General features: G+C 36.4%; 1 long non-coding RNA gene across 2 annotated transcripts; it reads left to right on the top strand.

Moving 5' to 3' along the window:
- The first annotated feature begins 18353 nt into the window (after nt 1-18353).
- LOC141520257 (uncharacterized) lies at nt 18354-59336 on the top strand. Of its 2 annotated transcripts, XR_012477570.1 has the most exons (4): nt 18354-18406; nt 40778-40870; nt 52912-53028; nt 58930-59336. It is a non-coding gene; the product is annotated as an uncharacterized LOC141520257 (long non-coding RNA). The 2 variants fall into 2 exon arrangements; XR_012477571.1 differs by lacking the exon at nt 40778-40870 and having other exon boundaries at nt 18365-18406.
- The last annotated feature ends 12753 nt before the right edge of the window (nt 59337-72089 follow it).

Here is a 72089-nt window from a genome sequence, read left to right as displayed (position 1 = left end):
GAGGAGACTGGCAGCTAGCTATTAAATGACTTACCTAGGGTCAAAGTAAGGAAATGTCTGAGATCAGATTTAAAAATCAGATCTTCTTGACTTCAGAACCAGGCTGTATACATTGTACCATATAGCCATTGAAAGTTTGAATTTCTTCCTCTGAAAGTTGACTACTGGCGTAGCCAAGATGGTGACAAGAGAGGATCTTCTCTTAGGTGCTCTCTCATAAAACTTATAAACTAAGGACTTTAACTAAATTTTTGAGAGACAGAATCCACAGAGGAACCCAGTGAGGCAGTTCTCCTATTCAAGGTAAGCTTGAAAAGAACAGAAAGACTCTGCTCCCTGGGGTTGGAGGGGCGGCCAGCCAGAGGGATGGCCTGCCAGAGCTAAAGAACTTCAGCCCCCATAGCTCACAGCAATGGGGGAGTTTCCTGACCTACACCCTGGGGGAACAGCAAGCACAACTTGGGGGAAAAGTGGGGAACCTCTGCCAGAGTGAGCACGTGAAGCCCAGCCCTCGGGGCACACAACAAGCAACGTGGCCAAGGCAGTCCAGATCCAGGAAACAGAAGCAGGCTGAGCTGGTAAGCAGGACCCCCCAGGGCATGAGCCCATTGAACCTAGGGAGGGGACTGAAGAGACACTGTGGAACTCTGTCCTCTGCCCCTGCACCAGGATGCTGGGATTCTGATCACATTCAGATACTGATTGCAGTCTAGGCCCCCCCATAGAACAGCAGGGCCCCCCCACCTCAACCCTGTGGCAGAGGGGGGCACATATGGTCATTCACAGACCAGGAGGGAGGACAGAGCCTCACACACTGAGATCCTTGTGGGAGTGTCCCAAAAGCTCAGGAAGCACCCCCAAAATGGGCTTAGGCTGGGAAAATGAGCAACCAGAGAAAAAAGAGGAAGACCATTGAGAAATATTTTGCCTGTGAGCCCAAGAAGGATCAAAACACTCAGTCTGAAGATGAGGAAGCACAAGCTCCTGAAATTGGGCTCAGGCTATGACAGAGCTCAAAAAAGACTTTGAAAATCAAATGAGGGAGTTAGAAGAGAAACTGGGAAAAGAAATGAGAGAGATGCGAGAAAAACATGAAAATGAAGTCAGCAGCTTAATCAAGGAAGTCCAAAAAATGCTGAAGAAGATAGCATGCTAAAAACCACCTTAGGTCAAATGGATAAAACAGTTCAAAAAGTTATTGAGAAGAAGAATGCTTTAAAAAGCAGAATTGGCCAGATGGAAAAAGAGATAAGAAAACTCTCTGAGGAAAAGAAATCCTTCAGATAAAGAATAGAACTCAGGGAGATTGATGAATTTACGAGAAATCAGGACTCAATATTTCAAAACCAAAAGAATGAAAAATTAGAAGAAACTGTGAAACATCTCATTGAAAAAACAACTGATATGGAAAACAGCCTTAGGAAAGATAATTTAAATTTTATTGGAATACCTGAAAGTCATGATCAGGAAAAAAGCCTTGACATCATTTTCAAAGAATTACTACAGGAAAATTGCCCTGATATCCTAGAAGCAGAGGGCAAAATAGAAATGGAGAGAATCCACCGATTCCCCCCCCCCCCGAGAAAGAGATCCCAAAAAATCAACCCCCAGGAATATTATAGCCAAGTTCCAGAACTCCAGAGTCAAAGAGAAAATATTACAAGCATCCAGAAGGACACAATTCAAATACCATGGAGCTGCAATCAGGATCTCACAGGAATTAGCAGCAACTACATTAAAAGCTCGTAGGGCTTGGAATATAATATACAAGAAGGCAAAAGAGCTTAGAATGCAAGCAAGAATCAACTACCCAGCAAAACTGAATGTCCTCTTCCAGAGAAAAAGATGGACTTTCAATGAACCAGGGGAATTTCAAATGTTCCCATTGGAATGGCCAGAGCTGAACAGAAGGTTTGATCTTCAAATACAGGACTCAGGTGAAGCATAGAGATTGGAGGAGAAGGGGAAAATATGAGGGACTTAATGATGATGAACTGCATGCATTACTGTATAGAAAAATGACACTGATAATACTCATATGAACCTTCTCAATTAACAGAGCAGGTAGAAGGAGATTTTATAGATGAAGCACAGGAGAAAGCTGAATTTGAAGATAAAATATGGTATAAAAATGGAGTCAGTAGGAAAAAAGGGAAATGTAATGGGAGAAAGAAAAAGGAGAGGGGGAATAGGCCAAGATATTTCATATAATAAGATTTTTCTTTATTAAAATGAGCTATTGCAATGATATGGAAGTGGGGAAGACAAGGGGGTATGAGGGAATCTTCACTCTCATCAGAGGTGGCTAGGAGAGGAAACAGCATATATACTCAATGGGGTATAGACATCTGGAGTAAGAAGGGGGGGACAGGGGGAAGGAGTGGGGATGTGAATAAAGGAGGAGAGGATGGACCATGGGGGGAAAGTGGTCAGATATAACACATTTTCTTTTTTACTTCTTGCAAGGGGCTGGGATTGGACGGCCTGTCTGGGACCATAGGGCCAGGTGGATGCTGGGCCTAAGGTGTGGTATGGGGGTTAAGAGCCTCTTGGCCCCAGCGCCAGGGATCTGTCTACTGTGCCACTCAGCTACCCTACAGCAGAGTCAGTGAAAGGAGAGAGAAAATATAGTACATGGTAGTGGAGAAATATGAAAGGAGGGAGTTGTGATCAGCAATGGCAATGGTGGAAAAACATGGAAATAACTTTTGTGATGGATTTATAAAGAATGTGATTCACCTGTGACAGAGTTGGTGGTGTTGGAACACAGACTGAAGCACATTTTTTATTATTATTTTTTGGGGGAGGGGTGCAGGGCAAATGGGGCTGGGTGGCCTGAGGCTGCATAGCAGGGTGATGGTTGGCTGTCTGAGGCTGAATTTGGACCTGGATGCTCCTGGCTCAAGGGCCAGTGCTGTATCTACCACCCAGCTGCCCCTACTATTATTACTATTTTATTTTATTTGTGGTCTTTTTTTTTTCTTTTTTTGGTTTTTTTGTAGGGCAGTGGGGTTGGAGTGGCTTTCATGTCACACAGCTGGGTGATTGTTGTGTGTACAGGGCCGGATATGGGCTCGGGTGCTCCTGGCTCCAGGGCTGGTGCTCCCTCCACTGTGCCACCTGGCCATACCTGCAATTATTATTATTTTTTTAATTTTAATTTTAATTTTTTTCTCTCCCCTTTACTTTATTGCTCAAGTGAGTCTATATTTTTGGGGGGAGGGGGTATTTCATTTGCTCTTAAATAAGAATATTTTATTAATGTATAAAAACATTATTTGTACAAAATGAGAATAAATAAATTAATAAAAGAAAAAATGAAAGTTGACTATTCATATCCTTTTACCATTTATCAATTAAAGTATAGTCATCGGAACCTTTTTACATACTCTAAGTTCATGTTCAGTAACCAATCAAAAGGTCCTTCTATACCATATAGTAAGTGTACAGGAAATAATTACAGGATACTTATTCATGATCTCAAGTGTAGGGTAGAAACTCTTTGTTTCATGTCATCAGTCACTTCCAGAAGCAAGTTCATCAAGCATTCCACATGGATTACTGCAAGTAAAACCTATTGTTTTCTCTACCAGGCCTGGGCTCTCATTGACTAGTCTCCTATTATTCATTCCAATAAAATAAGACAACATACATAGGAGAGTAGTGGTCAGGAAAATCTATATTAGTATGGAAAGTTACAGTTTGTATGAAATCTTTGGGGCATAGATTGAGGTTTCTTCCTTGTAGCAGAGTTGATTTTATTATAGTTCTAGAACTGAGAAGTAAGGAAGAATAACAGGGGCAGTATAGAGAAGTATGGAGAGTGAAATACAGTCCAGCAAGAATCTGGGCTCAAATAGAGTGACTGAGACAACCACTATAACAAAGAGTGACAATCTGTATTAGTGTCTGTTCTTTTATCCATTTCTCACCTTTAGCCTTGTTTAGATGTACTATTTTAGTTTACCAACATATCTTCTAATAAGTTATTTCAATCTCTTCTCGAACAAGTTGACAATCTGACTGTAACAACAGCTAATTCAGAAATAACTCCATTTGTAACCAATCATTTCTTGTTTGATAATGTATAGTTGATTTCATATTGATATTATGTGATGTTCATTATGTTCAACATTTCCTAACTTTCTTTCTATTTTTTTTTGCAAGGCAATGGGGTTAAATGGTTTGCCCAAGGCCACACAGTTAGGTAATTATTAAGTGTCTGAGACCAGATTTGAACTCAGGTACTCCTGACTCTAGGACTGGTGCTCTATCCACTGTGCTACCTAGCTGCCCCTTAACGTTTTTATTGAAGACAATATTATAATACACACACACACACACACACACACACACACACACAAGGTTTCTGTGTAGTATTTATTAAAACTTTTGTTCATTGTTTCCTTAATCCTGAGCCTAATTTTTTTTTAGGTTTTTACAAGGCAGTGGGATTAAGTGGCTTGCCCAAGGCCAGACAGCTAGGAAATTATTAAGTGTCAGAGACTGGATTTGAACTCAGATCCTCCTGACTTCAGGGCCAGTGCCAGTGCTCTATCCACTGTGTCACCTAGCTGCCCTGAGCCTAATTTTCCAATATATTTTGTCCTTCCCCTATGTTCACTGTTCATTAAAATCATCAATATTGAAATACTTAGTACTTGACTTAATCTGGAACATTTTAGAAAATTCATATAATTTCTTCTATCTGTTGCAACAGATATTGGCAAATAAGCTGTAATTATCTTCATAACATTCTTTGCTTATTGTCATTATGCTTTTGCCTTTCTTTGTGCCTCCAATGCTTAGCACAAACCTTTGCACAGGTATAAGCACTTAAAAAGTGCTTGTTGCTTGATTGACTGATCATTTTGAACACCATAATACTGGATAACCAAATATCCCCTGATATAATGGTTCTTGTTGCTTTTGGAAGTATAATAAAACTAATTCTGCCAACTCCAATATTTGTCTCTCTGGGAAGGACTGTTGCATCATCCTTCTGTTTAGCAGCCACTTCCTTTTGTCTTCTGGCTCTATTGACAGCAATGATGTCTTTATTGGTCTGTTTAAATTCCAGTAGTATGTCAACTCATTGGTCATTGGACAAGGATCTCACTTTTCACTAGTGAATGTATTGAAATTTAACCCTGATTTTTTGCTCATTTGCCGTTCTCTCTTACCCCTAACCATACATATCCATAACTTCCTAACCATTCAGCCTTCCTAGAATTTTAACTCAGGTATCATTCATCTGACACAAATTGTGACTAAGAGAGTGGAGATGTTCCTTTTGTTTTATTGTTGGGAGCAACTTCATAATTATAACTTCTTTTACATGATCAATTTGTTGAGTCACTCAATCAAATTGGTGAGGTGTGAGTCTTTTCAGAATTTTCTCTCCTGTGGAAATGGGGATGTATTTGAGAGGACACAGAGGATTATGCGAATTAGTTTTCAATGACTGACTGCTTCCAAGATAACTTTTGACTGAAAGTCAGAGGACAGCCTCTTGTTGGAAGATCCATTCTTTTCTTTTGTCATATTAAAGTAAGATATGAGACAAATTGCCCCCCTTTCCTTTACATGAGCTTTCTCTTTCTTGGACTTTTAGGCTAAAGTTTATCAAATCCAGGGAAATTGGTGAGGGGCGGAAGGATTCTTTCCTTTTCCCTACAAGGTACAGAAAATAGCATTGGGTAGGAAAAGTATGTGATAAGATGTCTTTAAGGTCAGGTGACAGAGAGGTGAGTTCATGGACATATAGTTCTCAGATGTTTTCTATCTTCCCTTTACCTTTTAGATTGGAATTAGAAACTGGAGTTCCTTAGAATGGACATGCAAATTCTAGAGTTCTCAAGAGATGAAGAGTTTTTGAGATCAAGAATCAGTCACCAGCCTGAAGGGAGAAGAGCTGCCAGCCCACAGACAGTAAGGGGTTTGACAGGGGAGACCACAGAGGTCTCTCTGCTTTCCCTGGGGCAGGACTCTACTGTATGCCCACATTCAGATCCAGGTTGCAGTTTGGGCTCCCATACCACCATAGCAGAGCAGGGACTCCTCACAGCTACAGGGCAGAGGGAGGGCCTGTGGTCATCCACTTTCCAGAGCATAGGCAAGAGAGCAGTCAGAGCTTCTCATAAGACCTTGGAGGAATTAAGGTCCCTGTGGATTGTCCCCAAAACTCCCTAAAGCCTTGGAAATGTGGTAAATCAGTCATAGACTGAGGAAATGAGCAAAGAACAGAAAAAGAAGAATCTGACCATAGAAAGTTACTTTGGTCCCATGGAGGAACAAAACATACTCAGGAGATGACAAAATTGAAACTTCTGTATCCAAAACATACAAGAAATAGAAAATGGGCTCAGGCTATGAATGAGCCCAAAAAAGAATTTGAAAAGCAATTAAGGAAGGTAGAGGAAAAACTTGGAGGAGAAATGAGGGTGATGCAGATAAATCATGAAAACCAAGTCAACAGCTTGGTGAAAGAAATACAAAAAATACTGAAGAAAATAATATGTTAAAAACCAGTTTAGGCCAAATGGAAAAAGCAGCACAAAAGGCAAATGAGGAGAAGAATGCCTTATAAAGCAGAATTGGCCAGTTGGAAAAGGAGATAAAAAAAGCTCTCTGAAGAAAATAACTCCTTCAAATGCAGAATGGAACTAAAGGAAGCCGATGATTTTGTGAGAACTCAGGAAGAAATAAAACTGTACCAAAAAAAATTAGAAGAAAATGAGAAATATCTCACTGGAAAAATAACTGACCTCAGAAACAGATCTAGAAAAGGTAATTTTAAAACTATTGGGATACCTGAAAGTCATGACCAGGAAAAGAGACTAGACTTCAGTTTTTCAAGAAATAATACAACCAAATTGCCCTGAGATCCTAGAAGCAGAGGTTGAAATAGAAATTAAGAGAATTCACCAACTGCCTCCTGAAAGAGATCCCCAAATAAAAACTTCCAGGAATATTATAGCCAAATTCCAAAGCTCCCAAGTCAAAGAGAAAATACTAAAACCTGCCAGAAACAAACAATTCAATTACCATGACTATAGAGTCAGGATTACACAGGATCTGGCAGCATCTACATGTAGGACTCATAGGATTTGGACAATGATATTCCAGAAGGCAAAAGATCTTGGTTTCCAACAGAGAATCAACTACCCAGCAAAACTGAATATCCTTTTTCAGGGGAAAAGATGGACTTTCAATGAAACAGGGGGCTTTCAAACTTTCCTATTGAAACAACTAGAGCTGAACATAAAGTTTGATCTCCAAATACAGGACTCAGGTAAACCATAGTAGGGTTGGATGAGAAGGACTAGTTATGAGGACTTAATGATGTTGAACTGTTTGTATTCCTGCATGGGAAGAAGATACTGATAACTCATATGAACTTTCTCATTTATAAGAGCAATTAAAAGGAGCATATATAGACAAGGCCCAGGAAGGAACTGAATATAATAGCATAATAAAGGAAAAAGATTGAGTCACTGGGTGATAAAGGAAAGTCCTGGGAGTAAGAGAAAGGAGAGGAAGAAGGGGCTAAGATATTTCACAGAAGAGTCAAGTAAAAGCTTTTAAAATTGAGTGGAATGGGGGAAAGTGAGGGGGAACGAGTGAGCCTTCATTCTCATCAGAAATGGCTCAGAGAGGAAATAACATACACACTTAACAGGGTATAGAAATCTATCTTACCATAGAGAAAAATGAGAGGAAAGAGATGGGATGGGGGAATGGGGGGGAGGGAAAGGGGAGTAGGTGATAGAAGATAAGGTACTCAGATACAGCACACTTCTGAACAGGGAAAGGATGAAAGGATAGAGAAAATGGAATAAATGACAGTGAGGAGGAATAGAGTGGAGGGAAATACAGCTAGTAATAGCAACTGTGGGAAAAATATTGAAGCAACTTCTTTGGTAGACTTATAATAAAGAAGGCAACTCATCCTAGAGACAGAGCCATTGGAATCTGAACATAGACTGAAGTACACTTTTTTTTCTCTCTCACTATTCTTGAGGTTTCTCATCTTTCTGGTGGTGGGGGGAGGGTTTATGTTTACTCTCAAAGCAAGATTATTGTAATAATATAAAATAAATAAAAGAAAAAAATAAAATAAAGGATCTCTTTTCAGTTTAAGTTCTGGTCATGCCATGGTGTGGGTTTGCAGGAGGGCAAAGGGTGAGAGAAAAGATCTATATACTTTCCAATCCTTCTATTACTATGAATTTCTTAGTGGTCTAATGTGAAAGGGAAATTTTTTGCTCAGTAGCCCTCTCCTTACTCCCCCAATATGTATATCTTCTGGGGGGAAGTCCAAATAAATCCAATAGGGTAGCTAGGTAGTAAAATGGATAGAGCGCTGACCCTGGAGTCCGGAGGACAGGAGTTCAAATCCAGCCTCACACATTTGACCCCTACTAGCTGTGTGACTTTGGGCAAGTCACATAACCCTCATTGTCTTGCACTCAGGGTCATCTCCAGGTGTCCTTATTCATATCTGGCCACTGGACCCAGATGGCTCTGAAAAAGAAAGTAAGGCTGGTGACTTAACATAGCTCTCCCTCACTCAAATCCAATTAATTTGCTTGTCATGGCATCACCTCCCTGATGATGTGATCTTCAAAAATAAAAAAAAAAATCATTAATAAATCTAATGAGCTTTTCTCTGAGGTACCACCTCACACCTCTCAGACTGGCCAATATGACCAGAAAGGATAGTGATCATTGTTGGAAGGGTTGTGGGAAATCTGGGACACTATTACACTGTCGGTGAAGTTGTGAACTCATCCAACCTTTATGGAGAGAAATTTGGAACTATGCCCAATGGACAACAAAAAATGAGCATACCCTTTGACCCAGCAATACCACTACTGGGTCTATACCCTGAAGAGATGATGAAAAAGGGTAAAAACATCACTTGTACAAAAATATTCATAGCAGACCTGTTTGTAGTGGCAAAGAATTGGAAATCAAGTAAATGTCCTTCAATTGGGGAATGGCTTAGCAAACTGTGGTATATGTATATCATGGAACACTATTTTTCTATTAGAACCAGGAGGGATGGGAATTCAGGGAAGCCTGGAGTGATTTGCATGAACTGATGCTGAGTGAGATGAGCAGAACCAGAAAAACACTATACACCCTAACAGCAACATGGGGGCGATGCTCAACCTTGATGGACTTGCTCATTCCATCAGTGCAACAATCAGGGACAATTTGGGGCTGTCTGCAATGGAGAATACCATATATATCCAGATAAAGAACTGTGGAGTTTGAACAAAGTTCAAGGACTATTCCCTTTAATTTAGAAAATAAACAGATATCTTATTGTCTGATCTTGTTATCTCTAAGACTTTGTTTCTTCCTTAAGGATATGATTTCTCTCTCATCACACTCAATTTGGATCAGTGTACAACATGGAAACAAAGTAAAGACTGACAGATAGCTTTCTGTTGGGGGGTGGGGGAGGGAAGTAAGATTGGGGGAAAATTATAAAACTCAAAAACTCAAATAAAATCTTTAATAAAAATAATAAATCTAATGAGCTTTAAAGTGTATGATTTGTTCACCTCTGAGACTTTTGCATTGTGTGTATGTTTTGTGTGTGTGTGTGTGTGTGTGAGAGAGAGAGAGAGAGAGAGAGAGAGAGATGTGGAAGAAATAGTCTATCCTATACATGATATCCATATTATACTTTGAGTACCCATGTGGACATGGACACCCTATTACCCACTTTTAGGAAAACAGAGACATGATCCATATCTAAATTACATTTTAGCAAATTGATCACAGGTGGGAATGAGCCGAAGCAAGAGGTTATCCTTTCTGAGGTACAGACCCATTTCTCTTCCTACCCCTGTATTAAACATGGTCAATGTGAATCCAGAAGTTTGGGGTGAGAGGCAGGAGTACAGCCATTGATCAGAAATTACATAAGTATACTCAATTGTGCTGGAAAATGCCTCAATTATTTATAAGACTTTAAAGTGTTTTAAACTTTATCTAATCATATTTAACAACTTCAGTTCAGTAAAACAATATTTAGGTTCAGTCTATGAATCTATGAATTAGCACAACTTATTCTGACTTGGGTTTTAGGATAGGTTTTGATTCATGTTCCTGATGGGCAAAGCCCTTGGGTGATGGTAAAAATGAGAAATTTTAAGTTTATCCTAGTTCATGAGCAGCTATCCATTCTGAAAACCTGAAAAGGGAAAGGAGGAACATGACATTAATCAGAACTATCCAAGCAGAGCTTAAAGCTGACCTGGGCATTTGCTCCATTTGCTCCCTTACACAGAGAGAACTGGTGTAACTTGTTCTTTCCAGTTCATTTCTGCTCTTAGTCTTTCCAACTCCTCCCTTTTTGGCCAGGGTCCAGGCCATTCATAGAAGAAATATAATGCCAAATACAAATTGTGTGAAAACCCAAACCAAACAATTCGGAAGCAACTTTCTGTCATTTGACCAAAGAAGCAGCTCTCTCTATTCAAAGTTGTTTTTTTGTTTTGTTTTGTTTTGTTTTTTACCAAGGTGGCACCTTCTATTCTTAACACATAGAATTTACAAATGTAATCTATTATTCAAATATCCAATTTTCAAATGATGGAAGTAAAACATAGCCAGCAGCTGCTACTGACATGCTAATAGAGAAAAAGAAAGGAAGCTACTCTTATTCACCCCAAAATACCTGGGGAATTTTAAATACTATTATTACTCAAAGTGGGATATGACCATGATAAATGAGCTAATACTTCTTATTCTGAGAAAATGAATGAAAGGAACTTGAACAACTCAACAACCTTTTTCTATGTATTTCAACAATACTAATTTTTTAAAAATAGGCCCTTTAATTCCACCCAATTCAGTGAACATTTATTAAGTGAGTACCATGTACTGGCTATTGGGGATGCAAAGATAAAAGTAACCATGTAAAGTAATTTGAAGAGAAAAAGAGCACTAATCACTGGGAAGAATTAGAGAAGGCATTATGGAGGAAGTAAGGTCTGAGCTGTGCCTTGTGAATGAAGATATCAATTCTATAAAACACAAGGGAATTCTGAAGGTGGGGATTGCATGTATAAAGCAACAGGAATAAAGGATGGAATCCTCTATCTAGCAAACAACTAGAAGGACAGTTTGAATGGAATGAAAAGCATGTGAAGGGAAATATGATGAAATGAGAATACAAATATAGGTAGAAGATCATAGCTCTCACCCAGTATTGTTTCATCATTGGCCACTCAGTGAGCTAAGCATAGGAATAGGACTAGAGATGGGAAAATATTAATTTTACCTCATTTGCTGTGTGACTTAGGATAAGTCATCTGGCTTTTCTGAATCTCAGTTTTCTCATCAGGACTTTAGATTTAGTATAATCACTACTTCTTGTCAAGTAAAGGTCAGATAGAAATTTCCACTTAAAACTACACTTACATTATTAGATGAAACAATAATAACACTGGAAGCATGGACCACAAATCACATCTTAAAAATTTCATATATGTGCCAAAATAAGAAATGTATTGAATGTGATCATGTGGGAATCTGTTTTGCTTGATAATCTTAATATAACACAAGGGTTTATCTTTCCTAATACCTTCCTTCCTTTCCTTCTTCCTTGTCTCCTTTCTCTTCCTTCCTTCCTTCTTTCCTTCCTTCCTCCTTCTCTCCCTTCCTTTCTTCCCTCCTTCCCTCTCTTCATCCCTTCCTGCCTCCTCCCTTCCCTACTCCCTCCCTCCCTTCCTTCCTTCCTTCCTTCCTTCCTTCCTTCCTTCCTTCCTTCCTTCCTTCCTTCCTTCCTTCCTTCCTTCCTTCCTTCTTCCATACTCTCTTGTGATTTTTAGGATAATAAAGGAATAGTAGGTGTTATGGTATTTTCCATTCCATTATTATATTCTATTGGGTAGTGGGTGGTAGTCTAGCCCTAGAATGAAGAAGTCTGTCCAAGTTCCGACTCTGACACATACTTGCTATATGACAATTGACAAGTCACAACCTCTCAGTATCTTAGAAAATTGTCTAAGACTATAAAGACTACTTGATCTTTATTTGTGAAGTAATTTCGTGGAATTAACCAAATAGCAAGTCTGAACCAAAACAAGACCCTTTATGAAATAATAAAGCTTGTTATAGCACAGAATCACTTATTAGGTAAGTCAAAATATCCTTAAGTTAACTTTTAGGATTCTTTGGCCTTTCAATACCAAGTGAGATAAACCAAATCTCTTTCTATACAGTGTAGAGTTTCCTTTATAGAGTTGATATTTCCCTGCTTTTCAAACAAAACTATCATTCATGAAATCAAGATTTCCATTCCTCAACATTTATATTAGATTAATTCATGCAGATCAATGTTACCTTCATTTTCTCACATTTCTCCTGACTGTTGATCTATATATATTATTATTCTGAGTGAACATATACATTTTTGCCTATAGTAGTTACCCAGATTTTGCCAAAAATGGTTCTATGAAAATCAACACAAAGAGAAATAGAGAAACCAAAGATATTGTCTTTCCTTTAATCCCACTAGATGACTTACATTAAGATCTTTGGCTGATTAATCTTTTGGTCTGCCTCAACTTCTTTAAGGCCCAGGGGTTTTGTGAGGCCAATGCTTGTGATTGAACAATTAATTTTCATGTTGAATTATACAGGAAGTATAGGTCATTATCCTCAGGTATTTTCTGGACTGGAAGGATGACGATATTTTGATGGGTCCCTTATAAGGACAGTCCTTAAAACAGGACTGTTCTCAGAAATGGTTTTACTCCTACAGGATGTAGTCATCATTGTTTGATGCCAGATTGACATTCCTGGAAGCAACCACTCAGGAGTGCTATTTTTAGTAGTAGTAGCAGCTAAGATATACTGCAGAAGAATCAGGAAGTTGTATCATATATTTTCAAATGCTCTTTGACATGCCATTATTTGAAGGTATTTAATGAGTTCCTATATTGATGCAGTCTTTAGGAAAAATAGCATTTACTGACACCAAGAGCCAGAAGCTTCAGCATTGAGCACCAATTAGGCCTGAAGGCTGAAATAATTTTGGGTTTCAGATCTGAACAAAGTCATTTAAAAAAAAGAATCTGAATTCTCAATCTAAGGGGGTGGTGAGGTTTCCATATAAATTTACAATGACTTTTGTCTTACCACTACCTGAGCATTAATAGGCAAGAGTCCTACCTCATTTTGGTACAAAACCTATCTTGGGTATCTTTTTTTCTTTTCTGTTCTCAGCATTGGTCTGATTTAACTAATGAGATATCTCTGTATAAGTATAATCTTGAGGAAGGAAAGAATCAGCCTGATCCTTGATATTTATGATTCACAGAGGTTTTGGGGCTAGGGAATCACAGCTTTAGTAAGTCTCTCTGTAGTCTTCATTCTGCATTTAAAATAATGTGCAAATTACTTAGGACAAGTGATGATTTTGATTTGATTTCATTTTGGGACAGTAATGGTTATATACGTGTGCTTCTACTGATACTAAGCTGACTGAGAATAGTTTACCTGGACCACATGAAATTGGATTCAGTCAGTTTTCCATACCTTGAATAAGTTTTCTGTCAATTGAGTATTAGATTTAGTGCTATCACATGCAAGTATTTCATTATCCTTTGCTGAAATTTTTAATTTGTGGTTTTTAAGAATGGATATTATGCCAAGGAAATGTACAAAAGTTTTAGCTCTTATAAAGTACCCTTCAACAATTATTATAGACATTTCAGAAGCTATTGGTGTGGTATATTAAGCATTTCAAAGAATATCCAAACCCATAATGAAATAGTAAGTTGCAACAAAAATTAAAAGAAAGTTCAATATAAAATGAGAAACAAGACCCAGAACTAGAAGTGTGCTGGACCTCACTAGTGATATAATGATAGTTGATTATTAAATTTTCAGTGTGAACATTTAAACATCAGAACTTGACAAATATTTCAAATTAGGGATTGATTTTTGTTATACAAATAGGCTTAAAGTGATGGAGAAAGTGTTAATAAGGAAGAATAAGCATAAAATTATGTCATACATTTTTTATTGGCTGTTAAATATCTACCAGGACATCCCTGCCCATAACTGAAAAGTCATTGTTGCATAAAAAAAGCCCACTCAATCAACAGAAAACAAGTTAAGACCTTCAGAAGAGCCTGGAAACTGGAGAGGTTGTTAGTGATCTATCTACTGTGCTTTAGTAATTAAGAATAGAAAGAAGAACAGAAGAAAAGCCAGCAGCTATCAATTTTATGAAGAAAAAGACCTTAGTCATGAGTAAGATAATACAAGACTAAAATATTGAAATTTGGAAAAAAAGTAAATTTTACTGAAGAAATTCACTTTTTCATTGAATACTCTACCAAAACCTTTATTGAAATAAGTCCAGGAAAGGCTCTAAGATTTGGTCATATTCTTACACCTGTAAAACATCCACCCAAAAGCATCATTTAAAGATTTCTTTGCTTCTGGTAAGTCTAGAAGTCTTATACCTAGTGAGAAAATGACAAACTCTGATAAATGTATTAATATGCTGAGAAACAGTATTATTTCAGAATTTTTCAAATGGAGATGAAATAATGTGATATGCTATTTTACTGTGCCAGTTGAGAAAAGTTTAGAAATCTATCCAAGAGATGGAGATAAATACACTTCAATAGTTTGAGAAGTTAACTTAGTTTATATCCCATTGAAAATCTATGAGCTAAATTAGGAGAAAAAGGAATAATTTCTTAGTAAAACAATTACAATAAATTATCACTAGGATAATACACTATGACCAAGTAGGATTTTTCTCAGGAATGCAGGGTTGGTTCAATATTAGGAAAACTGTTAGTATAATTAATTATATCAACAACAAACCTATCAGAAGTCACATGATTATATCAATAGATTCTGAAAAAGCTTACTAAAAACACTAGAGAGTATAGGAATAAATGGATTGTTCCTTAGAATAATAAGCAGTATCTATACGAAAACATCAACAAGCATTACATGCAATGGGGATAGGCTAGAGGCATTCCCAATAAGATCAGCGGTGAAACAAGGATGCCCATTATCACCACTACTATTCAATATTGTATTAGAAATGTTAGCTGCAGCAATAAGAGAAAAAAAAAGAAATTGAAGGGACTAGATTGAGAAGGAAGAGACAAAACTCTCACTCTTTGCAGATGACATGATGGTGTACCCAGAGAATCCCCCAAAAAATCATCTAAAAAACTACTAGAAATAATAACTTTAGCAAAGTCGCAGGATATAAAATAAACCATCACAAATCCTCAAAATTTCTATATATGACTAGCAAGATACAGCAAAAAGAGCTAGAAAGAGAAATCCCATTCAAAGTAACCTCAGACAATATAATTGCCTGGGAGTCTACCTGCCAAGGAAGTCTCAAAAACTTTTTAAAAACAATTACAAGGGGTGGCTAGGTGGTGTAGTAGATAGAGCACCAGCCCTGGAATCAGGAGTACCTGAATTCAAATCCAGCCTCAGACACTTAATAATTACCTAGCTATGTGGTCTTGGGCAAGCCACTTAACCCTGTTTGCCTTGCAAAAAAAAAACCCTAAAAAAATTACAAAACACTTCTCACACAAATAAAATCAGATTTAAATAACTGGGCAAACAGTGAGTGTTCATGGATAGGTAGAGCTAATATAATAAAAATGACAGTTCTACCAAAACTAAACTACTTGTTTAATGCCCTACCAATCAAAATTCCTAAAAAATACTTTAATGAGTTAGAAAAAATTGTAAGTAAATTCATATGGAGAAATAAAAAGTCAAGAATTTCCAGGGATTCAATGAAAAAAAAGTGTAAAAGAAGGTGGCTTAGCCTTACCAGCTCTAAAATTATATTATAAGGCATCAGTCATCAAAACTGTCTGGCACTGGCTAAGAAATAGAGTGGTGGATCAGTGGAATAGACTAGGTGGAATAGCAGGAAATTATAGTAAATCTGCTGTTTGATAAACTCAAAGAGTCCAGTTATTGGCTTAAAAACTCACTCTTCAATAAAAACTATTGGGAAAATTGGGAGTTAGTATGGAAGAAACTTGTATTAGACCAAACCTCACACCCTATATCAAGATTAGATCAAAATGGATACAGGATTTAGACATAAAAAACAGTATTATAAGCAAACTAGAAGGTCAAGGAGTAATATACATGTCAGATCTATGGAAAGGGAAGTAGTTTATGACCAAGGAAGAGATGGAGAACATCATTGAAAGCAAACTAGATAATTTTGATTACATTAAATTAAATTAAAAGGAATAGTTTATCTGCCAGATCTATGGGAAGGGGAGCAGTTTATGAACAAAGAAGAGATAGAGAACATTATAAAAGACAAACTGGCTAATTTTGATTACATTAAATTAAAAAGGTTTTACACAAACAAAACCAATGCAATCAAGATTAAAAGGAATACAGTAAGATGGGAAACAATTTTTACAACTAGTGTTTCTGACAAAATTCATTTCTAAAATATATAGAGATTGAGTCAAATTCATAAGAAAACAGGTCCCCCAACTGGTAAATGGTCAAAAGATATGGAAAGGTAATTCTCAGTTGAAGAAATCAAAGCTATTTATAGTTATATGAAAAGTTGCTCTATATCATTATTGATTATAGAAATGCAAATCAAAACAACTCTGCTGTATCACCCACCAGATTGACCAATACTACTAAAAAAGAATATGATTAATATTGGAAGGGATGTGGGGAAAACTGGTTCACTAACGTATTATTGATGGAGTTGTGAACTGATCCAACCTTTCTGGAGAGCAATTTGGAATTATGCCCAAAGATCATTCCCTTTGATCCAGCAATACCACTACTAGGTCTTGTATCCTGAAGAGATAATGAAAAAGAGCAAAAATCCCCATGTACAAAAATATTCATAACAGCTCTTTTTGTAGTGGCAAAGAATTGGAAATTAAGGGGATGCCCATCAATTAAGGAATGACTGAACAAATCGTGTATATTAATGTAATGGAACACAATTGTTCTAAAGAAATCATCGTGAGCCTGCAAAGACTTGCATGAATTGATGCTGAGTGAAGGGAACAGAACCAGAATAACATTGTACACACTAACAACAACATTGGATGATGATCAACTATGATGGGCTGGTTTATTTAAGCAGTACAATAACACAATTCCTTTTTTTTTTTTTTTTGCAAGGCGATGGGGTTAAGTGGCTTGCCCAAGGCCACACAGCTAGGTAATTATTAAGTGTCTGTGGCCAGATCTGAACTCAGGTACTCCTGACTCCAGGGCCGTGCTCTATCCATTGCGCCACCTAGCTGCCCCAACAAAGACAATTCTAAAAGACTTGTAATGAATAATAACATCCATATCTCAAGAAGTAACTGTGGAATTTAAATGAAAACTAAAGTTTGCTATCTTCAATTTTTAAAAGCAGTCTCATGTGTTATGTTATTTTTTCTCTCTAATTTTTTTTCCTTCCATTTGGATTTGATTCTTTCACAAAATGATAAATAAGAATCTATGTTTAGTATGGTTACACATGTAGAGTCTATATTAGATTGATTATTGACAGGTGGAAGGGGAAATGAAGGGAGGGGAGGAAGAAAAATGTGAAACTCAAAATTTTGCAAAAAAAAAGATTGATAAAAATACCATCATATGTAGTTGGAAAAACAAATAAAATATTTAAATTTTAAAAGTAACATAAAAATAAAACCTTTGGGTTTTCACCCTGGTTAGAATTAGAAAAATAGAATTTTTGTTAAAACTATACTTTTCTCATGGTGAAGAATTTTAAAATGTGTCAAATCATGTGTAAAATGTCACTATAGAAAAAGGATACACTTCATATTAAGAGGGTCTGTTTTTAGGTATAAGAAGTTTTAGAGTACATTGTATCTCAATGAGTCTAATTCATTTACTTCATCCCACTTGATTTTTACAAGGGCAGATTCATATCAAAGTTTTCTGTTCTCTGAAGTTTCTAGTGTCCTCCGCCCCAGAATACCTCATATTCATTTTGCATTATTCTATATATACTCACACACACACACACACACACACACACACACACACACACGGTATCTTGTGAAGCCAGTGACAATTTTCTTTCATAACCTTTGTGTAGCACAGTTTTGGGCAAATACTAGTTATTTAAAATTATTGTTTTTGATTAATTTACCCCCCATTTGCCATGTGCAAACTCTTTAGCCTGTTGCAAATATAATTGTAGGTAACTTTCCCTGCAACTTAAAACATTTGCATTGTGAATACTTGATAAGATAACTTAGATACGGCAAGTTCTTCTCCTAGCAATCAGCTATCTGTTTCATCACATTCTAAACTCTAAAGAACTGGGGGCAGTTGAGAATGTGAACCTTCAAGGGACATGGTCAAGAAAGAGGTATTTATTAATCTGGTCTTAGTCTTTAAGTACTTCAATGGTGTCTGTTCTACAAATGAGATAATAATTGAAGAGTTTCCTCCACAAGATTTAGTGGGATTAAGAAGAAAATAGGAATGGAGAAAATAGTTAAATTGGTGGCTTTAGATTTAGAAAATGAGGGACTAAGTACCTAGCAGAACAAAGCATTGAATAGTAGGGGAAATCTCATATAGACCAATGACAGGAGAAACCAATCATGATGGTATCAACCATCCTGCTCTACCAAGGAGTCAGAGTTTGAAAGCCAGAGAGAAAAACAGGTGAGCATAATGACTTCTATTTAAGAAAACTAAGAACTAAGAATAGCACTATCCTTAACCAACTACTATGTAGTAGAGCTGTTTACATTAGAGTAATTAGAGTAGAAAAACCCATATTCTGTATTTGGGAATCTTGACTGGACACTAAAGTAAATCAATCAGTCAATCAACAAGCATTTTATGAAACATTTACTGTATGTTAGGAATTATGATGAGTGGTGAGATTATAAACACAAAAATGACACACTCTCTGCTCTATTCTATCAAATACAAGTAGTAAGATAGTAAAGAGATAAATTGGGATTTGTACCTAGGTTCTCTGACTCCAAGTCTATCATATTTTAGGTGGTACAGTAGATGGAATACTGGGCCAGGAGTTAGGAAGATCTGAGTTCAGATTCTGTGTCCAAAACTTACTGGGTATTAAGTCACCCTGGGCAAGTCATCTAATCTCTATCTGTCTTAGGTTCCTCCTCCTTAAAAAGTGAATAATAATAGCACCCACCTGATAGGGTTATTATAAGGATCAAATGAGATAATATTTGTAAAGCAATTTGTAGACCTTAAACTTCTATGTAAATGCTTCCTTTTCATCATCAGCATCATCATACTGTATTGCCTTTCCTAAGAGAATAAAAATAATAAAGAAACACACAGCTCAGCACTTATGTGGTGACAGTGGTCCTTAATTTGGGGAATCAGAGTTGCAATGACTTTGGTATTAGTGCACAGAGGGAGACACTGAAGTGAGTGTGGATCCTAGCAGTGACCCAGGTTATTCCTCCTACCTAGAATAGTCCTTCCTTTTCTAATATCCCTATCTAATATCTAATCTAAAACCTCCATATCTTTCAAGAACCAGCCCATGCCCTATCAGCTGATTCCCCCACCTCAACTGATTTCTTCCCAGAAGTCCATTACCACATTATCTCAACTACTCCCTTAGTACTTAACACATGCCCATGCTTCCTAGTATGTTCTATTTTCCTGTCTTTTCAACTAAGGTAATAAACTCTTTGAGAGCATAAGCAAATCTATGCATCCTCAGTAATCACAGTATTTCAAAAATGTGTGTTAAATAATAGCAAATGGATCCCTTTGGACCTTATGAATCCATTGATAGGAGCTCCCATAGTTTTCTTTTTTTTAAAATTTATTTATTTAAGGCAATGGGGTTAAGTGACTTGCCCAGCTAGGTCATTATTAAGTGTCTAAGGCTGGATTTGAACTCAGGTCCTGACTCCAGGGCCAGTGCTTTATGCACTGTGCCACCTAGTTGGCCCCTCCAATAGCCATCTGAAAGACCACTCTGATTGTATGGTTTCTTACTGTCTCTAGGACAAAATCCAAACTCTCTCATTTGACATTTGACATTTGAGACCTTCACAATTTGCCCCCAACTTATCTAAACTGATTCCATATTAGTCCCCCCGCCACACACATTCTAGCCAAATTGGGTTTGGGACACATTGTTTCCTATATCCAATATTTCATCTTCAATTCAATAAATATTTATGATTAAGATTGTATTAAGATATGAGTAAGAAAAAAAGAAAAATGTCCCCACCCTCAAAAAGTGTATAATCTAATGAGAAAACATAACATACAAAAGGAAACTGAAAAAGGGAGGGAAGGCACCAAGGATATGATGTTCTGTGGGGTGGAAACCAAATAGATATGATTATGGAAAATGGAAAACTACTTGGGAAGGTTTTGAGAGGAGTTTTGTGCTTCTTCCTCTAGCCTTCAAACAGAGGGGAGAGTAATCCGAGAGGGTGGAAGTGTTCCACCTCTTTGCTTTGGACAAGCTGTAATGTTCTCTCTCCTTAACTTTTTCACTTGAAATTACTAGCTCCCTTCAAAAATTCTCCTCAAGTTCCCCTTCAAGAGGTTATTTTTGATTTCTCTACTTGTTGAGATACTTCCTATGCCAATTGCATTGTATATACTTTGCATATAACGTGGGAGTGATGATTAACCTTAAAGGACTTGCTCATTCCATCAGTGCAACAATCAGGCACAATTCTGGGGTATCTGCGATGGAGATTACCATCTGTATCCAGAGAAAACTATGGAGTTTGAACAAAGACCAAAGACTATTACCTTTAATTTTAAAAAAAAACACGTTAACTTACTATATAATTTTGCTGTCTCTTATACTTTATTTTTCTTAAGGATATGATTTCTCTCATCACATTCAGCTTAGATCAATGTATACCATGGAAACAATATAAAGACTAACAGACTGCCTTCTGTGGGGGGGTGGGGAGGGAAGAAAGATTAGGAGGAAAATTGTAAAATTCAAAATAAATTAAATCTTTCTATACTTTGCATATATATATATATATAATATATGTTTATCACTTGATGAATGTGCATGTTATTTCCATCCAGTAGAACATAAGGGCAGGGACTATTTGATTTTTGTCTATGTATCTTCAAGTGTCTTGCATGATTCCTGAGACATAGTAGGTACAGTTATCTTTTCTGTATCATGTGGTTAGGGGTGGGGTGCCCCCATCATCTGGAAAACCCATCTAAAATATTTTTGCCCTTTCTTTGTACCAGAGAAAGAGTCTGAATTATTATGGCATTAAAAGATAAAATATGTTGATATTATATAATAATGTACATATATTTTATGCATTTTTGAGTTTCTAAATATTTTCTGTTTCATCTGTCAGTATTCATGTGTTTTTGGCGACTTCCATAGAACTCCCAAAAAATTCCCATTTAATTTCTTAGGATGATCTGTGATATATTAAAACCCACAATGGGAAAAGTGAAGATGCAGAAGGGATAACTGTATTTAACCACTATTGTTGCAGGGGAACCTCTGGGATTACACTTTTCAATGTAGAAGCCATCACTGAAATCTCATCAATATTCAACCTGTTCCATAGATATTTTTGTAAATCTATCTGCAGTAATAAAATTGAACTTATTTAAAAGGTGTATCTCATTCAGTGGAGTTTAACTTAATCAGGTCTCCCTAAAAATGTACTCTTCCCTTCTCCAAATCATATCATCTGCTGTATGTATTACTTTGGTAATGAATAATATTTTCCCAGAAGTATCTTAGCAGATCCAGTTTGTAAAAACACAAGATCCTTTGATCTGTCTTCTTTTCGTTTTTTTTTTTTTTGCAAGGCAATGGGGTTAAGTGATTTGCCCAAGGTCATACAATTAGGTAACTATTAAGTGTCTGAGGTCACATTTGAACTCAGGTCCTCCTGACTCCAGGGCCAGTGCTCTGTCCACTGCACCACATAGCTACTCCTGTCTTCTTATACAACATAGACATCAGTGCTATCTACAAGGTACGCTTTAAGAATTCTGGCAGAAGCCTCTGACACTGAACAATATTCTAGCTACATAGTCTCTGTTGGTCTGTCTACATTTCATGCTTGGGGTAAAGAATAGCTACATTCTGAAAGTAGCCATCTCTGGAGAAAATTGTCCTTTTCTGGATCACAGGTCCCTGAAAAGAATTGCCTTCTTCAGGAGCAACAGCCTACTAGTAATCAATGATATTTCTCTTGTTCTGAAATCCTTCATCTGTTAGGTATATCATCTCTATCATTTTCATTTGAATTTGTTTAAACTATCAGAATTGCCTTAGAATTGTTCACAAGTTGTAGTGCATATATAATTTATCTTCCTAATCAGACTCTAAATTGTTTTATGGCAACAACTTTATATTCTACTACTTTTATACACAACCCTCTCCCTCCTTCCCCCTTCTCTCTCCTTTCTTCCCCATCTTTAGGACACAAAGACTAGTTGTGAAATCTTAGGGCCTTTCCATTTCCTTGACAATGAAGATGGAGAATCTAGGATACTGATAGGCTAGTACTGTGAAGGTTTTTTCTAGTAGGAGAAGAAGCAGACTGGGAAGAAGTTTATCTAAGATGTGACTAAGGATTAAGCGAGTAGTAACCTGATAAATTTCTATTTTAAGTAATTATTCTTGCTTCCTAAGTGCTAAAGTTCAGTTGGTTCTAATTGTTGAAGTCATTTTAAAATGCTGGCAATGACCTCTAAATTTTGGCACAAAACTTTGCTCTGGTTGGAATGCTAATTTTTTTTTAAATAAATGCTTGATGAATCAAAGAGAAAAAGAAATAATAATGATAGCTGATACTTAAGTAGAGTTTTGAGGTTTGCAAAGGACATTGTCTTATTTGAGTCTCCTGACAAAGCAGGCACTATGGTGATTATTATCCACATTTTACAGCTGGAGAAAATAAAACTCAAAGGCCTTAATTAGTCTATGGACACATAATTGGTATGTCACAAAAAAGGGATTTGAATCCAAGTCTCCCTGAATCCAAGTCCAACATTTCTCTACTATACGGCAAATGCTATTTAATAAGATAAGATTGCAGTCAGCAAATATTACTGTCAACATATCATTCATCAATTGAATGTAATGCTTCTGGAGTGTGCTTCACTGTGGAGAAACTAGTTGTATAGTAGAGATTAGCACTTAGTGGAGTGACTGGCACATAGTAAGTCCTTAATAAATGTGATTTAGTTTACTGACTATCTGATAGTGTGGAAAATGCAATGAATTTGGAGTCAGAGGACCTGGGTTCAAATCCTACCTCAGTCACTTAATACCTTATTAATACCAACATAGATTTGGATAGATGGCTTCCCTTCTCTGGCCTTAGCTTTCCTCATTTGTAAAATGAGAGGTTGGATCAGGTGGTCTCTATGGTCCTTTCAACTCTAAATCTAGGATTCCGTGATCTGATACCTACAAGTATATAGAATTATAACCACAGTGAGGTAAGTAGGGTTTTGCCCAGGATATCAAAAATTAAGGAGGCACTGATAGCAATCACAGTTTTTCTGTAGTGCCGAACTTAGTATCTAGTAGGAAGTCAAAAAGAAAGCTACCAGATGATGACTCGTTTTACCTCTTATATTGCAAATGAGCTTGCCCAAATACCCTGTTTTTCTCTTTTTACTACTTTAATCCCTAACTTGAAGACTTTCACAGAGTCATGTTATCCTGTAGTCTTCTTGTTTAAATTTGTCTTGAAAAGTTTATTTGAGAGTTCCTTTCATGTTGCTTATCTCAGGTTTATGTTGTACCATTTGCCCTGGGGGGAAATTTTCTAGTTCTGGCTCTGCTAGGGTGATGAGGTGAAAAGAACATTGAGATAAGAATCAGGAAACCTGTATTCTAGACCATGCTTTGCCACTTAACTATCAGAGACCAACAGATCACCTCTACCTTCTGAACCTGTTTCTTCATTTATAAAATGAAAGGAGATAGGACTTTCTGCTCTTTAAGGTCTCTTCCAGTTCCATGAATTTGGTCCTTAAGATTATTATTGTTCTTCAGTTGTGTCGTGAGCTTCATGACTCCACAGCACACTAGGTTCTTCTAGTCTCTACACTATATCAAAGTCTGTCCAAGTACATATTCGTTTCTATGATACTATCCATTCATCTCATCTCTGCTGTCCCCTTTTCCTTTTGTCTTGAATCTTTCCCAACATTAGGATCTTTTCCAGTGGGTCCTGTCTTTTCATTATGTGGCCAAAATATTTAAGTTTCAGCTTCAATATTTGCCTTTCCAGTAAAAGCCTGAATTAATTTCTTTAAGTATTCACTAATTTTATTTCCTCGCTGTTCAAGGGACTCTCAAAAATCTTCTCCAGCACCACAATTTGAAAATATTGATTCTGCAATGCTCAGCTTTTCTTAGGTTCAACTTTTACAGCCATAAATTGCTACTAGAAAAACAATACCCTTGACTATGTGGACTTGCCTATATTGGCAAGATGATATTTCTGCTTTTTATGTTATTCAAATTTGCCATAACTCTCCTTCCAAGAAGCAAGCATCTTTTAATTTCATGAATACAGTGACTGTTGATCTTTGAGTCTAACAATAAAAAATCTGAGAGTGCTTCCATTTTTCCTCCTTCAATTTGCTGGGAAATGATGTTGCCAAGACCTTGTCTTATAGGGTTTTGTTGTTATTTTTGCTTTGTTTTGGATTTCAGATTGTAGGGGTTGCATTTTTGAGACAGATAATTTGTTTCCATCTTGTGAATGAATGCTAGGATTTCTGTACTAGAGTCAGAATCTCGGGTAAGCCATTTGCAAGGGCTCTGAAAACTACCTTTCTATATTATACAAGCAGTTGTTGTAATCAAATTGGCTCAGTGCCGGAAGCAAGCTGTGTGACTCAGTGACAGTTGCCATCAGGGGACCAAGCAAAAGACAAAAGACTGATACATCGAGAAGTTACAGTGACCAGGGCAGACATAGTTATTCAATGGCTTTAGATTGCTTGAATTTAAACAGAATTTTATCTTTATATATTATCCTCTCCCCCATACAAATATGTATATACCTAATTTTGACTTGAGAAGAACAGATATTTTGCAATTGTACTAGATACTTGATTTCCAGGATTATTGATTATATTGCACTAAGGGAAATGCTCTCAACAGTATTACTCTCCATTGTCTCTGATTTCAGATCTAGTCTTGCTAGATCTAATGCATATTTTATCTAATTTGAAACAGATAAACTAAAGATCTCTTAGAGGCCTGCTGAATCTAGTCACCCTTTTTACAGTGAAGAAACTGAATCTCAGAGAGAGTAAATGACTTGTCCAAAGTCAGATAAATATTAAATATTTGAGCTATATTTTGAACTCAACTCTTCTTACTCCAGGGATAGCAATGTTTCCATTGTACCCTACTGCCTCATTAGCTTCTTGAAACCACTTACCTGTGTGACTTTTGTGCCATTCAATAGCTACTTTAGCTTAGTACCAGTTTTCTGATTTACAAGAGGAATATCTAAAGAGGGGGATTGCAAGAATCTTAATTTTTTTTCTGTTTTTAAAAAGAAAAAGAACACTACCTTACACAGAGATAGGCCTTTGTTCCAAAACATGGAAACTTAAATGATAAAGGAAATCATTGGCAAAACAAAATTAGTACTCATTTTTAGCTGATTACCTAAGCTTCATCAGATAGATAAGGTTGAAAAATGAATAAATATTAGAATAATAAAGACAACAAAAGAAGTTGTGGTTCATTTGATACCTATCAATTATTCATTAAGAACCCACAATGTGCCAGGAAGAAGCAGCTAAGTGATCCAATAAATAGAGCACTGGGCCTGGAATTAGGAAGACCTGAGTTCAAATATGATGTCAGACACTTGTGAGCTGTCCCCCTGGGCAAGTCATTTAATTCTTATTTGCCTCAGTTTTTTTTTTTATTTAGAAAATGAGCTAGAAAAGAATTGATCAACCACCCCAATATCTTTGTCAAGAAAATCCTCAAAATGAGTCAGGAAGAATTACGATTGAAGGACTCAGCAGCAACAACAACAACAAGATGTGCCAGGCAGTGTGGTAAGCGCTAGGTAAACAAACAAACAAAAAAAAAAAGGCAAAAGACAGTCCCTGCCCTCAAGAAGCTGATAATCCAGCAAAATCAACTACTAGAAAATAAATGGTCTTAATATTGTCATATCATTCTAACTGGTAGTCTTCTACCTGCTAAATAAAGACATATCCCAAGAAAGTATCCTTATCATTCCTATTTACTGTTTTCTGACAATCTCTTCCTTCTCACAATTTCAATTATCAATCATATGTAAATAATTCCCAAACCTATATCTATCTCCAAACCTTATTTCTTTGTCCAATTCCAGTATCATCATTCAACAAGCACTTGTTGAAGAGATCAAATCCAGTCTCAGACACTTTCTACCTGTGTGATCTTGGGCAAGTCACTTAACCTTGTTTTCTTAATCCACTGGAGAAGGAAATAGCAAAGCACTCCAGCTTCTTTGTCAAGAAAATCCCATGGATAGCTAGTGATGCAGTGGATAAAGCACTGGTCCAGGAGTCAGGAGGACCTGAGTTCAGATTTGACCTCAGACACTTTCTACTTATCTGTGTGATCCTGGGCAAACCATTTAACCCCATTTCCTTGCAAAAATCCAAAAACAAAAAAGGGATAGTTTTGGTGCACAGTAGTCAATGAAGAATAGGACATAACTCAATGACCAAGCAACAATGATGTGTGAGACACTGAGCTAATGAAATGATCCCTATTGTCAAGGAGATTAAATTATTTGTCAGAAAATAACATAAACATAAGGAGATAGATCTGTCTATCATTTTTCTGTCTATCTATCTGAAACATTAAAAAAATTTCCAGGTAGTAGTATAGGGAGGCATCAGGGCAAGCTTCTTATAGATGGAGGAACTTGAACTGAAATTTGAATTAAAATCATGATTTTTATGAGGGAGAGAGGAGAAAGGAGACTTCTCCAGTCCTGGGATATAGCTTTGTAAAATGGCAGAAAGATAAGAAATGGAATGTTGTCTACAAGGAAAAATAAGTAGGACAATCTGGCTGAGCAATGAGTAGATGAAGATAGGCAAAGAGATGTTAGATAGAGAAACAAACAAAGGTTAGATGGAAAAAACATAAACAGATGGAAAAGAAAGCTAAATAGGTAAATGATAGATACACATGATAGACAAACAAAAGATAGGTGATAGATAGATAGCTAATTAGATGAATGGATGGATGGATGGATGGGTAGATGGGTGGATGGATAGACAGATAGATTGATAGACAGATCGATCAACAGATTGATAGATTGATAAAACATAATTAGGAATTTTCTTTATTCCAGACAGTAAATTAATACAAGTAAGGAAGATCATCTATAATCACAAGGAGTTTACATTCAAATTCAGGAAAGATATAAAGTGTATTTGCAAAGGAGTTGCAACATCATAGTGTGGCTATGGCTAAGAAATTGTGTGGCGAGCTGGATCTGGACAAGACTGCAAAAGCTCATCTATGAGAGCCCAAAGCCCCTAGGACAAAGCCTGAGGTTCTAGATGGAAGAGATGAGAATGACAACTGGAGTTTAAGCAGGATGCCTGGAAGTGATGCAGAGGCCAGGGTCCAAGATGAGACAAAAGCTCACCTATTAGAACCTAGTGTGACTCAGGAGAGTAGATCCTGGAAAGGTATAATGGGGATCTTTGATGAGCTAAATAGGATTTTGTATTTAATCTAGGAGCAAGAGGGAGATTTCCTCAGCAAGGAAATGATCTGATCAGATGAATGTTTTCAGGTGAACACTAGACATTCCTCCTGGAAATTAGAGGAGGATTACAAGTGGACAAAGGTGGGTTAGGGCTTTGGGAAGAAATTGGTGAGCTAGGAAAGTGCTGAATTTAAGGTTCTTAGCTAAAGTAAGCAATGCCCTGACCCACCTCTCCCCATTTTACATTCTTCCTCTGACTTCCCTTTTTCTGTAAAAAGGCAAAAATAGCCTTTCAGTCATTCAGATCTGAAACTATTGTCTTTGAAACCAAATATATTACTAGGCTGTAAATTACATGATGCTAATAGAAACTATGTCATATAAATGGTTTATCTCCTCAAACATCTGGGACAGTGCATTGTGATACTTAGTATTTTAAAAATGTTTGTTGAATGAAAGAATGATGACTTTTCTAGCTCCTCTTGAAATCTGTTCCATTAGCAACCAAGTCTTCTCCACTCTGCCTCCATAATCCCCACTGTTCCTACTCAAGCTTAGGTCCTTATCACCTTCCACCTCAACTGCAATAATTTTCTGCTTCTAAACTTTCCCAACCTATTGCACAATAATACACTCAATTCAACACCATAACATTAATCTTATTAAAGCACAGTTCTGATAATGTTGCCCCTCTGCTAAAATAAAAAGAAAAACAATTTAGTGATATCTTATTGCCTAATGAGTAAAATTTGGCAATTCAAGGCTTTCCAGTATTTGGCTCCAGATTCTTTTTAGCCTTATCTCTCACAACTTCCCTTTGCATCTACTTCTGCCACACTAGATTATTCTCTTACTTCCTGAACATACTTCATGATTAATTTCCTTGCCATATTATCCCCATTTACTTGCATTGTCCTTTTTGACCCCTGCAGCTCTGTTTGTCAAAATTCTATCCATGCTTCAGTCCAATACAAATGCTACCACTCTCCTCCTGCTCCTGGAATAAACAAAAAGGGGAAGAAATTACTTGATAACTTTAATATTTATTTGAAAGAAATAATAAGTTGTACATAATATATTTGCAGTTTCATGTGCAATATCTTTTTAATATACTATGTTATGGAAATGCTTGTTTTATTCTATAAATTTAAAAAAAAATAAAATTTTTAAAAAAAGAAATGATCAACCTCACCTTTAGACTTACACTGTGTTTTCTATATACCTCTCTTAAAACACAGTATATTCTACCTCATATTATTGGCAGAAAGTAGAAAATAGTGAAAATGTCATTAAGCTTGAAAACAGAAAGACCAGGGTTCAAATCTGGGCTTTACTGCTTACAACCTCTGTGATCTTAGGACATAACCATCCTGAGTCTCAATTTCCTCATCAGTAATAATGGAATAATTTGGGAAAGTACTTTGTAATCACATTGTATTATATATATTTCAGCTACATGTACTCAGATCCACTTCTTTTCTCTCCTATAAGATTTTAGACTCAAAGTAGGGATCTTGTTTTATTCCTCATAGTGCTGACCAAGTGGGTTTTTTTTTTTGTTGAAGTAATATTAAAATGTATCCTTTACAAAGATGAGCTAATAGCTTTCAAGAAGGTAGACTATATTATTTAAAGCAAATATATAATTACTTTGATCATAAGCTGGACACTAATTTACAAATATGCTAATTATAACTTTCTCTTGAAAAATCAACCTTTTATCTTTGGTTCTGACAATGCAAAGAAAGGGATGGTACTAGGTGAGAAGAATAGTGGATAGGGGTTCTTTCTACTAATATCCTTGCTAAATTTAGATCAGTTTCCTGCTTAGGTAATTTTCCTTGTGCTTTTAATTATTTATACAAATACATTATTTATATATGTCTGGAACTTGTGCATTCAGCACTCAATAAGCAGAAATAATTTATAGGATTCTGGAGCACTTCCCATCTAGACCTATCAAAGTGTGTTCCTTTGCCCTGTTAAACAATTAGTATACATCAGTCTTGTAGGACTTCCATTTCCAGGGAGTTGTGGTGATGCTTACCTAACCAGACAGGGTTGTTCTTATGATCTTCTTTTATATTTCTTCCAGAAATCCATCAGTCCACCAGGTTTGTCTGTTTATCTTCTCCTTAAGGTCAGTTCATATGCTCCCAGCTTTACACCTTGAGCAGCCTATGTCCTGGAAGTGATTCCAGTCTCTATAGAAAGCATATGAGGCTTCCTGCCTGAGGTAGGACTTACCTCCATTTCAGTGTTTTCTGCTAAAGATATCTGGTTCTTTATCTTCCTCTCTCACTCTCACTGCCCTTCTCTTATACCATTCCCCAATGTCCTACTTATAATAATCTTTGATACCTGATGTCCTGGGTCTGAATTCTCTGCTCAGTTTCTGTTCCACAGTATGGTCTAGGTATCAAATCTCTGAATTTTCTTTGGTTCCTAGGATACCTGGCTCCATCTTGCTTTCTACTTTTACAGGCTAACTTATTCTAACTTGCTGCATTGCCTGGTTGCTATTCTTTCTCTTTATATTCATCTTAGTTCTTTAAACTTTCAATATTTCTGATGAGACAACTTCTGATGAGGAAAAGACCAATAGAATTGCCTTTGAATTCTATTTCTCAAGAGGTCAAAGAAGCTGCTAATAAAGTCTGAGGGCAGATCTGGGGCTGAACTTATAATTAAGGCTAGACTGTGTTCCTATTGGAAGATGACTTGGACATTCTCTACCATGCTTATTTTCCTGCCTTTAGCCAAGGAGATATGAAGAGTGTTATCTTTTTGCCATTTCCTTCTGGATTTGAAATATATCCCTGAGTTTGATTAATGAACAAAAATCTCAAGATATATGAGTTTTATCTGCCAAATAAGTATATTAAACCTTCCTTAGAAAGAGAAGATGGGACAGCTAGATGGGGCAGTGGATAGAACACGGGCCCTGGAGTCAGGAGTACCTAAATTCTAATCTGGACTCAGACACTTAATAATTACCTAGCTATCACTTAATCCCATTGCCTTAAATAAATAAAATTATTTTTAAAAAAAGAAAGAGAAGATGAAGTTTTCCAAACTAAAATGAGGCTATGACTTTATTTGTCTTTGTTACAACAGTACACGGGCTTGTGGTTCTTACCTGTATGTAATGCTGGCTTCCAAAACATAGACTTTACCTAATCTCCTCATATTAAATAACCAATAGCAGTACTCAAACACCAGTTATTGACTTGAAAATTACAGTAATGGACAAAAATTGCTTCACTGAATGGAAATTGGAAAGCAAGAGTATGAAATATGTAAAAGGGATGGAGACTAGTGAGAGTTCACTGGCCCAATTGAGACAAAAAATTGTCAAGGTAGCTTTTAATCAAGCTCCTGGAGAATTGTGACAGATGTGCCAAATAAAACACATTCCCTATTAATTCTCTATATTGGCATTTTATAGTCTAGTAGAGGGCTAAGACCCCAATATAGATACTATAGTGGCGTAATGTTCCATGATAAATACACTAGGAAGTGTATTTATCTAAATTCATTGTTCATGACTCCCTCGCCTACATTTTCTACCAAACCAACTTTCTTTTTATTCTTCACTCACAACACTCTATTTCCTTTTTATCCCTTTTTATCCTTTTATATTGTTCATCTCTCATTCACAAAAATGCATTCTTTCCTCACTTTTGCTTTATAGAATCCTTCTCTTCTTCTAACATGCCACTCAGGCATCATTTTCTTTCTGGATTCCTTCACCTACTAGTGCCTCCTTCCCCTAACTATATTTTATTGATTTGTATTAATTTTTCATATTTATTTATATGTGGTTAATATATTCATTGATTTCCTTTGTTAGAATATAATCTCTTTATTACTAGAGATTATATTATTTTAAGTTTTAGTATTCCTAGCACATAGTGTGGAATTCCTAGCACAATAGGTACTCAGAAAATGTTTATTGGACAAACCAGGTGATAGAATGGATATATCATCCTGTCTGGGTTCAGATCTGACCTCAGACACTATCTTTGTGACCCCCAGGCAAGTCACTTAAATCTTTTTGCCCAAGTTTCCTCATCTGTAAAATAAGTTGGAGAAGGAAATGGCAAACTACTCCAGTATTCTTGCTAAGAAAACCTTAAAAAGGGTCACAAAGAGTTGCACATAACTGAAAATGACCTAACAATAGATGTTTACTGATTGAATGAAAGACACAATCAACTAGAAATTATATTACCACTTTTGTAGGATATAATTAGGTCTTATTCCAGAACTAGATGGGCTAAATGACCTTTGAAGTCTCTTCCAATTCTGATATTTTGTGATTCTGTTAATATCTCTATTCAATTGTATCTCATATCCAATCCTTATCTAGTTTGGACTTTTCTCTGACTCCTTGGGAAATCTATTTTTATTTTAATTGCACTTTATTTCTATATTTGGTACAATCTAAACCTTTTTTTGAACTTCTTTGGTCTTTGGGGAAGCAGCTGTTTTTATCTAGTCTCCTGGTTCATCCTCCTAGTCTTAAGCCCACCTCTCTCAATCAAACTATTTAGGTGGGCTAGATCAAATATTCTTTCAATCGAGGGTCTGTTCTAACATCCATTGAACTCTTTACCTTACAATTTATAAAGGATTTATAAATCATGTAATGATAGGACCCAATACGCACATGCAGTGAGAAACTTTTTCACTATGGGAACAACTAAAGGTTTTTTGACCACTGCTTGTTTGCATCTAAATTTGAAGAAAACTAGAATATCAGAGCTAGAGGAGACCTAGATGATAATCTCTTCACACCTTCATCTGGTCTGTGGAAAGACTGAGACCCTTTAAACTGCTGATAAGCAGTTTGGGTAGTTCATAATCTTACTACCTCTTTCTCAATATTTCTAAATCCTTTAGGCTGATTTGGGTTGAGAGTGTAAGTCAAAGAATTCTTAAGGAACAAGTCCCATGGGGGAATTTCTTTTCTTTATTTAATCAACTTGCTTTGTAAAATTTTTTTGAGGAGGCAGAGTTGTGGACAGAGCTATGATTCCTTTTTCAGTAAATACTTCTTAGCAATACAAATTGACATCTTTATAATTTTATAGTTTTATAGAGTTGGGGGCATTCACAAGGTAAATGATTAGTCTACTCAGATAATTTTAGAAATTATCAAATATTCACTTGCTCATCATTCCATCTGACCCAGGTTGGAAACTACACTGAAAAAAGATGCCATCTTTTCAGGATAAAAATTGGATAGTAAAAGGACAGAGAACAATCATGATCTATATTCCTGTTGGTTTATTCTCCTCCCTAGACTAGTTTGTGTTTCCAGTCTCTCAAATCTTCCGACATATTTTGAAAATCTCTCTTTTTCCCCCTTTCTCTTGAAACAATAAGAAATATTATTATTTTTTTAATCCAACATTCTTTCCTTTAGGAAAATGGAAGAACAAAGGCTAGGAATTACCTTTGAAATGAAATAAGAGTGATAAGTAAACTTATATTGAGATCAGAGATGTTAAACTCTTACCCCAGGTCTCAACTGCAAAATTCTTGAGGATAGACAGAAACAGATTAAAATGTAATTGGGAAATGTTTTTAATATTAATATTATATTTGTTTTCCAATTATATACAATAGTAGCTTCTACCAATCATTTTTGCAAGGTTTTGAATTTTACAATTTTACCCCTCCTCTACCCCTTCCCCCCAACAGAAGGAAGTCTGATAGTCTTTACATTTGTTTCCATAATATGCATAGATCAAAATTCAATGTGTTGAGAGAAAAAACATGTCCTTAAGGAAGAAAGAAAATATTAGAGACAGCAAAATAATGTAATATACAAGACAACATTTTTTTTTAAGAATTGAATATAATAATCTTTGGTCTTCATTTAAACTTCACAGTCCCTTCTCTAGATACAGATGGTTTTCTCCAATACAGATCCCCCCCAAATTTTCCCTTGATCATTGCACTGATGGAGTGAGCAAATCTATCAAAGTTGATCATCACTTCATGTTGTTGTTAGGGTGTACGATGTTCTGATTCTGCTCATTTAACTCAGCATCAATTCATGCAAGTCTTTCTAGGCTTCTCTGAAATCCCATCCCTCCTGATTTCTAATATAAAAATGGTTTTCCATAATATACATATACTACAATTTGTTTAGCCATTCCCCAATTGATGGACATCCCCTCGATTTCCAATTTTTTGCCACTACATACAGAGCTGCCATAAATATTTTTGTACATGTAGGGTTTTTACCCTTTTTCATGAGCTCTTTAGGATGTAGACCCAGTAGAATTGTCCATTTTTTATTGCCCTTTGGGTATAATTCCAAATTTCTCTCCAGAAAAGTTTGGATCAGTTCACAACCCCACCAACAATGCATCAGTGTCCCAGTTTTTCCACATCTCTTCTAACATTGGTCATCACCTTTCTGGTCATATTGGCTGAAGGCTGTGAGGTAGTACCTCAAAGATGTTTTAATTTGCATTTCTCTAATCAGTAATAATTTAAAGCAATTTTTCATATGACTATATATAGCTTTGATTTCTTCATCTGAAAATTGCCCTTGCATATCCTTTGATCATTTGTTAATTGGGAATGGCTTGGTTTTTTTTTTTATAAATTTGACTCAGTTTTCTATATTATTTTAGAAATGAGTCCTTTGTCAGAAATACTAGTAAAAATTGTTTCACATATAATTGGGAAATGTTACAAATAAATAAATAAAAATACAATACAAAATAGATAATGTCAATTTATGATGTTCTAAGTCAATAATATAGAGTTTGATACAATTGGTCTAAATGTCTTCCCATCCACCTGGAGTTGATTGAGGCTTTGACTCATTCCCTAAGGACAGTATCCTCTTTCAAAACTCAGGATTAAGATATTGATCACAGGAAGTAAGTCTTTTTAATCTTTAAGGGGAGTTGTCCAGAAAAGAAAGAAACAGAGTGGTTCTGGAATGCTAATTCAAAACTACTTTTTTTTAAACATATCATGATCTTTTTCCCTGTTCAAGATTCATATAGATATAATTTCAAATTATCTTGGAGAAGAGAGCCATGGTGGTGATGGGGTTAGATGGGGGTGATGGGGTTAGATGGGACAAGAAATACTATGACAGTTTGGACATTTTTTTCTCCAAGCTAGACATGAAGTAGATATAAATTAATGTGATATTAAATACAATTATTTCAAAATCATAGATTGTATTGTTAGTATTCATTTTTTCCTGTTGATATTCCTATAAAGAAGTCTTGGACAAAGTCTCACTTTAGGCAGAGAGGACAGGAAGGAAGCCCCTGAGGATCTCAGCACCTTTCTTATTTTTAAGATACCTATTTTCCTTGCTCTTTGGGCAGCTACAGGTCTCCTGGGTTCTTTATTGCTCTTGCCTCATAGCTACCTTTCTTCTCCCAGAAATCTGTTTGCTTATAGCCACCATTATGCCATAAATCCTGGCTAGCTAGGAAAAAAAATCCTTGTTATCTTCCTAAGACATGGACTAGGTTTTTGTTGTTCAGTTGTTTCAGTCTGACTCTTAGTGACCCAACTTGGGATTTTTCTTAGCAAGATACTAAAGTTTCTCCAGCTCATTTTACAGATGAGGAAACTGAGGTAAGTTGGGTTAAGAGATTTATCCAGGATCACACAGCTAGTATCTGAGATCTTCCTAATTTCATACATGGTGCTCTACCCACTGTGCACCCAGCTGTCCTAACTTGAGGTACTAGTATTAAGGAAGCACCATAAGGAAAGAGGGGAATAAGGGACTTATTATTCCTTAAGACTGTAGAGCCACAAATGAAGATCGGGATTGGAGGTATAGAATGGGAGATGAGAGTAATCACAAATGATGATCACATTCTTATTTGGCTTTTGGTATGGAAATATTGTTAGAAATTAAATTCTACCCAGGGAGTTTACCACTTCTTGCTACCCTGTTATACATATCTTCCTTAGGTGAAAAGACCTAGGAATGCAGTTCTAGTGTGTTACATCTTTTATGTCCTGTTGGTACAGTGTATCCCCTGATGAAAGATTACCAGGTCTTGGGCTGAGCATCTTCCATCTGCCTCAAAGCAACTATTTCCATCTGTGCCAACTAAGGTAACTTTTACCTTTTGCTGCCAACCTAATCTTACAATGGGGTTGGGGTAAACCTCTGGTGCAAAGAAGAAAAATCTTCTCTTTGACTTTAGTCCACACATCTCCAGCCATGTCTATCCTCTGAGGGATGATGAATGGTACCCTCCACTCATTAAAGAATATTCTTATATCTGGTAATATCCCTTCACATCCCAGGGATTCTGAACTTCTGTAGATCATCACCTCATCCCATTCCATACCCTCTACCACTCAACTCCTCATTCCTATTTCTGTCAACCCTCCACCCCCAAATTTCAATGCAAATCTGCCAGCCTATCTACTGTGCTCTCTGAAATGCCTGTTCCACTGACAACATATTACCCTTTATTTTAAATCTTTTCCTCTCCCTCTTTCTTTCACCTTCTAGCTCTTACTAAAACCTGGCTTCCCCTGATGGCACAACCTCCCTGGACCAACTTTCCAGTACTAGTTGCACCTTTCCTTATTCTCCTAAGCTCACTAGTCAAGGTGAGACAGAATCCTCACTGCCAATTCCAAGTCACCCTTCCTTGATTTCTATTATTCAGAAACTTCTACTCCTTTGAGAGTCAAGCTATTCATATCTATCACCCAATAAAAATTCTGGCAGCTATTGTCTATAGACCTCTATTTTACTTCTCTTCTGTCCTCAGTGACTTTGACACCTGGCTCACAATTTTTCTGTCCTCTACTACTCCTGCCCTTGTACAAGATACTTCAACCTACATATTGATTCTTCCACAAAAACTCTAAACTCAGTTTCTCAACTTATTTACCTCTCATGCTACTCCTCCACCCCACCTCAGTCATACACAGAGATGGTCATATTCTTGATCTTACCATCACCCAAATATACACTCCCTATAAAATAAACAACTCCTATATTAAAGAATTCTGAAATTCCCTCACCTGATCACAATCTATTGGTTTTCACCTCCCCTTCATCTACACTATGCCTCCAATCATTTGACCCCTCAATTCTTCTCTAGGTGGTACAGTAGTTGACCAGTCAGTCACTCAGCTCTTGAACCAGATGTCATCCCACATTCACTTTCTCTCATCCCTCATGCTCATATATATATATCCAATCTGCTGCCAATGCCTATAAATTTTATATTCATAACATTTCTTGCAAATGTCCCTTTCTCTCCTCTATCAAATCAACACCCTGATATGGGCTCTCATCACCTCACAATTTCTGATTGGCATCCTGGACACAAGTCTCTCCCTGCTCTATTCCATCCTTCATTCAGTTGTCAAAATGATCTTTCTAAAGAGCAGGTCTGACCATGTCACTACTCCTAGTCAATAAACTCCAGTGGCTCCCTATTTGATCATTTAATATCAAATGAAAAGTCCTCTACTTTGAGCTCAAAATCCTTTATAAATTCCCCACCACTTTCCAATATGCTTATGTCTTACATTCCCTATATTTTTTGTGATCCAGTGACTGCCTTGATATTATTCTACTAAGAAATTCCATCTCCAGACTCTTGACATTTTCAGTGTCTGCCATGCCTGAAATGCTTGACTTCCTCATCTTAGACTCCTGGATACTCTGCCTTGCTTAGAGTTACAACTAAAAGTCTAATTCAAATAGGAAGCCTTTCTTAATTTCTCTTAATTTTTATCCCTCTCTCTCTATTGATTATTTTCTTTTTATCTGTATTTAGCTCATTTATAAATAGCTCATTTGCAAGTTACCTCCCTTCAGAAAAGGCCTTTTGCCTTTTTTGTAAATCCAAGACTCTGAACCTTTCTCAGGACATAGAGAGCCTTAATAAATGCTTGTCAACTGACTGGATCCAAGTTTGAAACTTGACTCAGACATGTATAGTTATGTGACCCTAGCATCAAAGGAGATAATATTTGTAAAGGACTTTGCCTAGTGACCTGCATACAGTAGGTGCTTAATAAATGATTGTTCCCACTCCTTACCAAATCACTTTAGGCTCTATTTTTTTTCTTCATCTGTAAAATATGAGGGTTGCAGTTGATGGACTCCAAGGTCCCTTGCAGTTTTAAATCTATGGTTTTATGAAGTGACTGACATGAGGTCACACAACCATTGAGAGGACTACCATCCTTCTAAATTGTATAAAGCATGTGTAGGGAGCATTCTTAGTCAAATTGCATTATTTAGTAAGTTATATAACCACCTCCATCAACATCCACAACCACCATCACCACCAGCAGCCAGGGGCAAGGGATAAGGTAGAGCACAGACCATTGAAAAACTGTATTTCAGTGGATTGGGGCCTCATGCTTAAAGAGATCATATATAATGTTTGACAGTGTGAGTCACACTTGGCCATCATTCAAGATTAATCTTATCCCCTTCATGAAATAACTTATTGTTTTGACTTGTTTCTCTCAGCTAGTTCCAAGTTATCCAACAATCTGTTGTAGAGACAGGCTTGCTAGTTTGAAGCTCTCCTTGCCCAAATGCTGAATTATGGAGTCCATTAAGGAGTTCAGATGATCTGTTTGGAGAGGCCAGAATCCAGTAAAGCCTCTAATTTTTCCATGATGACTGATGGATTTGGAGCACTCTTAAGGGGTGGCTGTATAAATGTTAAGTGCTTAGTCTGGGCCAGCTTTGTCACCTTCCATGAACCTGGTTCACTCCCTTCTATTCTGGTCTTGTCTTTACTGCCCACAAGAACAGGACATTGTGGCATTAGGGAGAGAGGATACATATGCTTTAGAATTGGAAAGAAACCTAGAGAACATCTAGCTCATTTCCCTCATTTTACAGATGACAAAACTGAGGCCCAAAGACATGAAATTATTGGCCCCAGGTTAGAATTTCTAGCTTTGGAAATAGGGAGAGGAGGGAAAGAAAAGAAGAAATAGGAAAAAAGGGGGAAACTTGTGTGTATCCTCCTTATGGAACAGATTTGTTTTTTTCCCTCCATTTGTTATGCCACTGGATTTCTTCCAGAAATATTATGCTATATGTAGTTTAACTGACTAGAAGAGTTTCCTTGATGTCTTGGGTTACCAGAAATAAGACTTGAGGTAGTCCACACTCAGAGGATTAGTGAGATCAAAATGGTGAGAAGTGGGAGATGATGTTTTCTTCCTCCTACTGGCCAACAGACAGTTTCTCTAGGCCTGAGAATGGCAGTAGAGATTGGCTCCAGTCTGGCACATTATAACACTGGGAGACAGTGTTAAGTCCCAGGTGTACAAAGTTATTTGGTTAGTCTTGTGGTTGATGAGGTCAGTGCTGACAACATCAGCTAAGTTGAAGTTACAGTCAGTGACTGTGCATATGGCATGGAAATGGTTGATTCCTTGATGTTCTTTCAAGTGTTGTGTCCTATGAATCCTGTTGGCAAGAAAATCCCTGCTCCGCCCTAGCACTTAGTTAATAAACATGGCTTGAAAAGCTGCTAAGAATACATATGTTTGCTGGACTGTGAGATTCCTTTTAGAAAGAAAAGGCATTCTAGATAGAAATCTTTGTAATATTCCTCCATAGAATAAAGGAGGGAAGTAGAGGTTGTCTGGGTTGAAGCTCCATTGATCAAGCAAAGTTTATTGTTCTTGTTCTAGAAAAAGAGATTGCTACTCTGACTCCTCAGTTGTCTCCCTTGTCCTCTCAATGTGAACATACAATTATTCATTAATATCAACAAGACTTTCGAGTTTCTATTTGGTGGGATAGAAGCAAGGGTTTTAAAGTCAACATATCTGCAATACATTCCAAGAAGAAAATGATCAAAACCCTATTACCCTTCAGTGACTCCAACAGAAACTCAAGTGAGGCATTCAGGAAGACAGGATAATGACTTAGCAGAACAAAGAAAAAAATAAAATTAGGTTCCTTTCCCTCTCTCTCCTGTTTGTTTATAAGTATACCAAAACCCCTGAACATTAAGTCAAGGTTGACTCCAATAGGCTGTACAAATCTGAGATCACTTGTAAATACAGTATCTCTCTTAAGGGTAGTTCAGTGTGTTGAGAAAACTGTTTTGATAAAGAACATTTCAGCCCATCTGACCTATATTAGGGAATGGAAAGAAGGAAGTGGTAGCATAAGGCTCTGAAACAAAATTAAGAACTCATTCACGGAAGAGTTATTATAGGACTTAGAACTTGAAGGGATTTTAGAGATCATCTAGTTTAACCCCCTTATTTTATGGATGAGGAAACTAAGTCTCAGAAAACTTGTTCAAGGTTGTACAGTTGTACAGCATAGTCAGATTCATAGTTCAGGTCCTGCCTCTAAATTTAGTGGCTTGGCTTTAAAAGAAATTATATCAATCATAATACTTCCATAAAATTTTCTTATGATGGATCTAACTGATATTTGACTCCATAAGTCCTATTTTATGAGTGCTACAAAATTATAGATTATAAATTTAGAGCTGGAAGGTCATCTAGGCAAAACTCATTTCCCTGAGGCATGGAATCTTTCAAAGGAATTTAAGATGGATGGTCTTTAATGAAAAAGTGACTTGACTTTTTGAGGAATTCCTGCCCTTTATCCCATTATTAGAACTAAGGATTCCTGGGGGCCTAGTCTTCGATTGCAATGACTAGCATCTGTAGAATCTTGCTTTTCTCTGAAAAATCACAGGGACCTATTAATTGTTATCAACCCATGCCAGAAAGGCTGATTAAAGCTGGTCTTCTAGTGCAATGACTAACACCTGTAGAATCTTGCTTTACTCTGAAAAACATCAAGATCTATTAATTATTATCAACTCATGCCAGAAAAGTTGATTAAAACTGAGACAGAAGACAGAAAACTCTGGGATTAAAATCTTTTATACATTGATTAGGCTGGTGGATCCACCCTCCCAGTTCTTGGATCCTGAGTTACTATATTTAGTCCACATGTTATTCTCTACTTTTTTCTTTATGTTTTTCAGCCTTTTCCTGGTCACTCAGATTCTACATCTATATATGCTTTCCTCCTCAACTTGGATCTTTCAAATGTCTATCTTGGTCAACCTACTTGGATTGTAAGCTTTGTCCATGTGCTCTAATTTGATTTGTTTCCCTGAGGGTTCCCCAAAATAGCAGAACCTCTTTCTGCACAAACTGGTTTTTCAATTTCTAAACTGTGTACAAGTCTAAATTATATGTGGATCAAGTGCTTTTCTGGTCTTACTCATAATCCTAGACTGGACTCTGTTCTGTATCTAAGCCTGGATCATAATCATGATCATGATCATAGAATGATTCATATTATAGACCAAATATTTCACTTAAAATCAGGGTTTCCATTATAGGAAGGGAAAAACTCTTCTTGCCATAAATTAAGGTTCTCTTTCTAAAATATCTCTCCCTAAGTATGCACAAACTAGAAATTAGAACCCTCTCTCCCCAAGATAATATCTCTGACTAGATAGAAAATCCCATCAGTTTAAATCTACAAGTTCTAAGATTGATTTTAACCTTGGCTTAAACAATCTAAAGATGACTTATTTCAACATTTAATCCCCGAAAAAGTTTTAGGAGGTTATCTACTCAATCACCCCACATTCAGGAAAGGCCATCCAAGACTGATGAAATTCTAAGTTTTCATGGTTTTTTCATTCCATGACTCCCAAACCTGGTCATTGGGATACCAGTTGAGTAGAATGAATTGTTAGCAAGAGTCTACACCTAATCTTGAAAATGTGTTGATGTGATGGTGGGAAGAAAGAAGAACTTAACTGATGAAAAAAGGTAGGGGATAAAAATGGTGGTAGGAAATACATACATTTTTTATGTATAAATATTCATCTGAGAATGAAAATGAAGAATAACACCTTCTCACCAAGGACACAAGATGTCCAAGTCATATATAGTCCAAATGGAAGATGGATTTCTAATAGATGATGAGGTCCTTCAGTTGCTCCTGTTTTTACTTTTTTTTATGTTGAATTTAACAACTCTTAAATGAACTTCAGATAATGGGAAGTAGCATGGCACAATGAGAAAAACATTTATTCCAGAGTCAGGGACTTGGTTTCAGACCCCACCTCTGGTTATTATCCCAGTGTGATCTTGGGCAAGTTACTTAACCTCTCTAGATCTCAGTTTATTTGTAAAATGTGAGGGATTGGACTATAAATGGCCTTTGAGGTCCCTTTTGGCTCTGTATGATGTTCTGATCCTTCTCTTCTCTCTACTTCAAAAGAATAAAACCTAACTATCCATGCAGGAAAAAAAGTCAAATGATTGAAGAATGCCCATTTGTGGACTCATAATCTAGTATAGCATATATGCAGGGATGTGTTGCTAAATGTTTAACAAAAAGCTCTCCAAAATATAAGCCCAACTTGCTTTTAATTTTTTAAAAATACTTTCTCTGTTTTTTAAAAACTTATTTATTTAAGGCAGTGGGGTTTGAGTGACTTGACCAAGGTCTCACAGCTAGGCAATTATTAAATGTCTGAGGCTGGATTTGAACTCAGGTCCTCCTGACTCCTGGGCTGGTGCTCTATCCACTGTACCATCTAGCTGCCCCTCACTTTTATTTTTAATCTTCATTTTTAACATTTTCTCTATCATTTTAAGTCTAGACAATTAACAAAATAATAAATCAAGCTCCAATTTGTAGCATTTGCCAATTACCAAGGCATTACAAGTTACACTGAAAATTTAACAATTGCTGGTTCCAGCAATACCTTTTTGTATGTATATTGACAAAGGAGAGATTGACATAAAATACTATGAGATTATTTGAGAAGGAAGAACTCATAATTGGGTGAATTTGGGGGACTACAGGGACTGAAAAGAGTGCTTTCCAGATATCAGGGATGGTCTGGGAAAATTAAAGGAGGTGGGACTGTAATTTGGAAATCACTATCTTGACATTATTCTTTGAGAAAATTTTTATAAAATTTTACCCTTTCAGAAATTAAATTTAGCATCCTCCCTCAACTACCTACTTTATTGTCTTAGTATCAGGTAGTTATTTTAAATCAACTAAAATCTCTCATGCTACATATTAACACTATTAGACTGATTTAGTCTCATCTATAGTAGAAACTGGTATTCATCCTCTAGATAATGATTCAGGTCTTAAAGATATTAGATCTTTTGGTATTTACTCCTGTAGACTCAAGAATTCTAGTCATTTCCATCTTCCTGCACAGGTCCTACTATCTTTCAGTGAGTAATTAAAAAAAAAGTAAAAATATTTTTCTGGGATGGATTTGGAGGATGATCTCTGAGTTTCTTCCAAGACTAGGAGACTGTTTTGTGATTCTGAATGCACTCTTTCCCACCTACTGTCTTGAGTAAGAACATAGATCTACCCACAAGCATAACATGTGTACTTCATTACCTCAGACACAAAGGAAATGGGTTGGAGTGGGGGATTGGAAGACAGATCAAATGCTAAAGCCACATGATGCCACAGGGAAAAGTATGACTTGGTATGAAAAATTCAGCCCATATGGTCCAATTAGTGATGTGCAGTACTTTTTTGTGCACAAAAAGGAGCAAATATAGGATCTCTCTCTCTCTCTCTCTCTCTCTCTCTCTCTCTCTCTCTCTCCATAAAAGACTTATGATAGGGATGGGAGAAGAGTGGGGTGGAAAGGTTATGTGTTTCTTAGTTATAGCACCTTTGTAATTTCCTTACTTCAAGTGTGACTTTAACTGAAGTGGAATTTTCCTCCGGGGGTTTTCCTTGAAAATCAAACAGTTCTTTTTTTTTCCCCTTTCTTCTAAGAGGGGAAGATTCAAGGGGAGAGGTCTCACCCACACCTCTGCCTGGGAGGGCCTGCTCTGTATGTCTTCCCGTTCTTCTCTGCAATCCTAGAACTTGCAGAAGATTTGACAGGTGGAAATCCTGCACTTGGAAAGACAAAGCTCCCATGTGTTTCTTCTAAAGCCTTGATTTGCAAAGTCAAAGTCAAAGCACAGGCCACCAGCACAAAGGTTTCATAATTTTGATCATAAAGCCTTCCTTCTCTTCCTCCTCTTCCTTTTCCTCTTCCTCCTCATTGCTATACATTGTCAATGAAAACAGAATGACCTAAAAGAAGTAATCAAAATAATGTGAGAACAGGATGAGGTACATATCATACTCTAGCCTTTCTGCTACTGAAGTTGCATAAAAGATGCTTTCAGTGAGTCTATAAAAGATGACCTTGCATCCTAATATTTTTATTCAGCTGCAAAAAAGCAGATATTTTTACACCTATGTAATAATCCACAGAACATTAAATATAACAGAAATAATAGCAGGTTCATGACTTGTCCCAGGACCATTCCTGATCTCCATCAAAAAAGAAAAGAATGAAATAATAATAGAAATGGAAAAATATTAAGATGTATAACTAATAATGATTCACTTTTATATAGCACTTTAAAGTTTGCCAAAATGAGAAGTTAATCTTCTTTGCCATAAAATATAGATTTATAAATTCTTGGGCAAGTCACTTGGCCTATGTCTCAGTTTCCTTATCTATTAAAAGAGATGATAGGACAGGATATTCTTAAAGGTACCTTTCAGCTCTAGATTCATGATTCTAGGAGATGTATTTTATTTCATTCCTTTCCTCTCCCATAGGAAGTATGCATCAATATGCCCTCCATAAATTGAGAAGGTCTTCACAAGTTAAATTTCCCATTTGATCTAAGTGTGCTACTACTAGTTTGGGCTGAGAATCATTTAGTAACCCCTAAACTTCAGCTAAAATAGATTACTAACCTTCTTCCAAAGTGACTTGAAATTATAGCATTTGGAGATCATCTCTCTGTCTTGTTCCCATACACACAAACACACACACACACACACACACACACACACACACATGTTTATATGAATGAGATACAGCAAATGAAGTCCCAGTCCTTAAAGGTGAGGTTACCTGAGCTTACAAACCCCCAAGCAGGGAGGAATCTGCAAATAAAATTGAGAGGTTCCATGAGCCTAAAGAGGAAAACAGTTACATCTTTATTTTCAATAATCTCTAAATGAAATTCAGCATTTCCTTCAATTTTAAATTTTCAAGTATATGTATATTATTCTGAGAAGAAGGTCCACAGGCTTCATGAGACTGCTAAAAGTGTTTGTGATACAAGAAAGGTTCAGTAATAACTGTTTTAGAGCATGTTTCATCTGCTCTGTCTGGTATCCACTCATGTGGAGACTTGCAGAAAGCTCTGATCAAGGAGTCCTTTCCCTCCCCAGGTATCATTTGACTTTCCTATTAATGAATACCCATCCACAGTTCTGATCATCTAATGAAGCATAGAAGTAGGAGTGTATTGTGAGTGGTAAATGTGTTAGTTAATTTTTTTCTCAGAGGAAAAAAAGTTAATTTACTGAATGGTAATGAAAAGATTTTTATTTGACTATTGAGCCAGGACCAAATATCTCAGACAAGGCTCAAATGGACAAACTCTTCCTGATTTCCTTAGTAGCTTTTGAGTAAAAAAGGAAGAAATGTTCTAGACTCCCATATTGTGGGAGAGGTAATAATTATATTTGCAGTGGTTTGCCATCTGCCTGGTTTCTATGTGTCCATGAACACATGGCACTTCTGTTTCTTCTGTCTCGATTGTGTTTATTTTTTCCTGATCTTAGGTGAATAAATAACAGGGGACAGACCAGATTTTGATCCTTCAAGTTTTAAAGGATGGGAAGAACATCAAATATCCCCTCAGCAACTGTAGTAGGCATAGTTGTTGAATCCAGTGAGGAGCAGGCCCCAAAGAGTGACCTGCTTTGCCTAGTCTAACCCCTAAGGCTATATCAATTTAATATCATTCTAGAGACAGGGAGCTTAGTAGATTTAGGAAGACAAATTCAAAAATTAGCTCAGAAGTTTATTAGTTGAGTGACTTTGGGCAAGTCACAACATATATCTACTTCAATTTTCTCAATTACAAAATGGGCATAATAATACCATTTAATAACCCCCCCAAGTTGTTGTGAGGATCAAATGAAGTAATATTTGTAAAACATCTGGCACATAGTGGGCATTTAATAAATACTTATTTTCTTCTTCCCTATAAACAAGGGAGTGATTTGTTCATTGTTTATACCACATCTAGAAGTGAACTTTTTGGGAGAGAGTGTTTTGTAGCAACCTTTTTGGGCTCACTCTCTCAACAACAGAGATACATAGAGGAAAAAGTATACTCCCCGTTTGCAATGTTTTGCTACTTCGATCTTCACTAAAACATCTCAATAGATATTCCATTGTAAAAACTAATTAAAGTTCAATGGTATTGAGAAGATATTAATTAGTTATTGATATTGGGGGAAATGTATTGAGGTTTTTTTGGGAGATAGAACTAGAAACCTCCCCTCCAGCCCCTCATGTTACCACTGGAAGTGAGGAGAAAAATAGCCAAGTTCTGGGGTTCTGATCTGCTAAGTGTGAATTAGGAGAATGAGTTAGGAACATGAGCTATACAGCCATATTCCATATTGACTAAAGTTTGGATACTTTTTGAAACAGCAAAATATCATTATCTGGTATATGCTTCAAAGAGCCAAAACAAGAGAAGAGAACTGTCTCACAATTTACAATTTAGGTGATCCTGGCATGTCACTTAATCTCTCTGAACCTCAGTTTCCTCATTTGTAAAACCCAAGCAATAATACCAGACCAACCTACCTCATAGTTATTTGACCACTCCCAACCCCTCCCTTTTCTTTATTTATTATTTGGGTGGCTTAGGTGGGTAGAGTGGGAAATGGAGAATAAATCAGGACTCATGGTTTCATGAGTATAGGAAAATCCCCAGAATGTGGCTCTCTTTGTCAATATATGTTGGCATCTGCTCTAGTACTGAGAATTTTAGAGAGTTGCCTGGGATGCTAAGAAGTAAAGTGATTTGTCAAAGATCACACAGCCAAATGGTGTCAGAGGTGGACTTGAAACCCAAGTCTTTCTGACTCAGGGTAGGTTGTTATACTCTTAGTTGTGCTGCCTCTAGTTGGTATTATAGTTTTTATAAATGTGAGTTTCATACAATCACAACTTTAGACTTAGAGGTCATTAATACCTTTATTTTACTGATGAAGAAACTAAGACTAGGAATTTATTTGACTTGCCAATGGAATTACCACCAGTGTATATGAGATACAGTACTTGCCTTTTATTGTATCCATAGCTAAACTTGAAAACTGCTTTAGGTTTCATCAAGGTTTCTAAATAATTTGCCAAAACTATTTTTCTTCTTAAAAAATAAGCTTCAACTGGTAGTTTTAAAATCATCTTTATTTGATTTGCAGAAGAGCAATCCCCACACCAGCTGAAAGGCGGATCATGTAATTTCATTTTATAAACATAGTTTGGTTAAGGTCTGCATAAACTTCAACAGGCATGTTGTCCTGAGCAGACCCTTTACTCATAGGGCAACTGAGCAAAAGTCTGATCAGAATGGCCCAGGGAGGGGGTTGGCAGGGGCACCACCTCAGAAGTTTCAAGCCTACAGGGCAGTTTCACAGCCAAGTTTGAAAGGCTTGAAAAAACAGGGTTAGAATGGAAGTGCTGACACAAGCTATGAAGAGTGAATGGCCTCACTATACTGCTGAAACAATCTATTTGAGAAATGAATACATCTTTTTTTTATTTTTTTGTGCATTAATCTTTGAGTTGCTTCTGCGTGACTTGAGATGGGAATCCGCCATCGGAACCAGCACAACCTGGCCCCATTAAGAAGTAATGCATGTGCTCAGTGAATAGGTCCCTTGATCGCCATTCCCACAAATTATGCTTCTCTCAAAATGATGTGAATTAAGTCCCAGCATGTTAAGAATGATTAGGGGGAGAAAAATGATGGAAGATTTTTGCTTCTGTGCTGCAGAACTAGAAGGAGGAGAGGCTATAAAGAACAGCAAGTTGGACAGAGCACTGACCCTAGCATTAGGGACCTGAGTTCAAATCCAACTTCAAACACTAGTTATGGAATGCTTGGCAAGTCACTTAACCCCAATTAACTTCCAAAAGAAAAAAAAAGAGCAACACGTTAATACTTTTTTTCCCTCTGCAACTTTTGAACTTCTTCTAAGATAGAGTAACTGAAATAGAAGGTGTTATTAGGGACACTCTTTGCTAATGTTTACCTATAGACCTTTTCTTTTAGGAAGAATAGTCCAACAGTTTATTAGGCTCTGTAGTGTAAACTAATGATGTGATTTGTATTTATAGACTAAAAAGAAGCATTATTAATAGACTAAAAGTATAGGGCAGTGGATGGAAAACTAGCCTCAAAGAAGATTTGAGTTAAAGTCCTTCTTCTGACACATATGGGCTTTGTTTATCTGGGCAAAGCAGGTAACTTCACAGTATACCAGGCAATTCTAAGACCATAAATTTCAGAATACTGACTTGCTTTGGTAAAAGGAATTCCCTTAAGTAATGAAATCCTAGGTCCTGTCCACCTCCCTATTCCATCTTTGTACTGAGGAATGAATATTGTTCAGTGATCAGGAATTTAAAACCTATAATATCAACTCTTAGGGCAACTAGGTAACCCAGGGAATAGGTGGCCAGGATTGTAGTCAGGAAAACATCCTTTTTTAGTTCAAATTCAGCCTCATATATTTATTAGTTGGGTGATCCTGGGCAAATCACTTAACCCTATTAGCCTCAATTTCTTTATTTGTAAAATGAGCTAGAGAAGGAAATGGCAAAGCAATCCAGTATCTATGCCAAGAAAACCTTAAATGGGGTCACAAAATATTGAACAGGATTGAAAAACAACTGAACAAACATCTACACTTAATATTTTACTGGTGCCTAGTAAATACTTCATTCCTCAAGATGTAATAGCATGGTATTATCCTTGTGGAGTCTTCAGATCTAGTTTGAGACTATCTCCTTACTGACCTTAGGCAAAATTTGACTCAAATGCCTTCCCTTCCATGAAACTTTCTTTGAGTTTCCCCTTTGGGGATCAATCCTCCCACAGTGATTTCTTTTTCTTTGTTTTTTGTGGTGTAATGGGGTTAAGTGACTTGCCCAAGGTCACACAGCTAGTAAATACCAAGTGCCTGAAGTCATATTTGAACTCAGGTCCTCTTGACTGGAGTGTCAATGCCCCCCCCCCCCCCAGATCCTGTGATTTCTTTGTATTTCTTATTGTATCTTTACCTTCTGCTTTGGATGTGAGTCTCTTTAATGTAGGGTCTTAGAAGCAGAGCTGGAAGTGACTTTCCAGAAGTCCCTGCAGCCCTAACAGGGAATGGCAGTATTTTGTTAACTCAGGCTTATATTGAGAAGCTCTAAAGAAATTGAACCATTACCAAAATAGGGTTTACCTTGCTATAACAAAGCAAGAATAACATAGTTCTTAGCTTCTCTAGTTGTAGTGCATCTTTTGTTTCTTTTTGGAAACATAACTGGTCAGCAGGGCAGTGTGACTCTCACAGTGTTCAAACACTTGCCAAGTTGTAGGGGTCCTGAATTCATTTGAGTCAATGAGTCAACTAGAATTCATTTATTCATTTATTTTAATTTTTACTCTCAAAGATCTTAAATTTTATTAGAAGAACTTTTCTATACAGGAAACATGTATCAGGACATACAGAATTCATATATGCATACATATACAAAGAAGAAAAATAAATAGGAGATAGTGTTATAATAATAGATAAAATAAATACAATGCAGTCTTTGATAATACTCTCTGATCAATAGCAGAGTCTTGACAATTATGTCCCCAGTTTGTTGATAATCTTGGGTTATCCTTCATCTAGATTTAGTGTTATGAAGTTATTGAGGACTTCTAGGCAATCTCCTCTTTTATCTTGGGTCTCTTTCATCTCTTCATGATTCATTATCCATAGCTCATCCATCTTATGCAGTGGGTCCATCCTTTCTTTGATTATCCTCTTTTCCTAATCCAGCTTTAAAAAAATCACAAACTATTTCAAGTTATGCTATACTAAATGTTATTGATCAATCAATTCCTATTGAGCTTTAACCCTCCTAACACTTTTCTCTCAGGATTATACACCACAAACTTGTATTTATCTTTATTCACCTGCTCTTCTTAAGTTACTTACCCCTATACACACAAATTTTTGTAGAAGTTCCTTTATTAGTAGCAAGAAATTGAAATCTTAAGGGGAGCGCTAAACAAATTGTAGTTTAAAAATATAATGGAATATTATTATATCATAAGAAAGGATAAAATGAACATAAACTAAAATTTATCAAACACCTGTGCTAATAACTGGGGATACAAAGAAAGGCTGAAAAAAATTCTAAAAAACATCACTATCACAAAAATCCCCAGGCTTTTTCTTAAGGAGCTCATGGTCTTAAGGGGGGGTGGGGTGGGAATAACATGCAAACAACTTGGGGGAGGGGATAGATAGTGTCAGTATATAGGGAGTCTGTGAGACCTTAGATGACCAGGTGTCAGAGAGCCAGAGGCCAATCAGATTTCAAGGATTTGAAATTTGCCCTTTAGGGAAAACAAATTCCTGTATCAGTAATCTTGATCCTCTCATAGGATCATAGAAAATCACTGAGTTCCACTCCCTCATTTTACAGATGTAGAAATTGAGTCCCAGAGAGAGAGATTAAGTGACTTTACCCATAGTCACAAAGCTAGTTAATGTCCATGGTGGAATTAGAATCCAGTTTTCAACCATTGCACTACAATATACTACAATTACGCTGCCAAAGAAAAGGGGTGTTCCAAAAGTCTTAGTGCATTTCTAAGCTTAAAACTAAGTTATAATAGCTTAAAACTGCACTATGATTTTTGGGGCATGCTGTATAGTAAATATTTCACAGAATCATAGAAGAATTTCATAAAATTAAAAGTTCACATAATGCTTGAAGAAGACACTATCCTAAAGATAAAATAAGGAAGTACAAGGAGGTTCTTGTTTTACAGATGATTGAAGCTGAGACATTCAAGTATTGCATAATTTATCTAAGAGCATTTGGTAGAGAAGGGAAATACGTATTTGTTTCTTGTTTTCAAATTCAGTCTATTAGATGTCTGATGTTTTGAGCTTTTATTTATTTATTTTTTGGATTAAGGATTTCAGCTTTCCAGTTCGTTCAAAGACAAGGCTGCAGTGTATAGAGTGCTGGCCTTGGAGTCAGAAAGACCTGGATTCAAAACCTACCTCTATTTGACTTTGGGGCAAGTCTCTTATATGCTCAAGGTGTAGACAGGTGAACAGAGTTACCTATACTAATAAAATCATAGATCCTTTCTGTATTTGGATAGCTATAAAATTGGAAGTGTCAATAAGCTAAAAATAAACTTACTTTTCTTTATGAGACTAATGATTTCATTAGGAAACAATACAAAGCAAAAAAGAATGAGGCAATATGAAAGCAGTATGAATTTACTATCCTGTCTTTTAAGCAAATCAGCAGTGCAGCAGAAAGAAGAAAGTGCTTGGGTCTATTTCTGATCTTGTCCTTGACTAGACTTCGATTCAGTTTCAGAAGAATTTTATTACTTTGAACTGAACTGGATTGTTAAGAGTTGTAGGGCCTCAACTCCCATGCTTTCAAATCCCTGTAAGAATTAATGTAACCTTGAAAATTAAATGTAGGACTTATTAGCTCATCTTTCTTGCTTTCCTTTTCCTTCCTTCCTTCCTTCCTTCCTTCCCTCCCTCCTTCTTTCCTTCCCTCCTTCCTTCCTTCTTTCTTACATTTTATTTTTTGTTTCCAACCACTTTATTTTTATTTACTTTCTTTCTTTTTTCTTTATCATCTTTCTATCTTTCCCTATTTATATTTGTTTGTGTATAAACACACATCTTTATCTATCAACAGAAAGAGACTGAGACATAGAGAACAATAGAGAGAAAGGAGAGGAGAGAAAGACAGAGACAAACAGAGATAAAAACAGAGAGAAACAGGGTTAGATAGAAAAAGGCACCACAAACAGAAAGAGAAAGGAACACAGGAAGACAGAGAGAAAAAGAGAGCTGGGCAGGGTAGAGAAGAGAGAGTAATTTGAGCTTGTATTGTGTATTGACTCCTCAGCAGAAATCCTTAGTTCCCTTCAGTGAGTGAGTTCTATTTGTAAAGCTGGATTAAAGTAATGCATCAATTGTATTAATTCTAAACACCTCAGATTAACAACTGTTAAGTAATATTTTATTTGACTTTCTAAGATGGGCACTGTGCACTCCTTGAATGCGAGGCTAGGACTCTGCTCCTAGTTCTGATTTCTCCTTCCATTCTAGGACTTCTCTTTGGAACCACAAATTGATTCTTAAAAGCCATCTGTGGTTTACACAGGAGAGTAAAGTGGGAGCTCTACTGTCTTTAACCTAATATTTCTAGAACTAGACCGTGACATTTTTAAAAGGGCATAGGAGTTCAAAGTCCTCTCTAGTGACAGAAGACTGGTGGGAAAATCTCCATGGAAAGATTGTAAATATTTGTTGTCAGTAATTTTTTTTAAATGCTTTCAGTTTTCTGTAGAAGCTGAGTGGAGGGAAAGGAAGACAGGAATCTCTAATTCTGCTATATTTAAACTTTATTCCTTCTACTTCCCATTCTTTGCTAATCATTTAGTCAACAACCATTTACAGTGTTCCAGACCTTGTGATATATACTGCAGATACAAAGACAAGCAAAAGGCAGAGAAGTTGTTCTTCTGGAGTTCATATTCTAATTTTTTTGTTTGTTTTGTTACCTTGAAAAAGGACAAAAATGACAAAGAGGGCTTTTAATATTAGAAATCTGTTTTATGATTAAAAACTCAATTCAATTAAACAAGTATTCATTAACAAGGATTATCTGTGGTGGTTGGAGGCGGGGAAGAGGGGAAAAGAGAAAAGTAAAGTTCTCCTAACCTAAGGAATCCCAGAGCCTGGAGTGGTGGGGTGGGGTGGCACATACATATCTCTATCTATACCTATACATATATATATACATGTACATAGATATACATAGATAAGTAAATTTGTTATTGCTATTTAGTCATTTGAGTAGAGTCCCAGGCTTAATGACCTATTTGGGTGGGGGGCCCTTTGTTCTTTCTTTTGTTTATTTCATTTGTTTTTGTTTTTTGCAAAGCTATTGCAATAATTTGTCATTTCCTTCTCTATAAACAGGTAAATACAAGACAATTTAAGAAGAAAAAGATCACTAAGGACTTGAAAGATAAGATAGGGATTCATTGTTCTGTGGTACCAGAGTTGAACTTTGAAGAAAAGTAAGATTTCTAAGAGGTAAGGAGGAAGGGCATTCTAGATGTGGGACACAACTCTTAGAAAGACAGATGGAAAATGGAATGTTGAGTAAGGGCTTGAGATGAATGATAGAATAATTAATAGGTAAGAGTGTATGAAAGGGTGATAAAGGATGGATATGAAATGTATGAAGGACAACCCACACTGTGAAGGGCTTTAAATGTCAGGCCAAGGAATTTTGTTCTTAAAAAAAAAAGGAAATAAGTAGCTAAGGAAGATTGTATTACTATAAGATATCCAAAAAGTCCCCCTTCTGAGTTTGAAGACCTTGAGTCTTATTATTTAATTTATTTTTTTTATTCTGTCATTTTTTAGTCATATCTAACCTTTCATAACCCCATTTAGGGTTTTCTAGGAAAAGATAGTGGAATGGTTTGGCATTTCCCTTTCCAGCTTGTTTTATACATGAGGAAACTGAGGCTTGACCAGAGTTACACAGTTAATAAATGTCTGAGGCCAGATTTGAATTCAGGAAGTGTCTTCCTGACTTGAGCCTCCTCTTCCCTCCCATGCCACTTAGCTGTTCCAATTTTATTTATTAATAAGATAATTACTTTTTAAATTTTATTTTATTTTTAATTTATAGAAAACAAGCATTTCCATAACAGTACATTAAAAAAATGAATGCACATGGCACTGCATACCTACGATGCACTTGTTATTCCTTTCAAATATATCAATTTATGCAAATTATAAAATTATTAAAAATATAATTATAAGAGACTTCACTGTTCATATTAGGAAAAATAGAAAAGGTAAAACAAAAACTACCTTTTCAGCATAGTTTGTCCACCAAATTCTTTTCTACAAATCTGCCATCTTTTTTTTTTTTTTTTTTTAGTTTTTGCAAGGCAGATGGGGTTAAGTGGCTTGCCCAAGGCCACACAGCTAGGTAATTATTAAGTGTCTGAGGTCAAATTTGAACTCAGGTCCTCCTGACTCCAGGGCCAGTGTTCTATCCACTGCACCACCTAGCTGCCCCCTGCCATCATTTCTGAAATCCTTATCAACTTCAAAAAGCGTCTGCTGTGTAGAGATCAATTGTACTGTGAACTAAGTGACATAATCCTCTCTCTCGGGGAGTTTTATTATCTTCTATTGATATAAAGCCTGATACTATAGCATTTTATTGCTTACATTCAAAATAAAGCAAACATGTATAGATGTATAGATGAAAATAATACAGGATTTTGTGTGTGTGTGTGTGTGTGTGTGTGTGTGTGTGTGTGTGTGTGAGAGAGAGAGAGAGAGAGAGAGAGAGAGAGAGAGAGAACCAAGTTGTCTGTAAGGTCTCACAAGTCTTCATAAAGGAGATGATGACATTTCTTAAAGGATGGGTAAAAGAATTTCTACAGCAGAGATTGTAGGGGAAGGGAGGAGGAGGAGGAGGAGGAGGAGGAGGAGGAAGAGGAAGGCATTTCTGTTTTGTAAACCATGGATGGGAATGTTATTCAGTCATTTCCAACTCTTTATGACCCCATTTGTGGTTTTCTTGGCAAAGATATTGGAGTGGTTTGTCATTTCTTTAGGTCATTTTACAGATGAGAAAATTGAGGCAAATAGGGTCAAATTACTTGTCCAGGTTCATCCAGCTAGTAAGCATCCGAGGCCTAGCTGCCCCAGTAGATGGGAGAAGTTGAGTCTATTTAGACAACAACCCAGTCTACAGAGAAGGTAATAAAGTGAGATTAAACTGAAAAGATAGGTAGCACCAGACTGCTGAAGGCCTTGGCTATCAGGAAAAACAGTTAACACTTTCCTTTCTGCAGGTTTTTAGGCAGAGGAGTGACATGGCCAGATCTGGGCATAAGGGAGATTAATGATAATACCACACACACAGAGGGGCAGCTAGGTGGTGCAGTGGATAGAGCACTGGCCCTGGAGTCTGGAGGACCTGAGTTCAAATTTGACCTCAGACACTTAATAATTGCTTAGCTATGTGACCTTGGGCAAGTCACTTAACTCCTTTGTCTTAAATGAATAAAATTAAAAATAATAAGAAGAAAATACCACAAAGAGCCCTCTTCTGGGTAAAGGCAGAGTCTGGGAGTCTAATAAAGTACATATATATATTACCTGGTAACGGAAAGGCAGATTCACTTTTTGGTCAGGTCAAACAATAAACATTTATTCCTTCTCTGTACCAGATGTTGTGCTAATAAGCACTGGGGTTACAAAGAAAATCAAAAGACTGTCCATGTCCTCAAAGAAGTAGAAATCTATTATTTAGCAAAAATTAGGATTTTATTTTTTAATTTTTAGATTTTAAGGAAAGCTTTGTTAACTATGAAATTGAATAAGTAGCAAAATAGTGTTAAAAAGCACCATAGAAACCAGTATAACAGATTGTTATTGTACATTTTAAGTTATAATATGATTAAAATGATATCCTCTGAACCTTTAAACATATAGTTAAAGGCTGTTGTAACATGTGTAACCCATTAGACCTGATTCTGAAGACTTCATAAACTTATACTAGCTTGAATAAAATGTTTACATCCCACTCTTTGAAGTTATAGAACTTTATCTCCCTTATTGATATAAAGCCTGATACTATAGCATTTTTGTTGCTTACATTCAAAATTCAAGGGAATGCTCAATTCAATTAGAGGTTTATGAAAATAAATGTGCCATTTTTTTCCCCATCTATGTTGACTATGAACGCCAGGCTAAGAATTTCTGCCTTAGAAAAAGTAGAATTTTAATAGGACTTGAGTCACATGGAACAATTTTGAAGGGAAGGAGAAAGTTAGGAAAAATTGGTAACATGAAGAGTTCCTAGAGAAAGAAAACATAGGGTGGTCCAGGGTGGTTTAGGCACTGAAGAAGGAGGACCTTTGAGGTTGTAGTAACATGAGGGCATTGGTTACCTGAGTGCCAAAATTGGGCCTGGGAACATTTCATATTTATAAAAGAGGGAAAGCTAGGTGGTATAGAAGATAGAACACTGGTCTTGAAGTCAAGAGGACTGGAGTTCAAATCTGATAGATATTTGACACTAACTGTATGACCCTGGGCAAGTCACTTAGCCCTGATTACCTGGCATCCAGGGACCTCTCCAGTTGTTATGATTGAGAAATATGATAAAAATTAATAAATATGATTTTGGAAACTGGACTCAGATGGCTCTAGAGGAGAAAGTGAGGTTAATGACTTAGCACAGCACCCTCTCATTCAAATCCAATTCATGTACTTGTTATGGCATCACTTCCCTGTTGTCATGGCCTTCTTTGAGAACAAAGGACAAATATCAATTTATAAAAAAATACAATACTTTTTGTCCCTGGGACTCAGTTTTCTTATCTGCATAGGAAGGGAGAGGTCCCCAGCATTTGCATAAGACTGCTCTTTGGAGGAGAGAATGATTATCCTCTTCAGTGAATATCTGAAAATAAGGATAGTCTCTAAGGTTCATCAACCTGGTTCTAACTTTCTACAATGCTGGCTCATCCTAATCTCATCTAATTTTTTTGTTTATCAAACTCAGGTAGCCAGATTGCTCCTATTTTTGTTTTTTCCTGATTAAGAGATCTTTGCTCTCCAGATATCTTGTCTCCTTAAAATTCTGTTTCTCTCTGCAAAAATATCAACTTAACTTTTACTTTTTTGTTTTGGGGTTTTTGCAAGGCAATGGGTTAAGTGACTTGCCCAAGTTCACACAATTAAGCAAATATTAAGTGTCTGAGGTAGATTTCAGCTTAGGTCCTCCTGACTCCAAGGTTGGTGCTCTATCTACTCATCACTTAGCTGTTCCCATCTTTACTTTTTAAAAGTAATCTTGTCTCTCAAAACTGGTCTTCCTCATAGGAAAGGCCTAGAAGCTGTGATTTAGGACCTGAAAGTGGCGCCTGGTTGGAAATTTTTTCCACTGGCTTAACCTAGGGGTTGAAATTTCTACCACTGGACATACTTTTTGGGGTTCCTTAAAGTCACTGTTAACATGTAAATATTTGATTTGGAAGTAGTAACACATTTTTTATTTTATTAATATATTTTATATAATGCCTATTATATGCTGGTAACTATGTTAGGTGATTTACAAATAAACAGGTTAAATGACTTTTCTAAGATCATATAGCCAGTATGTGTCTGAAGTAGGATTTGAACTCAAGGCTTCCTGAGTCTAGGCCTAGCAATCTATCCATTATACCACCTGGTGATCTCATCAACTCTTAAACCATTAACTAGGATCGTCAATTTTCAACTTTTCCAGAACCCGTATAGGGTTTTCATGGCATACACACTGGAATGGTTTACTATTTCCTTCTCTAATTTATTTTACAGATGAGGAAGCTGAGGTAAAAAGGGTTAAATGACTTTCCCAGGTTCACACAACTAGTAAGTGTCTGAGGCCAGATTTGAACTCAAGAGTGTCTTCCTGACTTCAGGTCCAGTGTTCTATCCAATGTTATCTCATTGTCCTTCAAGGATTAGATAATAAAATTAGCTCCAGTGACTGGAACAGAGGACAGGCAAATCATCTAAGTTTATAAGGGGCAACCAAGTGTGTGTTAGGGACAGGGTAATAGACTTATTTTTTTAGGTTTTTTAGCAAGGCAAATGGGGTTAAGTGGCTTGTCCAAGGCCACACAGCTAGGTAATTATTAAGGGTCTGAGACCAGATTTGAACCCAGGTACTCTTGACTCCGGTGCTTTATCCACTGCACCACCTAGCCACCCCGGGTACTAGACTTTTAGTCAGAAAGATCTGGCTTTGAATTTTGACTCTTAACTAGTGATATAGCCACAGACAAGTCACTTAACTAAGTGGTTTCAGTTTATCCATTTTTATAATCGAGATAATTATTTGTATTGCCTACTTCACTGAATTGTTATGTGGCTCAATTGGGATAATGTATGTAAAATGTAAAACTTTTCAGTGCTTTATGAATTTCAGTTACTATTTGGTTCCAAGGAGAGATTAGGAAAGGTCTAGACTGCAGAAGAGATTTCTACTGTAGTTGGATTTCCTGATTAATTTTGAGAATTAACATAGATTTAGAGGTAAAAGGAAACTTTAAGAGACTACCTATTACACCCATTCCAAATCTACCTAGTTAAAATAATTCTATTGAGGAGAAAATTGAGGCATGGTTAATAAATGGCATAGGTGAGTATTGAATCTAAGTCCTCTGACTCCAAATATACCATTCTTTCCTTTGTACTACTCCACTTCCTAAAGAAGAGATAATAGAAGAGTACATGGGAGGTATAGTGGACAGCATGCTGGGTCTGGAGTCAGAAAGACCTGAGTTTAAATCTGACCTCAGATACTTCCTAACTGTATGACTTTGAGTAAGTCCCTTAATCTCTGCCTAGGAAGCAACTAGGCTCAGTTAATAGAGCACTGGGCCTAGAAATAGGAAGATGAGATCAAATCTAATCTCAAATATTTCCTAGCTTTGTGACCTTGGGCAAGTCATGTAACCTCTGCCTTAATCTGCTGGAGAAGGAAATGGCAAATCAGTCCAATATCTTTACCAAGGAAACTTCAGTGGACTGTATCATTGTGCCACAGAGTCACATAGAGTTAGACATGACTAAAAAATAACAAGAGTACATGGACAAGTATGTGAGGGAGTAAGATAGTGTGAGGGGTTCTGTGTGTATGTGTGGGACCATGGCCACAAGATAAACCTACTTCTCATTTTTCCCCTAGTCCTTTCTTGCCTTTCTGTCCAAGGATTCAGAATTGATTCAGCTTCCTATAGCTTCCCTTGATCTTTTCTATAAGAAAGCCTGTTGGAATGATGGCTTTTTTATTTCAATTTTATCTATATATTTATATTCATAGTTATAATTATGATATAATAGAAATATTATATATTTATATATTATCAAGTTAACAGAGTGATTAAAAATCAAAATTTTATCTTTTAGCTCAAAGATTTCACTGCTAGGCACAATGAGGACAACAGTGGATGAAGAAAAGTATCATGTATGCCAAAATATTTATAGCAGCACTTTTTATGGTAGCAAAGAGGTGGAAGCAAAGTAGACTGGGGACTGGTTAAATGAATTGTGGTTCATGAATATAATGGAATAGTATTGACCCTTGAGAAATGACAAGCATGAAGCATGGGAAGATGTATTAAAAACTAATACAAAGTGAAGTAACTTGAATGAGGAAAAGAATTTATAGAATGTCCCAAAAGTCTTTGTGCAATTTTTTTTTGAAATACAGGACTTAATTTGGAAACTGTTTAAAGTAGGAAAAAATCCTGTCATGAAAGACCAGGTGGAATATGGTTTCCCAGTAAAATGGAATTTTTAAGGCAATAAAAGTCTAAAAGGTCAATGTATTTTTAACAATGGTGAATTAATTTTTGGCATTATTGGCATTTTTGGCATTATCATTATTCACTGAATTTGAGTTTTCCTCAGAATTCCACACAGATCATGCACTATAACAATTTTATCATAAATGCTTGCCTTCTACATACAATTTAGCACACCAGAATCTACCACCAGAAACAAATTGATAGAAGCACATCAGAATTGATCAATTTCAGTAGTAGATAACTGAGAAATCTGGCAAAATCTTCTTGTAATTTGAAGACCTGAAACAAAGTAAATGGAACATCAGCAACAGTATCAAATTGAAATTGAATATTGTGTAATTATAGTTATCAATCTTGGTCCCAGAGAAGAGAAGAGAAAAACAAATCTCCTTTCCTTCTTTTAAGAATTCAGGGAATGAAAATTTGCACATATTGCTAGACTCAGTTTTTGTGTTACCTTTGCTAAAATGTTCTTTTGTTTCTACATCTCTGTTTTTGTCTCTGTCTTTGTGTCAGTCTCTGACTTTGATTGTTTCCTTCCCACTCTCAATCTCTCCCTCCCCCTCCCCCTCTCCTTCTCCCTCTTATAGAGGTTGTAAGAATTGTTGCTTGTGGTGATTGTTCTTAGATGGCAATGGGTCAGAACCAAGATGGCAGTGAGAAGCTAACATGCTCTTGGAGCTTTTCCCTACCGACGATAAATGAAGCCTCTGCAGTGCCATTAAAGCTACAGATCCCACCAAGAAAAAAGAGAAGATCCAAAAGATTCTAGACATCATGGAGGATCTTCAATGAAGGTCTGTCTCTTTTGGGGAAAAGGGTGAAATAAAGCCCAGGAGGTGGAAGAGCAGGGAAGTTAGGGGAAGGCTTTTAGCCATAATGAAGTCCAGGTCCTGACAACTTGACAACAGCTGAGATCTCAGCAGCTAGATAGCAAGCCAGCAGGGAGGATCCCAACCCCAAACAAAGTCCCTGGGAACACCAGGGCAAAAGACTGAACTGGGTTGGGAACAAACCAGTGCTAAATCAGAACCTGGAAACAAAGAAGGAAATAAACCTCTGCAAAGGCAAGGCCTGGACTGCCAAGGCAACATCTTGGCCAATGACAAGGCAGAAATCAGACCCCAGTCCCAGAAAAAAAAAAGCTTGGATCTATACTCCTTATACTTCAGGAACAGAGCTAATACAACAAAGATGAGCAAAAAAGCTAAAAAAGTGCTCACTGTAGAAAAGGATTTTACAGACAAAGATGATAACAATGCCATATTGGAAGAAGAAATCAGTGAAAAAGAACTCACAGGGGAAGTCTCACAACAGTCTATGAATTGGACTCAAATCTAGAAGCTCATAGAAGAGCTTAAAAAAATAATTTAAAAACCAAAGAAGAGAGGAAGAAGAAAAATGGAAAAAAGAAATGAGAGTCATACAGGACAATTATGAAAAATTAACCAGAGAATTCAATACCTTTAAAAAGAAAACATGAGGGCAGCTGGGTGGTACAGTGGATAGAGCACTGGTCCTGGAGTCAGGAGGACCTGAGTTCAAATCTGACCTCAGACATTTCATAATTGCCTAGCTCTGTGACCTTGGGCAAGTCACTTAACCCCATTGCCTTAAATTAAAAAAAAAGCCCTGATGAAAAGCAGAGGTGTTAGCTTTAAACTTACATGTCTCAGTATCCTTTGATCTACTTCAATTCTGCTGCGCTGACCAAGCTTCCTGAGTCAGTGTCTCCCATTAATTTATGATCATTTGTAAAGTTCTCAAATGAGACCTTCAGAGCCTCCCAGTTCTTAGAGCCCTTTAAGATTCTTATAATTAATTAAATCAGGGTTTGACTTAATCCTTACTTCACTTAAGAAGGGGTTACGTACCCTGGGTGAGGAGGGGGAGGTAAAGTGTGTGAGAAAATAGGCTTTGGGGGGAGGGGTACAAATAGTTCATGAAATGATTTGGCTTTGGATGATACTTTGGCTCATGGGGATTGTGTGTCTAGTGTACTTGAAAAGAGGGTAAGGAAAAAATAGATTATAATTTGATGTAATTCAAGACTCAAAAAGTGTACTTCTAATGAGACAGAAGGGGGGGGTACTTAGTGACTTCAAGGCAATGCTGCTTATCAAAAAATCAAGCAATCAATTAATTAATCTGTGATGGCACTTTGATAGCAATTTGAGCTTATCAAGCAATCAGTTACTCAAGTTGTGATGGATGAAACCTGATTAATAGTACCTGAGTGATAAATAGCACCAGATGAAGAGGCACAAAGATTTATAATTTTAGAGAGAAAGAAGGGAGGGTGTGAAAACTAAGTAAATTCTGTTCAATAGATTTAGCCCAGAGAAGGAGTAAGATACATTCCCTCTTGGGTAAAAAAAATCTATCCTACTCACAGGGAAAGAGGGATCCTGGGAAAGGAAAGATAAGGGAAGAAAGGACTGGTAAAAAGGAAGGCTTTAAGTGAAATAAACTGAAATTTAAATTAAAACAAAAGTTAAAAGGGAAAGGGAATAAATCTTTGGTGAGGAGGAATAAGAGGAAAGGAAAGAGAGAAATTTAATGGGGAAAGATAACTTAGAGGGAAATACAGAATTAGTAATCTTAACTGTAAATATGAATGGGATGAATTGTTCCATAAAATGGAAGCAGAAAGCAGAATTCTATGTTTTTTTTACAAGAAAGACATTTGAAGCAGAGAGATACACACATGTTAAAGGTAAAAGTATGGAGCAAAATATGCTATGCTTCAGCTGAAAAAAAAAACTAGGGGTAGTCAACCTGATCTCAGATAAAACAAAAGTAAAAATAGATCTCTTTAAAAGGAATAAGGAAAGAAACTACATCTTCTTAAAGGGCAACATAATCAACAATGAAGCTGTATCATTATTAAACATATATGCACTTAGTAGTATAACATCCAAAGTTCTAGAGGAAAAGTTGAGTGAAATACAAGGAGACAGGGAGTGGCTAGGTGGCATAGTGGATAAAGCACTGGCCCTGGAGTCAGGAGTACCTGGGTTCAAATCCGGTCTCAGACACTTAATTACCTAGTTGTGTGGCCTTGGGCAAGCCACTTAACCCCTTAGCCTTGCAAAAACCTTAAAAAAAAAGAAAGAAATACAAGGAGACATAGACAACAAAACTTTAATAATGGGGAACCCTAACTTCCCTCTCTCAGAACTAGAAAGAGCTAACCACAAAATTAACAAGAAGGTGAATGAAATCTTAGAAAACTAAGATGTGATAGACCTCTGGAGAAAAGAATAAACCTTCTTCTCTGCAGTACATGGCACTATTCCAAAACTGACCATGTATTAGAGCATAAAAATCTCAATCAAATGCAGAAAGGCAGAAATAATAAAAGCATACTTCTCAGACCATGATGCAATAAAAATTACATATAATAAAGGGTCATGGAAATAGAAAATAAAAATTAATTGGAAACAAAATAACTTAATTTTAAATGAGTGGATCAAGCAACAAATCATAGAAATAATCAAAATTATATCCAAGAAAATGATAATGATGAGACATCATACCAAAATTTATGGGATGCAGTCAAGGAAGTTTTGAGGGGAACCTTTATTTTTCTAAATGTTCATATGAATAAAATAGAGAAAAAGGAGATCAATGAATTGGGTAGGCAGCTCAAAAAGCTACAAAAAGAACAAATCAAAGATCTCCAATTAAATACCAAATTAGAAATTCTGAAAATTAAGGGAGAGATTAATGAAATTGAAATCAAGAAAACTATTAATCCAATAAATAAAACTAAGGGTTGTTTTTTATGAAAAAGCCAATAAAATAGATAAACTTTTGGTTAATCTGATTAAAAAAAAGAAAGAAGATAAACAAATTACCAGTATCAAAAACAAGAAGGGCGAACTAACCACCAATGAGGAGGAAATTAAAGAGATAATTTGGAGAAACTTTCCCCAACTTTAAGTCAATAAATTTGACAATCTGAATGAAATGAATGAATATTTACAAAAATACAAACTACCCAGATTAACAAAAGAGGAAATAACATACTTAAACAACCCCATTTCAGAAAAAGAAATTGAAAAAAATCAATAAACTCTAAGAAAAAGTCTTCATATCCAGATGAATTTACAAGGGAATTCTACCAAACATTTAAGGAACAATTAATTCCTATTTGACATAAACTATTTAAAAAATAGAATAAATTCTACCAATTTTTTTATGACACCAACATGGAACTGATACCTAAACCAGGAAGAACCAAAGCAAATAAAGAAAATTATAAAATAATTTCCCTAATGAACATTGATGCAAAAATCTTAAATTTTAGCAACAAGATTATAGCAAGTTATTACTAGTATGATACACCATGATCAGGTAGGATTTATACCAGGTAGGCAGGGATGGTTTAATATTAGGAAAACACTCAATATAAATGAATAGATCAATAGCAAAACCAACAGAAATCATATGATTATCTCAATAGATGCTGAAAAATCATTTAATAAAATATAACATCCATTCCTATTAAAAATGCTAGAAAGTTTAAGAATAAATGGTGTTTTCCTTAAAATAATAAGTAATACTATCTAAAACCTTCAAAAAATATTATATATAATGGGGATAAACTTGGAGCATTTCCAGTAAGATCAGAGATAAAAACAAAGATATCCATTATCACCATTAACTATACAATATAGTTTTTGAAGTGTTAGCTCAAGCAATAAGAGAAGAAAAAGAAATCGAAGGAATCAGAATTGGCAATGAGGAAGCAAAACTTTCTCTTTGCAGATAATATGATGTTATACTTAGAGAACCCAAGTGGAACATCTAAAAAACTCTTTGAAACAATGAACAAATTCAGCAAAATAGCAGGATATAAAATAAACCCACATAGATCATCAATATTTCTATATATGAACAATAAAGCTCAGAAGCAAGAGATAGAAAGAGAAATTCCATTTAAAGTAACTGTAGACAACATTAAATACTTGGGAATCTACCTCCCAAGGCAAACCCAGAAACTGTATGAACACAATTATAAAGCACTTCTATATCTTGGGGTGGCTAGGTGGTGCAGGGGATAGAGCACTGGCCCTGGGGGCAGGAGTACCTGAGTTCGAATTTGGCCTTTGACACTTAATAATTACCTAGCTGTAAAGCCTTGGGCAAGCCACTTAACCCCATTTGCCTTGCTAAAACCTAATTTTATATATATATTATATTATATTATATTATATTATATTATATTATATTATATTATATTATATTATATTATATTATATTATATATAATTAATTAATTAATGTATTGATTATTAATTAATTATATATTTAGATATATATATATAAATTATTTCTTTTCCTTAATCCCAATTCCTCATACCAAAAATGGCTGTCCTGTAAACATGCTTAACACAAATGTGTAAGTACATTATTAACTTGACTGTTCACTGCTGAGGAGAGGGGGTGGGAAGAGAGCATGGAAGGAAATTTTATGACCTAGAAATATGCATAGGCATATAGATGAATGTTAAAAAAATAACCTTACATGTATTTGGAAAAATAAAACATCAATAAAAAAATAAAGCATAAAGTAACTTTTAAAAAAAGAAATTTTTTGTTGTTTAGTCATTTCAATAATATCCAACACTTCATGACCCCATCTTGGAGTGCTTTGCCATTTCTTTCCCTAGCTCATTTTATAGATGCTGAAACTGGTACAAATAGGTTTGAATGACTTGTACAGGGTCACACAATTAGTAAGTGTCTGAGGTCAAATTTGCATTCAAGTCTTCCTGACTCTGGGATTGTACTCTCTCTCTGCTGTGCCACCAAGCAGCCATTCTTGGAACTAATTGTTCTACATAATTAGCTATGGTTTTATTTTTATTTCACTGTTAATAAATTGTATATATTCAGTAACATTAATTAAATCAAGTTTTAAAAGGATTTAGTATAGAATTTTAATGATCCAGTTGGGAAAGTTTTCTCTAGATTATTGAATAATATTTTAAGAATTGTTAAGGACTTCAAATCTACTTGATTTGGATATGTTGAAATATTCTTAATTTATGAAAAAATATGTAAGATGTCCCTGGATTACTTTAGAGTTCAGGATGACAAGATTAACTGAGATTAACTGAGAATTAACTGAGAATGATCTACATATGAAGTGGGGTTATCCCACAAACTCTTTTATGTTTTGTGTAGAGAATAGTTTTCTGGGGGAAGGGGTAAGAACTACATCTGGGAAATGAAGATGGCATAAAAACTAGATAGCAGGGGTAGCTAGGTGGTCCAGTGGATAGAGCACCGGCCCTGGAGTCAGGATTACCTGGGTTCAAATTCGGTCTCAGACACTTAATAATTATCTAGTTGTGTGGCCTTGGGCAAGCCACTTAACCCCCCATTGCCTTGCAAAAACTAAAAAACCAAAAAAACAAAAAAACCAAAAAAACCAAAAAAACAACTAGATAGCAATGACTTAAAATAAAACAATTCTAACTTTCTTCATTACACCCTCAGACTTTGTAACCTTCTTCCTCCTAGTTCCCCTTCTGGTTTGGAGGTGGAGGATCATGAATTCCATCTCTCTCAGAAAGATAATGGGAATCCAATCTGAAAGAGCCCTAGGCACCTTGTGTCCTCCCTTAGGCTATGTAATCAACAGGAAGTTTTTGGGTTAACTGTGTTATTGAACATAACAACATCCTGAATCAATTGTGTTATGAATTTAGAAAGGGGCCAATTCAGTAGTCAGAGATTCAACTAGGAAGTCAATTCTTCTTGAGAAAAACAAAGATTAGACATCTTCAGGAAATAACTACGACAGCAACAAAAGTTCCAGGCTTGTGCCAAATATAGAACTAGTTACCTATTACCTCAATATGAACTAAATATCTATCAAAAGCAGATCTACCACCCCTCTTGGTATAGCTTCATAGCTTAAAATGCACTCACTCAGAAGGAGAAATGGTTTGTTCAAATTAATAGTTCATCATATCCTCTAGCAAGGCATTTCCTATTATAAATATGCCTCCATTTCCCTATCTGTAAAACAAGAAACCTGCAGTGATGAAAGAAATCTAAAGAGATTAGTTTCCATGTTAGGCAGTATCAAAGACTTTAGAATAAGTGTTTAAATTGTATCTTATTTATTTTTTAAACATTATATAATTTCATAATTTACAGTGAAGACCTATCTTAACTGTTAAAAACATATCTATCTGAATCAACACATACTTTCTAGTTAGTCAGTATACATTTATTAAGTGTCAACTATGTGGCAGACCATGGACTCTGAGCTAAAGATACTGTTTGTTCTTCATTCTCAAAGAAGACCATGACATCAGGGAGGTGATACCATGACAGATACATGAACTGGATTTGAGTGAAGGGTTAACTGTACTAAATCATCAGTCTTGTTTCTGTTTAATAAAGTTTTAGAGATTGAAGACAGAAGATTTAAGGCCACTAAAAAGGCTAAAGAATTGGAGCTCTCTCTGGGATGTTAAAACTGCTCAGGATTTTATTATAGCAAATTATTACAAATAAACACATTAAAACTCCTAGAAAGCAGTAATCACTTTAAGAATAGGCTAGGTGGGGGTGGCTAGGTGGTGCAGTGGATAGAACACTGGCTCTGGAGTCAGGAGTACCTGAGTTCAAATCCAGCCTCAGACACTTAAAAATTACCTAGCTGTGTGGCCTTGGGCAAGCCACTTAACCCCATTGCCTTGTAAAAAAAACCCCAAACAACTAAAAAAAAAGAATAGGCTAGATGAAGTTTGAGTGAGTGAGAGAGAGAGAGAGAGAGAGAGAGAGAGAGAGAGAGAGGAGAGAGAGAAATAGCCCCAGCCATGTGGCATGGGGTCCATGGTGGACCACCAAAGTCTATCACATGGTCTAGGAAGGAAACAGAGATGTAGACATCCTGCAGGATCAAAAGATAGAATCAAGAAGAAAAGCCCTGAAGGGCCAGAGGTACCTGTTAAATACCCTTCTGTGGTAGGTTGGACAAGGAGTGGTGTTTGGGTGTGTTGTCTTACACCTTGGTGTAGGTATCCTCCAATGGTAGATTATGTACAGATCACTTCCTGTTCCAAGGTGCACAACCTCTAAGTTCAACATGTTATTTCCAGTCACACCACCATCTATGGGAAGATGAGATGGAGGGGAAATCCCTCCCCCCCTTAAGTGACTGGAACCCAGGTGGAAGATTGGAAACTGGGGGTTGGGAAGGAGGAGAATAATGAAGTAATAGGAGTCAGTTTACATCTCAAGAGCAAAGGACTTTCAATACTGTTAACAAGATTCCAAGATTTTAACAGCATTAAAAGATTACAGATTTTGTTTCTGCTACATTCATAATTCTCTACATCGGTCTCACTTTCTCCTCCAGAGTCATCTGGGTCCAGTGGCCAGATATGAAACAGGATGACTGGAGATAGCCCTCAATGAAAAGCAATCAGGGTTAAGTGACTTGCCCAGAGTCACACAGCTAGTTAGTGACAAGTGTCTGAAGCTAGATTTGAACTCCTGTCCTCCAAACTCCAAGACCGCTGCACCACCTACAAAAACTCTATCCGCTGCACCACCTACAAAAAGAGACAAAAGATGGTGCCTGCTCTCAAAGAACTTACAACCAAATGAAATATGTGTGCAAAATATTGTACAAATTCATTGAAGAGGATTCAAAATGGGAGGGAGAAGAAGAATGGAGTTCTACAGAGTTCTCTAGCCTTTCTCAATCCAGCATGGGGGAGGAGCAGTCCCCAATTCCTCTTGGCAAAGGGACTTGGAAGCCTGCTAGATCTATAACACCTCTTCGCCCTCACTAAATATTGACAGTCAATATCATCTCTTTTGAATCATTAGTTTCTCTCACACAATAGGTAATACATAATAAATGACGCTTGAATAAAATTGGTTAAATTATATGGTCCTAGGGCGGCTAGGTGGCCTGTGGATAAAGCACTGGCCCTGGAGTCAGGAGTACCTGGGTTCAAATCCAGTCTCAGACGCTTAATAATTAGCTAGCTGTGTGGCCTTGGGCAAGCCACTTAACCCCATTTGCCTTGTAAAAAAAAACCAAAACAAAGCAAAACAATACACAAATAAATTATATGGTTCTTGCTTCTAAAAAGATGTGGTCAATCCATTCCTCCATTCCTAAGATTTCCCAAAACCAAAGCAGCTTCCCTTGGTTCCCACTTTTCTCTATACATTGTTTCCCCATTAGAATGTAAAATTCCTATAGTACCTATTGAAGATCTTCTGTATTTATACCTCCAGTATTTAGTTCTTAGTACGTTCTAAGTACCTTGGTACATAAATTCATTCATTTATGTAATCATGTAAGTCCATGGAATCAGTATTTAGAACTGAAAGGAAATTTAGAGATCTCCTAGTTCAAAATCTCTCCTTTTGCAAGTAAGAAAATGAGGTCCAGATAAATTTAATGACTTATTAGTGGAGTCTAGATCTTGAACCAAGTTCTTTGAAATTAGAACCTGCTTGGACAAATATAGGGTTCTTCTTAATATACTATGCTGCCTTGTCTTGTCCTTCAGTCTAGTTCAAGAAATACTGTTTGAGAGTTAGAGGGAAAAAGCTAGCAATATTAAATCAGAGACAGCTTGATAAAAGGGCAGATGGTCAACTCAGAATCATTAAGTACCTAGGTTTAGGTACTTGCTGGCTGTGTAACACTGGACAACTCTGTTCCAGGCAACTAAAATCATAAGTTATCGATTAGTTGTATATATATATATGTAAAATTTGGAGGAAGTAACTAGGAATTCCCTTTTCCAATGAAATCATAAGTCTAGACAAATAATGCCAGCTAGTACACTTATTCTTTCCATATCTCATCTTTCCTGATCTTGGTTTCCAAATGAAGTAGAGGAAATATTAGAAAAAGGACAAATATTTTTTTCTCCTATGATGGTCTTGCCTAATCTATAGGCATCTGATTTCCTTCCCATTGTTAACTAGACAAATAGCTTCATTGTGGGCCACTTGGAAACTCATCCATGGAAAAGGGGTGGTAGAGGTTGTGAGATGTAAATATCTCAGTCCCTTTAAGGTGTAAACCTACTGAAATGGTGGGAATTACTTCCCTAATGCCTTCCCCAAGCTCACACCCCCCCAACTATCCCAGGAGGGAAACACTGAGAATTAACCTTTCCCTAACTCTTCCCTTACCCTTTTCCCAACACGCACATCATGTGCTGCTCCCCTATATAAACCCTGCCTTTACCTTTGATGGATGTTGCTACTAATAGCCCAGTTGCAAGCATGATTTGTCCCTAATTCCTCTTCATTATGTTGCTCTCCTTTTTTTATGTTATTTATTCTCTGATGGGAATTGATGTTGCTGCTGCTGTTGCTAATCCTTTTAGGAGGTCAGTTGCTTCCAGCCACCTTTGCTGCCTTTATCCTCTCTTCCTTAGCTTTTACTAATATATAATATGTAATAAACCTTGTCCTTAAATAATTCTGGATCAGATACAGTTCTTTTGTGAATTTGTTCACATATACCTTGAACATGAAACTAGATCACACCCCAACATTTTTAGACTTCATCACATATATTGTAGGTTGGCATAAGAAATTAAGTGAGAATTTTTTTGGAATTTTGTGGAAGCTAAAGTTGACATGCAAAGGCCAGCAGATGACACTGAAAAAATTTAGAAACTCAGAAATTCATAAAATTTGTGTATAATATTGTATAATAAAAAGTGAAGGAAATTTGTGAAAGGTGGAAAACTTATCTTCTATGAAGAAAGGGCCAAAAGTTTTATGTGGATTTTCTGGATCAAATGGGTGCCATACCTTTAACACCTTCTTCTCAATGTGGAAGGGATATTTGTAAAAAAAAAAAAAAAAAAGAAGTCAAATGAATGAAGGAGTTCTGAATTAAGGAGTAACAATAGTAGTAAAGAAAGCCTTTGAAGTCAAGGTAGAATTCAGACTGAAGAGAATAGTATCAAAAACTGGGATTGGAGAGCAAAGAATGAAAGTGGAGAGTTGAGGAAAAAAGGATAAGCCAGGATGATTCTAGCAAAGGTTATCAGGTTGTGAATTTGGGGGCTGGAAATCTCTTTAGAGTATTGAAAGTATGAACAGGACACTCAGTGGGCTAGAGGTCATTTGTATAGGAATCGACAAACATCCCAGATAAAGATTGAAGGGGAATACAATTGGTTGCCTTAGCTCATTGTTATCCTTCTCTCTGGAGAATTAGTGATGCCAGAAGCAGCTGGCAAGAAGGACAAAGTTGGCAAAAAAAGGCCATCTTTGATCTGTCATATGGGCCAGGACCAAGTCTCCAGCCCCAGAGTAAATAAACTGGCAGCCCCTATGTCCTGTCCATGATTGGAGTAGCAATTTCTCTACTTCCTAGTTGTTGTTCCCCTCCTTCCCTCACAAGTCTGTTATTAGCTAGTTTTTCCAAAGTTCCCAAGAAATGCCCCAGGGTTCTAATGGAGGAAGCATGGTTATTGAACCTTTACCTAATTGTGTCATCCACTGAACCCTTTCCCTTGGCTATTCTAATCTAGTCACTTTTGGGTCTCCCATTTTAGTCAATGGGAATGTCAGATGAGAGGGAAGTTTCATTTCATGGCCTTTTATCAGTTCTTGCCGGTCCTGAAACCTCTTCAGCTTTTGACACTTTGTCTACCTGTGACTCTCCATGGCTTCTGAGACAATATGATCTCCTCTTGATGGACTGACCATCCCTTCTCATGAGTGATTATTATCATTCTCATAACTACTAAGTACAGCCATCATATCCCTAAAAATTATGTCCAGGATTTCTCTCTCCCTAGGTTTAAATTATTAACCCTATGTAGGACATGCTGAAATCTATATATCCAGTCCTAATGTTTCACCTGAATTTTAGTCTCAAATTACCAATTGCCTGCAGCTGTTGGAGATCTCTGCCTTATGTTTATCTGGAATCTAAAAGTTCTGGCCCTGGAGGCAGTCCTCAGTTCAAATCTAGCTTCAGTCATTTACTAGCTGTGTGATCCTGGGCAAGAAACTAAACCTCACAATTATATATCACAACTTGTTCAGCCATTCCTCAATTGATGGGCCTCTTACAAGACAACAGTATTATATATATAAAAGGAATAGCAAGTTGTACATAATCGATTTGCAGTTTCATGTGCAATTGTGTTTTTTTATTGAATGTTATGAAAAAAATTAAAATTTATTTGTCTGAGTTTCCTTAACTGTAAAACTGGGATAATAACATTGACCTCTCAAGATTGTTTTGAGGATCAAACGAGACAATATTTAAAAAACAATCAAAAATATTTTGTAGAGTACTTGGCATGTAGAAGATACTAAATAATTGTATATTTCCTTACCTATCAGGGAGATATTAGTCAAACATAGATCTAACCATGTTATCCCTTTTCTCCTCCTTCCCCACTTTTACCCTTCTGCCAAATCTTCAATGATTCATTCTTGCCTCTTGGATAAAATACAAAACCCTTAGCTTGGCATACACAATCAAATTCCTCCCTACCTTTACAGTGTTATTTCCTCTTATTTTTTTTTCCTGCACTCTGGTAAAGTCTAACTGGACTACTAGCTGCTCCTTGGGTAAAGCCATATCATCTCCAGAGATATACTGTTGAATATTTGTCAACCAAAGTACACATGACAACACTTTAGAATTTAATCTGTACCATTAACAATTTCCCTATTACTTTCTTCTACAAAATAACAAATTAGGTCCTGATTTGTAGTATTTGTTCAT

The sequence above is a fragment of the Macrotis lagotis genome, chromosome 4 (assembly GCF_037893015.1).
Source record: "Macrotis lagotis isolate mMagLag1 chromosome 4, bilby.v1.9.chrom.fasta, whole genome shotgun sequence".
In the NCBI taxonomy this organism is placed as follows: domain Eukaryota; kingdom Metazoa; phylum Chordata; class Mammalia; order Peramelemorphia; family Peramelidae; genus Macrotis; species Macrotis lagotis.
Note: the sequence above shows the minus strand (reverse complement) of the source record. Positions and strands in the feature narration are given on the sequence as shown.